This window comes from Peromyscus maniculatus, chromosome 1 (assembly GCF_049852395.1).
Source record: "Peromyscus maniculatus bairdii isolate BWxNUB_F1_BW_parent chromosome 1, HU_Pman_BW_mat_3.1, whole genome shotgun sequence".
Classification (NCBI taxonomy): domain Eukaryota; kingdom Metazoa; phylum Chordata; class Mammalia; order Rodentia; family Cricetidae; genus Peromyscus; species Peromyscus maniculatus.
Window position 1 is genome coordinate 23,023,621 of NC_134852.1, and position 72,089 is coordinate 23,095,709.

General features: G+C 36.7%; 1 protein-coding gene across 3 annotated transcripts; it reads right to left on the minus strand.

Annotated features, from left to right (window-relative positions):
• Positions 1 to 19,812: 19,812 nt before the first annotated feature.
• On the minus strand, positions 19,813 to 55,830 carry LOC102912232 (sulfotransferase 2A1-like). Of its 3 annotated transcripts, none has more exons than XM_042263022.2 (6): positions 55,549 to 55,830; positions 54,254 to 54,462; positions 52,492 to 52,618; positions 39,748 to 39,839; positions 24,091 to 24,268; positions 19,813 to 19,948 (listed from the first exon to the last, which is right to left on the minus strand). In XM_042263022.2, exons 1-6 carry the CDS (start codon positions 55,679 to 55,681, stop codon positions 19,836 to 19,838), a joined length of 852 nt encoding a protein of 283 aa, XP_042118956.1. In that variant the 5' UTR covers positions 55,682 to 55,830; the 3' UTR covers positions 19,813 to 19,835. The 3 variants fall into 3 exon arrangements, with proteins under 3 accessions (XP_042118956.1, XP_006997241.2, XP_076427843.1); XM_006997179.4 differs by having other exon boundaries at positions 39,748 to 39,842; positions 55,549 to 55,827; XM_076571728.1 differs by lacking the exon at positions 19,813 to 19,948 and adding an exon at positions 19,970 to 23,285 and having other exon boundaries at positions 24,090 to 24,268; positions 39,748 to 39,842; positions 55,549 to 55,828.
• Between the last annotated feature and the right edge of the window lie 16,259 nt (positions 55,831 to 72,089).

The following is a 72,089-nucleotide window of genomic DNA, read 5'->3' on the forward strand; positions in this document are numbered from 1 at the left end:
AACTAGTCAGAATGCAGAGAATAATTGACTATAAGGTGTCCAACCACAACTGATACATTTTCAATGAATCAATTCAACATAAGGCTTGAGAAAAACGTCAGAAGAAGAAAAACTACTGAAACCCCAGGATACCAATTGATAGGATATATCCATTATTCCTGACAGGGAAATGCACCCATAAACTCTCAATAGTATATTTAGCTAAAAGAACCAGCATAATGGAACAAGTTGGTACACACATGAGGACAGGGGAAATTCTACAAGGTCTTTACCACTAGATGAAGGAATACAGCAGGCTATTGGCTACTGAAAGAGGGAGCATCATCTTCCGCAGAAGGTTAAATCCCATAAAGTCTTAAACTCAGGTGTTGCATGTATCTTAAAAGGTCGTATTAAAAAATCAAACCCGGAGCCAGGTATTGAGGTGAACACTGAAAGATCAGAGAAACAGAACAAGCCACATCTAACCTCACCTTTCCAACTTTTCAGCAGATCCTGTTTCCTCAGACTGAATGCCTCTGAGTCCTCATCTGAATGGATCTCAGCTGTACTGCGGCCAACAGCCTAAAAGTGTAAAAAGACCTCTATTTCATGGTCCTCGTGCCTTATATACCTTTCTGCTTCTTGCCATCACTTCCTGGTATTAAAGACATGTGTCTTTCCCAAGCAAGACATAAGATCTCAAGTTGTTGGATTAAAGGTGTTTGCCACCAAGTCTGGCCTCTGTGTCTATCTAGTGGCCTTCCTGTTCTCTGACCCCAGGTAAGTTTATTGGGGTGCACAATACATCAACCACACACAGATTACATTGTCATATACACAGAACTAAAAGGACTGAGCAGGTTACAAATATATGTGATCATAAGCATGTAGCAATGAAAATTAAAGAAGAGATTATAAATATGGGAAATGGGAAAGTAATTGGACAGGGAGCAGGCATGTTTCTTATAGTGTTTCTAAGATACTTAGTTTCACAAAAGCAGCCACCACTTTAAAATATAATTGCACATGGCAGCATTATATATGATTTCTGTAAATTTTCTACATATTTGAAATCTTTATAAAAGTTAAATTGTATTAGAAAACATTTTAAATTACGCCCCGTTTCTATGTCCTAGTACTTGTTATTGAGTGTGTGGTATACGGACATGAACTCAGGTTCACAAATGTTGCAAAATGATCTCAGATTAAGTTCACAATTGCTTAACACAACAGCCTTTGACTGGTTGATATATTATCTATTTCTTCATTTATGTTGCTGGTTTTACAATTAACTGTGTTGTGAATGATTTTTTTGATTGCACTATGAATTTTACTTCTCAATATTTTTTACAAGTTAAACAGGTGGTTAAAACTGGAATCCTAACAACTACAAAGAGCTGTTTGCCATATCAGACTATTTGGTTTGAAGGAATACCTTTCCCTGCAGTAAGATTTGAAAAAGAAATAAGTTAAGAAACTCATGTTAAGTTTGTGATCAGAGATGAAGAGAGTCATACTGACTTACCCCAAGTAAGATAAGGACTGATACTGAAAATGATTCTGAAGTGTATGAGAGAGGTTAGGGTTTTGATCCTCGTTGATATGGGCATGTGTGTGGAATGCACTACATAACTGATATTTAAAGTGCTTTGTGGGCATGGAGAGCTGTGTCTGAGTGCATTTTCCCTCAGAGAAAGACTTCCAGCACGGTCTGTATGAACAGAGGATCAGTTAAGCCGTGGGAGCAATGTCAGTGGATCCTGAGGCAGACTCTGGCATTCTTCTGTCTCTGCGTGGAAGAGAGTGGAAGGGGGAGAATGATGAAAATAAGGAGAAGAAATAGCGCCAACAGTAAAAGGGATTGATGTAAGAATATGTGGAGCAGAGGAAAACATTAGACAGAAGAATTACCAAGGACCTTATCCAGGTAGGGGAAAGAGTCTCAAAACTCATGGAAACAAAAAGAAACATCATGGGTTTTGGGGGAGGGCTATTTGCTTGTTGGCAAAAGCACTGAACATTGGGTAACTATTAGATTTCTGACATTGAAAGTGCAATACCAAGGAAAATCCAATAGCAGTGGAATGCAGGAAAAAGATTCAGGGAATAGTCCAGATAAAAAAGTTAGAGAAATATTCATTGACAAATGAACATGTAAACATAAATTCAAGTGTGCTTGGTAAATAGACACAAGGGGATTTATGCACTTAAATAGAAGCAATATTCACACGCACACTGAAGCATTGATGCAACTTAACAGCATTGCATTAAATGAAAGGAGTCAGGCTTGGGGACAGATTCCATGACTGCATACCTGTGAAGTATCTGGGATATTCTAATTAAATGCATTAGACTATTGAATGATGACAGACCAGAACTGGAGTGGGTGGTCAGTAGGCAGGTGGAGTTAATTGAGCATAGGCTTGGTTTTTCCATGTGAAGCATTAGGAAATGGTAGATGAATATGCTTTGTACTTACAGCATGTGGACATTGTGAATACAACAGGTCTATGTACTTGAAAATAGCTGGACTCTAAATGGGACTGGTGTGTTTTCTACTTGAGGCTTTTTCACAAGTACTGTTGAAATGAGTGACCATCACTTCTTTTTCTTGTTCAGAAAATAACTGCCTGATTGAGACTGCTTGATTCAGACCAAGGGAAATCCTAAGGGGATCTAATCTGTGCCCACCTGAGAATTTTCACCCTTGAAAGACACTCAAGAAGGATATCAAATATTAATCATTAAGGAAGGATCATGCCTCATCAGCTCCCACCTTCCCTTCCATATTTTCCCTAAGACTTTCTTCAGTTCTATGGCCAAGGTCAGTGTGCAGTGGTTGAGAAGTCTTTGACCAAATGCTCTTTGAACTTATTCTTTTTGTTGGTTTTTTGTTTGCTTTTCCTTTTATTTTATTTTACAATACCATTCAGTTCTACATAACAGCCACAGATTCCCTTGTTCTCCCCCTTCATGTCCCCTCCCCTTCCCCCCAGCCCACCTCCCATTCCCACCTCCTCCAGGGCAAAGCCTCCCCCGAGGACTGAGATTGACCTGGTAGACTCAGTCCAGGCAGGTCCAGTCCCCTCCTCCCAGATTGAGCCAAGTGTCCCTGCATAAGTCCCAGGTTTCAAACAGCTAACTCATGCAATGAGCACAGGACCTGGTACCACTGCCTAGATGCCTCTCAAACAGATCAAGCCAATCAACTGTCTCACCTATTCAGAGGACTTGATCCAGTTGGGGGCCCCTCAGCCTTTGGTTCATAGTTCATGTGTTTCCATTAGTTTGGCTATTTGTCCCTGTGCTTTATCCAACCTTGGTTTCAACAATTCTTGCTCATATAAACCCTCCTCTTTCTCGCTAATTAGACTCCCGGAGTTCCACCCAGGGCCTAGCCGTGGATCTCTGCATCCAGATTCCTCAGTCCTTGGATGTGGTTTCTGGAACTTATTCTATCATGATGGGCCCTGGAGCTCTTGCTATAATGCACTCTGACTGTGTAATTTGGGGGAGGGAATCTGGGATTTACTTACATAGGTGATGCTGATATGTGTGCCCCTGATACTGTATCAGGGTACCAGGATATCAACCACCACACAGCGATCCTGGATAAATAAATATATGAAAGGAAGTAAAACATCAACTAGAGCATTCAGAAACTACATATACAGGTCAAACAAAGTTCAAATTCTAATGCACAATGGATAATAATGTTGTTGGCTGTCATCAAAGTCAATTAGCTAATCTTGATTCTACACATATCCCATGACCTATGGGTGAATATTCAAGTCAGAGCTGCTCATAGGTGAAGAAGCCTGAGCAGGCACCAATGCTCTAGTAATGGAGATTGTCAACAGTGATAGCTCATATGTCCCTACTGCGTCTTGCTTTGTCTTGCTGTTCATTGAAAATGGTAGCCACAGGATTCACCCACATCACTGATAGAGGATTTCCAGAAGGGATCAGAGATATACAGGTTCTGACCTACCATATTTTCTGTTTAGTAAGAAAGTTTTCTGGAAGTTCCTGCACCATGGAGCTTAGAAATGTTTTGTACTTTAACTACAAAGACAAACCTAGAATAATTATGTCTTGAAAATGTTACAATGAAGTTGTGACCATTCATTTATATGCATGTTTGTTATCTGGATTTGGCAAGATTTTGACTGGAAAAATTGAGGCTTAAAGAGCTGAATTCTAGAATAATGTTCCAAAGAGCATTGATACACAATATAAATTAACTTTTATTAAAATTATTTTTTTTACTTTTGAGATTATAATGTAATTATATAGCAATCCCCCTAGTTCCTTCCTCCAAGCTTTCTTCTTTTCTTGCTTTCAAATTTATGGTCTCTTTTTTAATTGTTGTTACATCTGTATATGTATCTATATATTTCTCAAAATTTAAATATAACCTGTTCAGTCTATAAAATGTGACTTGTATGTATGTTTTCAGGGCTGAGATTTGGTGTTGGATAACCAGTTGTTATGCTTTTCCCAGAGGAAGTCTATGTCTCCCACTATCAGCATTTCTTTGTCACCTGCAAGTCTTTATTTTCACCATTGTGCAATGACTAATTGGCTTTGAGTTCTGCACCATGATTCTTTTGAAAACTATATTTGGTAGTTACAGTTACAGAAAACCATTAGTTTCTCATATTGTAAATAGATTAAACACAACTCTACTCTGTGTATATAAGATATATTTTAACTGTGAATGGGTGCTTTAAAACACTGTAAGATATAGATCTTTACAATTATAAAATTGTTCATGGATTTTTGTTATTGTTTTTGCTTTGTTTTTTACGGTATTAGAAACATGAGTCATTTTGCTGTTACATGTGTGAAAATGAAATAAAATCATAAACAAGGGTACTGACTATATTTATTTTGTACTTATATAAATATTTTTGTCCAAATAAAATAATAAATGCTTTTAGAAACTTTATGGATATTTGATTGTCATTTTATATAAAGTGTGCCAATTAAAATGTTTGGAATGATTATATTGATCTATGTGTACATGTTTTTCCATTTGAGGTCATTTACATCATAAGAAATCTTAGAGATGTTCTTTTGTCTGATTATTTTTTCTGGTGTAAGACAAACTTTGTTAAGAAAGCAGAGTCACTGAGAACTTATTCTGAGTGGTTTCTTAAAGGAAATGGTGAGTGTCTCACTAAATATAGGACTTGGAGGAGGCTCAGAGATTTATAAAGGCAAGATGAGATATAGCTCAGGCTGATCTTGAACTCTCTATATAGCCAGGGGCAACATTGAATCTCTGTTCCTTCTGCAAACTCCTCCTGAGATCTAGGACTACAGGCAACTACTACCATGTTCTGTTTTTTTTTTTTGTTTGTTTGTTTTGTTTTTTGTTTTTTTTGTTTTTTAAATCAGATGCTCACACCCACAATATCATCTATGTTATCTAACTTGGTTACATCCCCAGCCTTTAGTATACTCTGTAGTCTTCACTTGGCTCCATTATTTCCCTCTAAATTCATCGAATCTTTGGCTCCAAGTTTCATCACCATTTTGAACCTAATTTTGAAGTCTTCATGTTCTCACACACTACTGCATAACAGGGCACAACCACAGCTTGTGCCATGACACACAATCCTGGTAACATTTGGAGTATATAGTCTTTCCAGTACTAGGGTAGATATTATAATTTGTGGTGGTTGAATGAGAGATGTCCTACATAGACCCTGACATTTGAAGACCTTTTTCCCACTTGATGGCACTGTTTGAGAAGAAATAGGAGGTACAAACTTTCAGGAAGAAATACATCATTGAGTGTGGGCTTTGAGAGGTTTAAATGCATTTTAAATAATTTTATTCATTTATTTTATACCCCAACACGGTCCCTTCCTTCCATTCCCTCCCCTACCTCCCTCCACATCTCATGCCCCAAATCCACTCCTCTGTTGTTTCTGTTCAGAAAGGGACAGACCTCATCATGGGTAACAACACAGCATGACATATCTAATTGAGTTCGGACAATGCTCTTCCTCTTGTATTAAGGCTCAGCAAGGCAACCCACTATCAAGAATAGGTTTCTAAACATCAGCCAAAGCATTAGGGATGGGCCCTGCTTTCACCACTAGGAGTCTCACAAGCAGATTAAGCTGCACAATTGTCAGGCAGATGTAGAGGGCCGAGGCCCCATGTAAGTTGTTTCTGTGGGTACCCTTGTGATGACCTTGACCCACCTGTCTTGTCCAACCCTTCCTCCCTCACTTCAACAGGATTTCCTGAGCTAGGGCCAGTGCTTGGCTGTGGGTCTCTGTATCTGTTTCCTTCAGTCACTGGATGAAGGCTGTCTGATGACAAAATGGGTAGTTACCAACCTGATTACAGGAGATAACCAGCTCAGACAACTATCCACTATTGCTAATAGTCCTAGCTTGAGTTATCTTTGTGGATTCATGTGAGTTTCCCTTGTACCAGGCTTCAAACTGACCCCAAAATGCCCCACATCAAGATCTATCTTTCATTACTCTCACATTCCATCCATGACCACAAACTAATCTGTCATGTTTCCATCTTAATTCACCCCCAGACAACCCAAGAAATCATTTTTATTTTCCCTTTGTAGAGACATTCATGCCTCTCCATCTTCTTTTGTCTCTCCTTGTTGCCTAGCCTCTATGAGGCTGTGAATTGTAGCATTTTTTTTTCTTCGAGACAGTGTTTCTCTGTGTAGCTTTGTGCTTTTCCTGGAACTCACTCTGTAGCCCAGGCTGGCCTCGAACTCACAGAGATCAGTCTACCTCTGCCTCCTAAGTGCTGGGTTTAAAGGTGTGTGCCACCACTGCCCTGTACATATTTATCTTTTATTCACAGATAAAATCCACTTATGTGTGAGTAGATAGCATATTTGTACTTCTGGGTGTGGGTTACCTCAGTCAGGATGATTTTTTTTTCTGGTTTCCATTTGTCTTCAAATTTCATTATGTCATTGACTTTAACACCAGAGAAATGTGCCATTGTGAAAATGTACCACAGTTCTTTATCCATTGTATATTTGAGGAGCCCATAGGTTGTTTCCATGTTCTGGCTTTTGTGACATACACTGCTATGAACATAGTTGAACAATACTTCTTTTGAAAAGATTGAGCATCCTTCGGGTATATGCCCAACAGTTGTATTGCTGAGTCTTGAGGCAGATTGATTCTCAGTTTTCTGAGAAACCTCCATATTGATTTCCAAAGTGGCTGTACAAGATTGCACTACCACTAGCAGTGGATGAGTGTTTCCCTAGATCCATGTGAAAAGGTTAAGTTCTTAAGTCACTTTCCCTTTCTTGCCTTTGCTTTCTCCTTGTAGTTAAGTAGATGACCTCTCAGCTTCCTGCTTCTATATCCCTGCCTGACACTTGTTGTTATTGCCTCCATTCCCTCATCGTTTATTTTTATTCTTCTAGAATATTAAACAAAATTAAGCTCCATCTTGCTTGCTTAAGTTGCCTTTGTTCATGATGTTTTATCACAGCCATAGAAATATAACAAATATGCTTGTCTTCCTACCACACTTTTCATTTGTCAATTCTTGGTAATTTTTTTTTGGCTTCTGATATATTAGCTTGATTGTCCACCATTTTGTTAAAATGTATCTTTCCAAATATTGTAAAATCTATTTCCTTCTTTGTCTCAAATGTATTTTCATAGCCATGGATTCTTTACACTTTGTATGTACTTTAACTTTTATTGATATATGAGATAACTACATATAATGATTTCATTAAGACATTTTCATACAGGTGTGCAGATATTTTGATTAAATTAAATGCCCACTAACCTCTCCTGTCCTGTTCCTACTCTTGCTGATCTTTTCTTCTTCCTAACTCTGCTTTCTATTTCCATGTCCCTTTTCTTTTTTTTTTTTCATTTTTTTTTCTGAGACAGGGTTTCTCTGTGTAGTTTTGGTATCTGTCCTGAATCTCGCTCTGTAGACCAGGCTGGCCTTGAACTCACAGAGATCTGCCTGGATATTCCTCCTGAGTGCTGGGATTAAAGGCATGCACCACTGCCATCCGGCCATATATCCCTTTTCTTAATGTGTGTTTTTGTGACCCAGTAAGGTCCATTGGGGTTGCTTACTGGAACACAGAGAAATAATTATTTATAGGAACATGAGTATCTTACCAGCAGGTCTTAGACTGAAAAAATAAGTCATGCTCCACTAGCAACCACAAACCACCTATAGACCATGGAAGGAAGGGATCTCATGGACCCTACCCCCTAAATAATCTTAACTGCTCATTAAGCCCCAGGAAAGGGATGGTTATGGTTACTTGTCAGCAGTTTCTCTCTTCATGATAGAGTATTTTAGGGCCCAGTCTTAAGCAGGTCTTGTGCAGTAATCCCCTCTTCAGCTATGAAGAGTTAAAATGAGCTGTGGCCATGTCATGTCTAAAAAACAATACTCCACATCATTCTCCCCAATGTTTAATCTTTTACATCACTTTCATACTTTCTTCCTCCATGTTTCTTGAGGCTACATGGAGTGTCTAGATTATCTCATTTGTGGTGAGCACTGAAGAGACTCTTATTCTCAACATTTTGGCCATTTTTGAGATTCAAAAACTACTATTGCTCACTACAAGAAGAATCTTATTTTACCAAGCTGATATATAAGGATAAACATACCCACTTAGAAGATACTTTGATATGCATATCAAGTCCATTTAGCAGAACAACCATGATAGATTCAATCTTAGTACCTATTTTCTCTCCAGCATGAATATTCAACATCGTTGACTGCAGCACATTTGAAATCTTCTTAATCAGAAAGTAATGGGTTACTCTGATACCACAGTTCCTCTTATTGCACCAGTGGGCATATCTTGTAAGGCTGATTGAAGTATAGATCACATTGTCCACAGCTGAGTAAGGCTGTTTATGACAATCTCCTTCTATCAGACTGCACAACACCTTTTGGTACTATGAGCTGTTCAGCAAGAAGTCATATTTCAGCTCATTCTAGTTTGCTTTCTTCGTGCACTGTGACAAGATTTTGAGGATGTATTCAGAAACGAGGTCTTAGCAATTAATTTAAGGGGGCACTGACAACAGTAACAATTGCATTTATTATTTGAATCCTCAAACACTTTCAAGGCAACAACTCCTAGAGTGGTATCCCAACACTAGCAATGGAATTTTCATTTAATAACCTTTGTATTCTGGGAGCAGTATTGTTCCTTGACTTAAACTTTTTAATATTTTTTAATGAACTTACAAATGAATGAATTTCCATAAGGCATTTGCATAGTGTCTCGGTTTTGGTTATGTTCATCAATCATCATCTCACCCAACATTAACCTATTCAATCTCATATTTCCTCCCTTCAGATTCATTCCAGAGGTTTTCTGTAATTTCTCATTCTTTAAGGTCTCTTTTTTATGCTCCTGTTCTAATGGCCCCTTTCAAGTTTTCTGTCCTTTATATGCACTTCAAGTTAAACACACTGAGAATTTGTCTAGGGCCCTCATATGAGAGAGAACAAGCAATATTTGTCTATCTGTGCTGGGTTTACCTCCTTAGGTATATTTTCCAGTTCCATATATGTACTGAGAATTCCATAATTTCATCTTCATGGCTAAAAGAAATTTCATTATGTACACATATCATAATTTTGATTAATATTGATTAATATTGATTAATATTGATCATAATGATTAATCATAATCATTATCTCTTTATCATTTGATGGTATTTATGGTGAACCTGTTTCCTAGCTATTGTGAGTAGAGCTGCAATAAGCACAGATGTTTGAGTATACTTACCTAAGTGCACAGTAGACTGTACCTAAAAATTTTGAGTATATACCTAAGAATCTATATCTGGGTCATACAGAAGTTCTCTTTTCAGCTTTGAGTAAATGCCAGAGTGATTTTAATTACAGTTGACAGTTTCCTCTCTCACCAGTGTTTCTCTTTCCCCACATTGTTTTCCTAAAATTGTAAAAACTAAGCTTTATTATAAAGAAACTTCTAAATAAACAAAAAAGATATACCCAAATTAATGAGACTCTAATTCTATACCACTTACTGAATTTATATCTAGTTATAATTTTTATTCAGAAGAGAATCTGTGAAGCTTCACATTAAATGTTACAATTTCAATATCCCTTATTTTGCACTCAATTTTCCAACACCAAAACAAAAATTTCATGACAAATTTCTAACTAGATATTTGAAAATCTTTTTAAAATGATTTCATTAACTACAAGTTTCTAGGGCCTTGCATACTCTCTGAATGCTCATGTAAATCTCTCTCTCTCTCCCTCCCTCCCTCCCTCCCTCCCTCTCCTCTCTGTGTCACTTTCTCTGTCTCTCTTTTTCTCTCTCCATCCCTCCCTCTCTCTCTTTATCCCTCTCTGTGTATCTTCTCCAATGTGTCTCTTTTTCTCCACCTCAATCTCTACCAGATGACTTATTCTCCTCACTCTGTTCATTTATGTGATTATTAATGATGTCATACAACCTTGATTCATACCATCAATTCTTTTCACTCAATGGGTTTTTGTATTGATGGGAATCATTCATCCCAACACCATACAAAATATCATTCTTTCCATGTCTGTCATGGAATCTTTCATTCCTCATAGCACACTTCACCAGGAGTCAGGTATTTACTTGTTTGCTTTTTGAACATTACTTCCTGTTAGTGCACAGATTTTATGGTTGTTTTTGTTGGATCCAGCAACTAGGTGCTATCACTTGATACACATCAATTAAAATGTAACAAAATAATAAATATCCAGGCTGATTATAGTGCAAGCCTTCAATCACAACATTCATGGAATGGATTCTAGTGGATCAGTAGTTCAAGACCATCCTCATCTACATGCCAAGACTGAGACAACCTTATTGACATACACTTTGGAATTCCTGCCTCCAAATAAACACATATCTTTAATATCACTGCCAAGTCAGAAACCACTGCTAGTTATCAGCTACATTATGAAATTGGTTATTTTTTACTTGTACTAACAGAGTTTTGGCTTTTTTTATTTACACGATCTGTTGTATCCCAGGATGGCCACACATGCTATGTGAACAGGAAAATGACACTGAATCTTTGTTCTTCTCAAGTCTCTTTCTTCTTCCTATGTTTTAGTATCACAGATGAATGCCATCACATTTGACTTGGCTTTTACCTATTTTTTATGTGCATGGGTATGTTTGTTCATGATGGTGTGGATATGGTTGTTCCTCTGCCTAAGCTTGAGTGCAGAAGAGAAGCAACCACATCAGGTCTATTACATGTTGGTCAACTAGTCCTGAACATGAAGACTGCATTGGAATGGTTAATATATCCAGTGTCACTGCATTGAAGAAAACTGATTTTTCCCTCTCCCAGCAGGTATAAATGAAAGCTGAGTTGTTAACCTTTGGCTTAGTGGATAGATTTTCATTCATTCTTTCACTCATTAATTCATTCATTTAAAAAACTATAGCAAAATAAAGTACAATATTTTGAAATAATATTATCACCTCAAAGCTGGACAAGACAAACCAAATTAAGGAAAAGAGCACAAGAGAAGGCACAAGCAGAGACCCATATGTTCACACATTCAGGAAGCCATGACATCACTAAACTGGAAGCCATAACTTATAAGCAGAAAACTGGTGCAGAGTGGAGAGGCACTATGCATGCTGCTCCAGTCTGTGGTTCATGTGAGCTTTGCTTGTGTTGGTGTGGAAGGCCTTGTTGTTTGGTATCTTCCCTCTTCTCTGGTTCTAACATTCTTTCTTCTTCTTCTGAAGAGTTCTCTGAGCTATAAAGTGAGAGATTTGGTAGAGACATATGATTTAGGGCTGATTGTCCAAGAACATCTCAAACTCTGGGTATTGTCTATCTGTTTGTTCCCAACTGCTTTGGGATGAAATTTCTCTAATGTTGGCTGAATGATGCTCTAATCTGAATATAGCAGAACATCATTAGCTGTCAATTTTCACAATATTTTAGGACAGTGTTGCTTGGTTTTAACCTAGTCTCTTGTTATCAAAGCAGTGTCAGGTATATATCCCATCTCATGGAGTGGGCCTTAAGTAAAATATTTTACTTAAGAGATTTGTGGCATCATTGGCCTAGCATACATATCTTGCAAGTAGGACTATGTAAATGAATGTTTCCTGGTCTAATTGCCTGGTCCCAAATAAACAACACAGAGGCTGAATGTGAATTTTGAATGATTGGCTGATAACTTCAGCTTGTTACTATCTAACACCTTCAAATTTACCCATCTCTATTAATCTATATATTGCCAGGTGGTGCATGGCTTTACCTGTCCTCTAGCATGTCTTACTTCCTGGGTGGTTGGCTGGCATATCTCCTGTCTCCACCCTTCTTCATCCTATCAATCTCAGTTTTGTTTTTCTCTATTACTCCCTTCCAAGGTACTTTCCTATCAGCTTTTTATTAACTAATGAGATTAAACATATTCATAGTGTAGAAAAGGATTGCTGAACAGCAGACATCATTATAGATCAAAGATTTGTGGATGGCTTCATGTCTACATTTCTCTTTTGATTGTGTGCAAAGTACATTCCTCTATCAAAGATGCTAGAAACTAAGGGTGAAATTTCTATGGAGTCACTAATCAATCATCTCCATATTCAATGAGTTCTGAAGGTGTTTTCTTCAAAAATGGGCCCTTTTTATCAGTTTGTAAAGAGCAACCTAGAAACTGTATTGTGTAGAGGTTTCAATAAGGTGTCTTTACCAACAACTAAATTAGATTTAATCCAATCAAAGTAAAAGAATATTACTTTGGTGTCTATAGGTAGACATTTGGGACACCATCTACCCTATTATTAGTTTATATTATTTATATGGTATTCATATGCATGTACATTTATATTTATTGTTTACTTATATATTTATATATTATATAAATTATAATATATATATATAATTGAAATAGATTTTCTTCTTTTTCTTTGATTCTTATTATTAAACTTATTATTTTTATGCTGTACCAGATATCCTGAATGTATTGTGTCAGGAATATTTTAGATTTAATGTTTTCTCTGACAAATGTCTACATATTATCTACATTGTTTTCAATGCTTCAGTTTCTCTTATCCATTTCTTGTACTGTATTCATGAAAATCATCTCTGAGGTTACTGTTTGATTTCCTAAATTTTTCTTTTGCATTTCCTTCAATTTGAGTTTTTTATATCTAATACTTTTCCGTTTTCAGGTCTTGCATGGTTTTATTCATTTCCTTCTACTGCTTGTGTTTTCACAGATTTATGAGAGTTATTATTTCCTCTTTAATTACTTGTATCATCTTCTTACAAGCTTTTTAGTGTTCTTTTCTTATTCTGCAATTATGTTGGAATATTCAGAGCCTGTTGCAGTATAGTTGCTGGGCTCTAGTGAAGCCATATTGTCTTGGATGTTATTGACTGTGCTTTTAGTCTCGATTCTAGGGATTGGGAAATCTGGGATTGGGAAAATTGAAATTCTACATGCTAATATCTGGTACTGTCTTTGCTGGATTGGTATTTCCTTTCTTTTTTTCTGTTGCTCTGTCTGGTACTGAGGATAGTGTGTTGGCTGTGAGTTGCCTAGTAGAAAATTCTTCTGGTATCCTGATAAGTTTGGCCACTGGGGGTTTCAGGTAAAATGTCTCCAGGTTTACAAAGCTGACATTTAAGATTGGAGATAATCTAGGAAGAAGGCATAAGCAGATCCACAGAAGGAAAGAGAACAGATTATTCTATAGGAGCTACTTAGTTAATTACCTGGGAATGGGACCACTGAGTGAGGTCAGATCACAAGAGAAGGTTTGAAATAAAGCTGTGAATGAGACTGAAGATTGGATTTGGAAGAATGGATAGAGAGATCAAGATCTGCAGTTAGTCTACTTGTTTCCTAGTTAGTGTGGCCAGTAAATTCTTAGATAGTATCTTCTGGATTTCTTGATTTGCTAGGACAATGAAATGAGAAGGGAGAAGGAACTTTGGTTGTTAAGATCTGTGTTATCTACATGAGACAGGGGCATATGTGGGAGGGAGGCTGCAGCAGGTGTTGTACATAGAGCTTGAAATGAGACTAGTGGACTGGGCATGGAGAAGCAAATGGAGAAGTGAAGATTTGCATTTAACCTAACTATTTCTTTTCCTAGGTTGGTCTGTATGTTCCTAGGGAATGCTTTATTCAGATGAGGTGTAGGACAAATCAATGCATTGTGGTAGGAATTTTAGCAGGGGTTTCAGACATCCACTAGAGATGTGGGTGGCTAAGACAGGTGTTCTGTTGCAGTGCTGGGGGTAAGGCTGTGGGATTGCACTCAAAGGAATAAGGAATGGTGAAGATCTGTAGTTAGGCTATCTCTTCCCTGGCCACAGTGGTTGGTGGATTCCCCAGGAGAGCATGTTGGAGTTAGAAGTTTAGACAGTACTCTGAGTTGGAGTAGTGAAGTTAGAAAATCTGTGGGAATCACTCTAGGTGAAGGGGGATACCACAGATGTTTCAGTGGCTTAACTGGTCATGACACAGGGGAATTGGAGCTGAGAAAGAACAGGGAAAGATAAGGTAAAAATCTTCAGTCAGCCTGCTTCCCTAGCAGTTATTGTTCAAATCATATAATGTCTTATTAATTCCAGGTGGTGGGGGGGCATGGGTTTAATCCTAGTACTCAGGAGGCAAAGACAGGTGGATCTCTGTGAGTTCAAGACCCGATTGGGCTACAGAGTAAGTCCCAAGAAAGGTGCAAAGCTACACTGAAACCCTGCCTCAAAATACAAAAAAAATCTTATTAATAAAACTCCATGAGCCAGATATCAGATTAAAAGCTAAAATATCAGATAAGAAGAGCAAGCCACAGCCAACTTCACTTTAAGAAGTCCTCAGCTGATCCTGAAAGCCTCTGAGTCCTAACAGGAAAGGCATCAGCCCAAAAGAGTCTTTAGTTCCTGCCTCCTTGTAACTTATATATCTTTCTTTACCTTGACATATTATTTCCTGGGGTTAAAGGCATGTGTACTTCTTAAGCAAAGACATGAGATCTCAAGTACTATGATTAAAGGTGTGTGCCACCATTGTCTGGCTCCATTGATATCTCTTAACCTGCTGAGAATTATTATAAGTAGGTACCATGAAGGCAAATATTTCTCTGTCATTTTCTTGCAAGTGTATTGTAAAGAAACTGTCTTTTAAATCAATAACAATAAGAGGCTATCGTTTAGCTAACTGAGAAGGCAAAGGAATTTGAGATTGTAGAGAGCCCATTGTCTGAACTACTTTGGTAATTGCCCTCTCAACCATAGCCAGTAGTCTACAGTGGAGTCATCCTTGTGGATTCCTGGGGACTTCTCTAGCACTCCAATTATTTCTATTCCCATGGTGTCTTCATTTATCATCTTATCTCTTTCCTTGTTCTCCCATTCTGTTCCAGATCCAGCTAGGACCTTCCACTCTCCTAAGCTCTCTTTCCCCTGACACTTGCCCTCCATTACCCTCCCCAAAACCCAGTTTGCTCATGTAGATCTTATTGATTGCTCTATCACTGGGTGATCCCTTTGTCTTTCCTAGGGTCCTCTTCACTAGCTGTCTTCCATGGAGCTGTGAGTTGCAGTCTGCTTATTCTTTGCTTTACATCTATTATCCACTTATGAGTGAGTACATACCATGTTTGTCTTTCCGAATCTGGGTTATCTCACTCAGGATGATATTTTCTGGTTCCATCCATTTTCCTGCAAACCTCATGATGTCATTGTTTTGCTCTGCTGAGTAGTACTCCATTGCGCATATGTACCACTTGTTCTTTATCCATTCTTCAGTTATAGGGCATCTAGGTTGTTTCCAGGTTCTGGATATTACAAATAATGCTGCTATGAACATAGTTGAGCATTTGTCCATCCTTGTGGTATGTATGAGCATTCCTTGGTAATATGCCCAAGAGTGGTGTAGCTGGGTCTTGAGAGAGATTGATTCCCATTTTCAGAGAAAGGGCCATACTGACTTTCAAAGTGGCTGTACCAATTTGCATTCCCACCAAGAGAGTAGGAGTGTTCCCCTTGCTCCACATCATCTCCAACAGAAGCTGTCTTCAGTGTTTTTGATCTTAGCCATTTTGACAGGTGTAAGATGGTATCATTTTGATTTGCCTTTCCCTGATGGCTAAAGATATGGAGCAATTCCTTAAATGTCTTTAAGCCATTTCAGCTTCTTCTGTTGAGAATTCTCTGTTTAGCTCTATAGCCCATTTTTAATTGGACTGTTGGGTATTTTGATGTCTAATTTCTTGAGTTCTTTATATGTTCTGGATATCAGCCCTCTGTCAGATGTGGGGTTGGTGAAATTTTTTTTCCATTCTGTTGGCTGTCTTTTTGTCTTATTGACTGTGTCCTTTGCCCTGCAAAAGCTTCTTACTTTCAAGAGGTCCCACTGATTGATTGCTTCTCCCAGTGTCTGTGCTACTGCTGTCATATTTAAGAAGTAATCTCTGGTGCCAATGCATTCAAGACTAATTCCTACTTTCTCTTCTATCAGGTTCAGAGAAACTGGATTTATGTTGAGGTCTTTAATCCACTTGGAGTTAAGTTTTGTGCACGAGACAGATATGAATATATTTGCAGCCTTCTACATGTAGAAATCCAGTCATGCAAGCACCATGTGTTGAAGATGCTTTCTTTTTTCCATTGTACAGTTTTAGCTTCTTTGTAAAAAATTATATGTTCATAGGTGTGCTGATTAATATCAGGGTCTTCAGTTCTATTCCACTGTTCCACTTGTCAGTTTTTATGCCAGTACTAAGCTGTGTTTATTACTGTAGCTCTATAATAGAGCTTGAAGTCAGGGATCATGATGCCTCCAGAGGTTGTTTTATTGTACAGGATTCTTTTGGCTATCCTGGGTTTTTTGCTTTTCCATATCAAGTTGAGTATTGTTCTTTCCACGTCTGTGAAGAATTGTGTTGGTATTTTGATGGGGATTGCCTTGAATCTGTAGATTGCTTTTGGTAAGATTGCCAATTTTACTATGTTAATCCTGCCTATCCATGAGCATGGGAAAACTTTCCATTTTCTCACATCTTCTTCAATTTTTTTTCAGGGACTAAAAGTTCTTGTCATACAGGTCCTTCACTTGCTTACTTAGAGTTACCCCAAGGTATTTTATATCATTTGTGGCTATTGTAAAGGGTGATGTATCTCTGATTTCCTTCTCAGCCTGTTTGTCAATTGTATATAAGAGGGCTACTGATTTTTTTTAGTTAATCTTGCATCCTGCTACGTTGCTCAAGGTGTTTATAAGATCTATGAGTTCCTTGGTCAAATTTTTGTGGTCACTCATGTATACTAGCATGTCATCTGCAAATATTGAGAATTTGCCTTTTTCTTTTCCAAATTATATTGCCTTGATCTCCTTATGTTGTTTTATTGCTGTGGCTAGAACTTAAAGTACTATATTGAATAAGTATGGGGAGAGTGGACAGCCTTGCTTTGTTCCTGATTTTAGTAGAATTGCTTTGAGTTTCTCTCCATTTAAATTGATGTTGGCTGCTGGCTTGCTGTAAGTTGCCTTTATTATGGTTAGGTATGTTACCTGTCTTTCTGATGTCCTCAGGACCTTTATCATGAAGGGGTGTTGGATTTTGTCAAATGCCTTTTCAGCATCTAGTGAGATGATCTAGTGGTTTTTTCTTACAGTTTGTTTATATGGTGTATTACATTGATGGACTTTCATATGTTGAACCACCCTTACATCCCTGGGATGAAGCCTACTTGGTCATAGTGAATAATTGTCTTATTGCGTTCTTGAAGCCTGTTTGCCAGTATTTTATTGAGTATTTTTCCATCAATGTTCATGAGGGAGATTGGGCTGTAGTCCTCTTTCTTTGTTACATCTTTGTTTGCCCTAGAAATCAGAGTAATTGTAGTCTCATAGAAGGAGTTTGGTAATAATCCTTCTGTTTCTATTTTGTAGAACAATTAAAAGAGTTTTGGTATTAACTCTTTTTGGAAAATCTGCTAGAATACTGTGCTGAAACCATCTGGTCCAGAGCTTTTTTTTCTTTGGGAGACTCTTGATGACTGATTATATTTCCTTAGGCATTATTGGACTATTTTATAGTTTATCTGGTCTTGATTTAACTTAGGTATGTGGTAACGATCCAGAAAATTATCCATTTCTTTTAGATTTTCCAGTTTTGTTAAGTAGAGGTTTTGAGGTATGAACTGATGATTTTCTGTTGTTATGTCCTCCTTTTCATTTCTGATTTTGCTAATTTGGATGCTCTCTCTCTCTGCCTTTTGTTTAGTTTGGATATGGGCTTGTCTATCTTGTTGATTTTTTTAAGAACCAACTCTTTGTGTCATTAATTCTTTGTAATGTTCTCTTTGTTTCTATTTCATTGATTTCAGCTATCAGTTTGATTATTTTTTGGCGTCTGTTCTACCTGGGTGAATTTGCTTCTTCTTGTTCTAGAGCTCTCATGTGTACTGTTAAGTCACTAATGTGAGATTTCTCCAACTTCTTTATGTGGGCATTTAGTGCTATGAATTTCCTTCTTAGCACTGCTTTCATAGTGTCCCATAAGTTTTGGTATGTAGTATATTCATTTTCATTGATCTCTAGGAAGTCATTAATTTATTTCTTATTTCTTCCTTGACCCATTGTTGATTCAGTGGAGCATTGTTCAGTTTCCATGGATTGTGGGCTTTTATGTAATTTTTCTTGTTGTTGAAATCTAACTTTAAACCATGGTGGTCTGATAGAACACAGGAGGTTATTTGATTTTTTTTTTAATCTGTCGAGGTTTGCTTTGTGACTGAGTATGTGGTTGATTTTAGAGAAAGTTTCATGGGGTACTGAAAAGAAGGTATATTCTTTTGTGTTAGGGTGGAATTTTCTGTAGATGTCGATTACATCCATTTGAGTCATAACATCAGTCAAGCCCCTTATTTGTTTGTTAAGTTTCATTTTGGCAGATCTGTCCAATGGTGAGAGTGGGCTGTTGAAGCCTACAACTATTAATGTGTGGGGTTTTATGTGTGATTTAAGCGTTATTACTGTTTCTTTTACATATGTGGGTGCCCTTGTGTTTGGTGCATAAATGTTGAGAATTGAAACTTCATCTTGGTGGATCTTTCCTGTGATGAGTATGTAATGTCCTTCTTGGTTTCTTTTGATGGATTTTACTTTGAAGTCTATTTTGTTGGATATTATGATAGCTATGCCAGCTTGCTTCTTAAGACCGTTTGATGGGTAAGACTTTTCCCAGCCTTTTATTCTAGGGTAGTATCTAACTTTGAAACTATGGTGTGTTTCTTGTATGCAGCAGGCAGATGGGTCATGTTTTTGTATCCATTCTATTAGCCTGTGTCTTTTATAGGTGAATTAATTTCATTAATATTAAGGGATAATAATGACTATTGATTGTTAGTTCCTATTATCTTTTGAGGAACAAATATTTGATGACTCAAGACTACAAGGTTCAGGGCTGGAGAGATGACTCAGAGGTTAAGAGCACTGTACTTACCTTATAGAAGATATGAGTTTAGTACCTAGGACACACAGAATGGAACTTACAGCACAGATAATGGCAACTCCAGGGGAACCGAAGCATTCTTCTCATACCTAAACATACAACACACAGAAATGTATGTGCACATACCCCCCCACACAAAGACACACATAAAATAGCCACTACTACTCCACTACTACTGCCACTAATACTAATGATACTATTATTATTAAATATTTCAGAAAAAACCTACAGAATTCTATAATAGGATGTATTCTATGACCATACCCACTCATTCACCTGTACAAGGACAGGATAAATAAACAGCAGTGTTCATGTAAGATTATTAAATTTTAAGGATTTATTTCCATGGAAATAGCTCAGGAGGGAAACCAGTCATTTTCTCCTGGAATATTTTATCAAAGGCTTCAGCTTGGGTTACTGTAATGTGATTCTTCCAGTCCCCAGTCATGCCTAGAAAATGTGAAGCAGACACAGAGATGGGTTAATGATGATTGTAAATCTGCTTTTACCCCTTTCTTCACATGATCTTACCATCTGCTTAAGTAGGACCACAGTTAATAAAGTAGAACTAACAGTTACTTTATGGACAACAATTCTTATGCTTTGAAAAATATGCAAACAGACTTGTACCTCTTTGTAAATAATGTCAACCATCTGCTGTACCAACATATCTACTCCACAATCAACAGCATAGACAATGGATCTACATTTTTAATGTCCAGATTATTTCTTCTTCTCACTAGACATGCTTCCATTATACTATCCAGCCCAACAGAATTTATCTCTATTATCCAAACACATTTCAGTTGTTGTTTCTGCCTTGTAGGGCTTACTTACAAAAGTTCTGCAAACTATGCAAGCAACTTTTAAGACACATTTTTAAATTAATTTTAATTATGGGTCTGTAGCTGTATATGAATGCACATGCCTGCAGAGGTTGAAGGCATCAGATACCATGGAGCTGGAGATACATAAAATGGTGAGCTACATATCAGTCATCTTGATATTTCCATAAGATACAACAGACCCTGATACTGCCTGCTGAGAACATCCCAGTGTTTCTATTTTCAGTCAGTATGGAGTTTGGTGATGCATGAAGAAGATTTCATCCCTAGTATTTTTTTTTTTACAATATGTTGGTTCTCATAACCGCATTATAGGTGGTCTTTAGATATGGATCTCAAATAATCCAAATTCTCACATTGTATTATGTGTTCTTTCACCATAAATTGTTTATATATTCTACATACTCAATTCTAATTCTTTTGTTTCCTTATTTGTGCGACTGTAACCATCTCTTTCTATCTTCTCTCCATGTAGAATCCTACAGTTCCCATTCTTGCTGTATTTTATTTAATTGCTCTGACACATTAATGAATATCCCTTTTCTAAACATGCTTGAAACATGTATCTAATATATTTGAAAAGTAAATTATTTCTTAAATTACCAAAGTCTTCATTTATCAAAGCATAACAGACATATAAAACGTACTCAATATAGAATTATTGAAAAGATTAATGAATGAGTAAGCAAGATAGTAGCCTTGTTCCCATTTTGCTGATGAAGAAAAATTAGTTCTTGAGATCTTACCAGCATTATAATGATGCATGTGGATTTGAAGCCAAAATGACTGACAATAGATGTTATGTTTTTTCCTTACCAAAATACAGTCATTGTGTATCATGTAAGTTAAATTTAAATGCCCAGTAATTATACATTAAAGGAAATATAATTATTGATACACACTATTCAAATAATATACCATTTATTGTCATGACTGTAAGTGTGTCATATATTAAGATTGGAAACTATCAGTGCACATTGCTACTTTCATCTTCATTATTATATTCATTATTGGAAAAGTAGTGTTATTATACCCCACAGCAATCTTGATTCTGAGCTACCAGAATCTCAGCAAGTTCAATATGTCTGCCCAATGGAATGAATCAGTCCAGATGAGAGAATCATGTTTGAGTAGGTGCACTTATGAAGTTCTAAGTCCAACTATCTCAAAATATTGTGTACTTTCCATGCATGTATTTCTCTTCATTGTTTCTTTCTAAAAACCTTCTCAAACTCCTATGTGTCCATTGTCAGTATAACCCAATGCATAGTGGCATAACTCTTGTTGGAATGGAAATTCCTCATAGTTTTGGAGGCTGTAGGTCTCATAAAATGTTGTTGTCCATATCAACTTGGCTTTTTTTGGCCTGTAGATAGTGGGCTTCTCCTAGGTCTTCTTCCTTCTGTGTCTCAGATTAATATCTTCTTTGTGCACCAGAGAAAATTATTAATGGCTCAAGTACTCTGTCTAGTAAATATCAAATGTGAACAATGGATGGTCAAAACCTTTGAAGTTTGTGAGAAGACATTTCCTCCCATGTATTTTGATTGTGGCAATGTCTTTATAAAAGTTCTATCAACTAAACAGAACATCTCTCTGGTCTGTATTTCCTGCACTATCTAAATACCGAATCATAATGAAAAAATATTTGTGGAAAATTATTCACTGGAGCTTTAAAATAAATTAATCCCATATAACCAGATAATTGAGTCTCCCAGGCAAAGAGTAGCTCTCCAGAGTATCTCTAGATGCAAGAAAATATATCTTTCTGGTGTCCTGAGAAAAACAACTAAGAAACTACAAAAATAAGTTGAGAGAATTCTTCTTGGTCAGAGCTAGTATAACATTTAACACAACTTTTTATGCACTATGATTTAAGGATTAGGTATCTAATGATAAGTAATGAAATAAATTTTAGAATTAATCCTTGATCTGCTCATAGCTTCCATATTAAAAAGGAATCAATGTAATGTAGAAATTAAGATGATCATCATTATCCTCGTTCATTTTATTCTTTCCAAAATATTTCCAAACATATGCATCTCAGCAACTTATATACTGAAGTCATGAATCAGGGTGAGGGGTGTAATGAAGTTTCTCTCCCCCTTCATTGATCTGGTTTCCTGTGGGATTCATGGCTTATAGTGAGTGTTAATACAAGGAAAACAATTTCTCAGAATAAAAGTTATCTTCAAATGCAAAAGAAATGATTGTCATAAATAATCACAAAGATAACTAAATCACATATGACTTTAGGGCCATATCCAGTTATTTGACATAACTAATATATTTTTTCCTAAGAAATATAATGCATGAAAAAATACTGTCTTAAAAGAGTCTAAACTAAAATCCCAATGTGTTCTCATTCTGGAGGAACATACCTGGAAAAGAGGAAATTACAGTTTTCCTCATGAAATTGTGTCCCAAATTCTATTGCATCTGTTCCAGTTTGTCTCAGATAAAACTTTTGTTAGTTTCAATAGCATTTCTCTCTTAAGCAAGCCACTTTATTTGTTTTGACATTTCATTGAAACCATTCTCATTGAAAACACATACTCTTCTATCTCTGCCCAAATTTGATTCATTACAGGAAATCCAAGAATGGGCAATTTCTTTTCTTACTTGAGGTCTTCAGTTCTTATACAGAGAACTCTATCTCCACAGAGTCTGGAGCACAGGAATCTGAGTTTATCAGTCAATGCCAGAGGATCCTCTGATAGGCCTCAATCCTTAGTGTATAGATTACCATTTTCTTGAGTTGACAATTTTGTGTGCCCAAATCTAAGTCTAATTTCCTCTTGTGAGAACACCAGGAGTTCTGAATTAATTGCAATCCACTAATGACTTTAACTTATTTATCTCTATGTATACTCCTGAAGTCCTTACTGTCTTATGACATGATCCTCTGTAGGTTGGAGTTAGACTGAAGATTAAGGCTGAAGCATGTAAATAATTGGAAGAGAAAAATTAAACCCATAACTCTCCACTTCCTGACTTTATACCCAAGTTCTTTAGTCATCCCCAAATACCTCACACCTAACTCATTCCTTCTTCAACCCTGAGTCCCACCTCACCAATTATTCACTAATTTGGTGTGGTGTATTCTGGCAGTCAATCCTCAACTGCACAAATATGAAAACATACCCACAATCTCCTCCTAGCATAGAGAGGATAGAGAAGATGGATATCCCATTCTGAGGGAGACAATTCATAACAAAGACAGTAACTATGATCATGAAGCAATCCAAATTTAACTTGGCAAATGCCATCATATTTTAACACTGGGGGATAATTCTCTTAGTCCTCTTAATGTCTACTCTTAGCCTATGGTAGATCAGCAATCTTGACATGTTGGATATCTTTTCCAGCAGAGAATAGTAGTGTATTTTGTGGTAATCATCTAATATATATCTTTGGTTCTTTGAATTAAACATTTTCTTTAGAATAAGGGCTATGGTACAGTGAGGCTAAAACAACTCACAAAAACATGTCTACTTTCTCATTTTCCATTGAGGATATTGGACACAAGCCTCTAAAATCCGAAGATCATCTCTACCCCCCCATAACATTTTCAGAGTTTCTGAAATCCATGTCATCACCATAGATAGATTCCCCTGAAATTCTGTGAGAAACTATGAGTGATGAACAATGACTCCTGACATATTTCCAACAATTTTTTAGAGTCTCATTGGGACAAAAAACCTTCCACATATTCTGACATATTTTGGAACTAAAGAGTTTCCTCACCTTTTCTCATGAGGGCCAAACCATTAGTAATAACATCTTCTGGGACAAGACTAAAATTAGACATTTTGTTTTCTTTCATGGCTTGGAAGGAGCTATACTTGAGGACCAGATCTAGCTCATCTGGCTCTAGTTTCATTCCTAGGAAGTCACAAATCTTCTCTACGGTTCCCCTTGTATTCTAAAAGAAGAAACAAAACAAAAATGAGGTTAATAATTAGAGAGCTTAGAAAGAACAGCTGCAGAGAAGGTGACTACAGATGGAAGATGGAAAAAGAAACATGAAGAATGAAATGGCACCATGAAATGAGAAAGTATTCAATGGGGTATAGGAAAGAAACAGGCTTTGTAAAGAGAGCAAGAGTCACACACAACATTTGTATATTTAGTCGGCTTGCAATGTGACTGATCTCTGGCCCCTAAACTATAGAGGCTTGAATTTCTTTTATGGGTGAGATACTATTAGATGAGTCTCATATAACTTCGACTGTCCTCAATTTACTTTGTGTTGAATGAAGGCCTTAAACTTCTGATCATCCTGTTTCTACCTGTCTATTGCTATATTCACAGATGTGTGCCAACTCACCTAATAAATGCAATGGGATGTTTTGTGTTGAGACAGTATGCTATGGAGGGAAACCTATCTGTTGTGATGTAAAATGCTGTGGAGACTAGACTGACCCCAAAAACAATGAGGCATTTCCTCTTAAGTGCAAACATTAAAGGTGTCCACCACCATACCAAACCTGCCCTGTGATATTTAAAGATACTTAGAGAAATACTACTAGAAGCAGTCAATGTGAATGAAGGCCATATGCACAAATAATTGGATGGAGGTTCATGTTTATGCCAAATGATACTTTTTCCTACGGGTAACTAAGAAGAACACAGTTTTAAAACACTTTCATAAAAAATGTCCTTAATAATTTTTACTTGGGACTACTGCCAATATTTGATTTTGTTTTGAATTATGATTTCATGGTGTTACTTAGATGGGCATCAAATTCACAATCTGTTTACCTCCAACCTCCGGACTGGCATTATAACCATGCTCTGCCACAACTGGCTCACTTCTAGGGTTGGTCATAAGAACTCAAAGTGGTTTTTTTTGGTTGTGAGCATAGCCTTTAACTTAATAGTATTGTAAAATAAAATAAAATAATTAATAATAAAAAAGAAAATTAAAAAATTAATAATGTCAGATTTCTCCTAATAAACTTTTATTTAGCTCAAAAAAAAAAAGAACACAAAATTTTGGAATAAGGATGACTTTGCTTAGAATCCAAGCCCTACACATGGGCTCATAAAGGAATTTTTAGCTCTAAACTTATATTACATATTTTATCACAGATTCAGTTAATATTTAATGTGACAGTAAACAACCATGGTGATAACTGAAATGAATGCATTGAATGGTTAGAATGGAGATTTATGGGAAATTGCACAAGCATGCAGCAGATGTGGATAATGAAGCTTCCTGGTTAAAATTAAATTTTTGAAAAATTAACATATTTTTCAAAAGACAGGAATCTGATGGATGTCTTTACTTCTTACATGGAAATTTTCTATCCCTAGACGATAAAATTATGACATCAAATTATTTTGGAATGATTCAATTTTTCTATTTTTGTTGATCCTTAATATATTCCACTAAAAATTACTTTTCTGACTCCTGATATGGAAATAGGTAGGCTGACCACATATTTTGATGTTTTCCTCTGCTCTTCCAGATCCAATTCACAAGTCTCATCCTAAGTTCTGCCATAGAAAATCTTTGACATCTGAACCCATCAAGAGTGGATCCCAAAGATCTCCTCTTATCCTGACTCTTTCATAGGATAAGGATTATCCCAAACCCCAACTTCAAGTGGCCCTCCTTTGTAAACCACAGATCACTCAGGCCTGGTGAAAGTAAGCTAACTATAGATTTTTGGCTCACTCTCCATTCCTTGGAGACCCATCCTCAAGTATTAACACCTTCTCTGCATCAAAACACCTACATCAGCTACTTCCATATCTAGTGGATCTCAGAGACCCTCCCTAAAACAAATCAATGCCTTATTCCACACCTCATCCTCATCAAGCATTTCCCAATTACCCACAGGCAAAGCTGGGCATGGAAAAAGCAGGCTCAATGCAAAGCTTTACATCTCCATTTGTTCCTAGAAGTGCAGTCTCCTAGTTTCATCCTCATCTCTATGCAGAAAACCTGCTAGAGGTTCTCTCCCAAAATTCCTCTATATAATGTGTATAAAAAGGTCTTATGCTCAAAAGTTCTTTCTCCCTACTCATTGCTTTCCCCTCACTTCTGAATCAAGAAGACACTCCATAGGAACCCACATGTCACTCTGACCAGGAAAGGAAACTTCAGATCTTCACCTTTACCTGCATCATACCAACTCTGATCATTCAGTTTTATCCAAAACCTTATATCAAAATTTTGCTATGGCCTATCCTCACTCAGTGCCCCCATTTCCAGGTGATTATCTATGCAGTTGCTGTGAAAAATAGCTTTCTTCCATTCTGGGGTCCTTCTTATTCTCCACTCATAGGCCATCACCTTTACTAAGTGCTATGGAATATTCCTGTATACTGTGTAAATTATGCTCTGATTGGTTTAATAAAAAAAAGTTGACTGACCAATAACCAAGCAGTATAAGGTTAGGAAGTAAAACCAAATTATGGAGGAGAAAAAGAAGGGCCGAGAGGGAGTAAGCCACTGCCAAAGCAAGATATTATAGGCAGATAAAACCACAGGACATGTGGCAATACATAGATTAATAAAATGTGTTAATTTAAATGTCAGAGCTAGTTAGTAACAAGCCTGAGCTATTGGATTAGAATTTTGGAATTATCATAAGTTTCTGAGTGGTAATTTGAGAACTGGGAGGTGGGAGAGAAATGTCCATTTACATAGGGCACCCACGATTGGGCACATATATCTATGTAAAATGTGAGAGAGCTTAAAAATATTTCTAGACACACAAAAATGGAGCCAAGAACAGCTTCATAGTTCATGACTCTCATGTGAACCACTGTACAGAGACACATCCTCTGGCTGTGACATGTGGGCTTGATCTGTAGCAGGAAAAGTTCTCACATTCTCACACAGGATGACTTACAGAGTGGCATTTTCCAGCTACATATTAGTTAGCAGATTTAGGGGTTTTGCTCATAAAGACAGAAAGGGTTAGAGAAACACAGTAAGAACAAATTCAGACAAAAAGGTTTATAAGTGGATTGAAGTGTGTTTGAAAAATGTGTATAGGCTTGGAAGAAGAAGAGAAAGGATAGAAATAGTCATATATTAAAAATGATTTTAAAATAATTAAGTAAAATTCTTAAAATTAATTAGAGTAATAAAATTATGATAAGCCATATATAGATAAAAAACAGAGAGTCTAAATTCTATATTATGTTCCATACTGTGTTTAGATTTTTTGACTGTTAATGAGTGAATGACAACTTCTGTAAGGCATTTGATTTTGGAAGCTATTAAATTAAACCAACCTATATATTTTAAAATTATCTTGACTTCAAAATTTAAGTCAAAAGATATGATAGTTGTGGGAAAGTTTATGCTTTTGTTTTCACAGAAAAATGAAATTCATCCATTTTGATTCATGGATTCATTCCAGGAAAATCAGGTTTGTTTGAGGAAGAACACCTAAAATCCTGAATACAGATATGAGAAAATAAACCTAAATTAAATACAAGAAATATGATGTATGTTTTACCTGTTCAAACATAAATCCAAAAAATATTTTTGGCTAGCCTGTGTACAATGCAAAGTTTGTATTTTTTAATACAGGTGTATGTGTTACCTTTAAAAGATTACACATTTTCAGAACAAGGTGACAAATCACCAATAAAAATGTTCTAGATGATCCAACCACCAAAATAGCTTTACGATTGCTGGCTTAGATGATCCAGCCTCACAAACACTCCAGCCAAAACTTAACTATTATCCTGATTTTCTCAGAGTCCCTGAAAGATTATCAGTACCCACCGATCAGCAGGAATTAGTCTAGAAAATTACACCTACATTACCAAAATATTGGTTATAAATGTTTGTTTTCATTTAAGGAGAGTTGTTTACAAATTTATATTGGTCATAATCAATTTCTTTCTAAAGAAGAAAGGGTATATGATACAGAAATTATGGGCAAAAGGTTTAATTATTATGGGGAAAAAAGTAGATTTTGGAATCTTCTTTAATCCCTCCAAAACAGTTGTTAATCTCTAAATATTAAACATTGGAATGAATTTTACTTTATTTATACCAAATTATAGTTAATCTTGTTATAATGTATTATATACTTGCTTAAGGTATTTCTTATGCAACTCAATTATAAATATAATATACAATTATGAAATACAGATCAATAGTCATCTATAATAGTCAAATTAAAAGTCTTGTTAGTTAGGTGTTCTAGGTATACAAACATATATTATAAATAGATAGATAATCTTCAAAAAGTTCAAACAACTATAAAATAAGGCATTTTAAATGTTTTAACAATTTAAGCTTTTCAGGAAAGTGAGATGTGTCTGCCCTGGCAGCACCAATCAACTTCAGAAAGATGATGAATATCAAAGAAACTATGTGGAGGCTTTTTTATGAATAAAGCTAGCAATGTGGGCAAAGAAACTGCCATTGACTCAACTGTTGATAGTCACTGCAAAAACTGAAAGAGGAGACAAGTTGGGAAGTCCTTTAGATTTCTCTGCTTCACAGTAAAGTCTGGCAGATAATCTAGGCCTGTAGGTCAAAGATGAATGTCCCGTCATTGCAGAAGAAGTTTGGGTGACTTTTATGATAGCCTGATGTCCCTGTCATTAAGTAATATTTCATGCTTCTGGTGTTTGGTGGAGTTGAAGAATAAACAGATATAAATATTATAAATATAGTTTTCCTTAGTTATAATGGGAAGTAAATTAGATACAAAACTTCAGACTAAGATTAGTTAGATAATCATTTTATCTACTTTTGCCAAATGCAAATGGATTTGGAAATGGCTACTGTAATTCTTATTTAGTAACAGTTTCCATTGTATATAGCTTTATTATGTTAATGCTAAAACCTTCCTATTAATTTAGACAAAAAAAGAGGGAAATGTTGTGGAATATTCCTATACCCTGTGTAAATTATGTTCTAATTGGTTAATAAAGAAGTGTATTGACCAATACCCAGGCTGGATAAGGTTAGGTGGAGAAACTAAACTGAGGAGGGGAAGAAGAAGGGCAGAGTGGAGAGGCACATCTGAGATGCCCAAGGAGCAAGTTGCTGAAGGACAGGTAAAGCCACAGGACCTGGGACAATACAAAGATTAATAAAGATGGGTTAATTTAAATGTAAAGGTGAGAAATCAAACCAAAATAATCCAAAAGAAAAGGAGGAGGATATTTCATATTCATTAAGGGAAAAATCTACCATAATAACATTTCAATTCTTGACATCTATTCTCCAAATGCAACAGCACCCACATTTGTAAAAGACATGTGACTTACACCTAAATCAAACACTAAATCCCAAATATTAATAGTGAGAGACTTCAACAGATTATTCCTACAAGTGGATATGCCATCCAGAAATAAATAAATAAACAGGTAAATAATGGAATTATTTAAACAGATAAATAATGAAATTAATAGACATTATGGCTCAAATTGACTGGAACATATATCTAAAGGACATTTCACCCAAATACCAAAGATTATACCTATATCTCAGTACCTTGTGGAGCCTTTTCCAAAACTGATCATATACTCAGTCATAAATCAAGTCTCTATAGATTAAAAAAAATTAAAATACCCCACTATATACTATGAGACCACTGTCAGTAAAATATGCATTTCAAAAACAATGTAAACTGTTGAAAGCCTATAAAATCATAAAAACTGAAAAACTCCCAACTGAATTAACAATGGGTCAAAAAAGAAATAAAGATAACAAAGATTTTCCAGAATTCAGTGAAAATAAACCCATGACCTATTCTAACTAATGGGACACAAGTAAAGTAGTGTTAAGAGGAAGACTCATAGCACTAAGACGCTGATTGAGGAAATTAGAGAATTCTCATAGCAGAGACTTAAAAGCAAAATTAAAAGCTCTAGAACAATAAGAAACAGACACAAATAGTGTAACAGACTTCAGGAAATAATCAAATAGAGGACTGAAATCAATACACTAAAAACAAAGATCAACACAAAGAAAAATGAAACACAGAGTTGGTTCTTTGAGGAAAAACAACAAGATAGACAAACTCTTATCCAAACTTACTAAAAGGTACAGAGAGAATATCCAAATTAACAAAATCATAATTGAAAAGAGAGACATAACAACACATACCTAGGATATAAAAGAAATCATTGGGCCATTAAGTCAAAATTGTCTACACCACAAACTTGGAAAATCTAAAAGAAGTGAACGATGTTTGTGTTAGATATCACTTACTGAAGTTATATGAAGTTCAAAACAATTTATATAGATGAGTAATTCCCAAGGATGTAGAAGCAGTCATTAAAAGTCTCCCAACCAATAGTAGCCCAGGACTAGATGGTACATAATTTAGTACATAATTCTACCAGACGTTCAAAGAAGAGCTAATACCAATTCTCCTCAAATTATTCCACCAAATAGAAATAGATGGATTGAAAGCCCAATATGGCCAGCTTTGGCAAGCATTAAAGTAAGCCTAGGAACTGTAGCCATGCAGTTGGGTTCTCCAGAAGGTAATGTATGGTAACTGCTTTTTCAAGTATGTTTGTGAATGTGTCACCCAGACACCTTGGAGATTAAAGATAACCCTGAAGGTCATTGTCCTCCATTTTTTAACAGTAGCATACCAGCTAAGCCTTTTCATTTTCACAATCCTCTTCAAGCTGGTCTAGTACCTATGTTTCAAGAGTGGCTCCGTGCAACGTTTATTGGCCTCCTGAAATTCATTTAGGCCCCCTTTGAAAATATCTTAAAATTTATGAGCCTGAATGTAGCCATTATAAGACCATTAGTTATGTTCCTTATAAGCTGCCTGTTTTTTTTCTTTATGGTTCTTAGTTGTTCTTTTGCAGAGCTGCCAGCTTATGTCCTGCTGGAATCAAGAAAAATGAACATTGGCGGTTTGTGTTCTTGGAGTTGTATTCATGCCAGTGGATGTCCACACGCTCCAGAAGAGAATTTGGCATTGCTGCTGCTGTTGTTGCTGTTATAGCAGTGGTTTCCATCGCTGCTATTGTTTCTGGGATTACCATTTCATAATTGCTTACTACAGCTAGGCAGTGGAGACCCTGGCAGCAAAAGTAGCTACTACAGTTAGTGAATCTTTCATTCTATTGGACATGATAAATTTAATTCAATAGTTATATACATTCCAATTGGCTTTAAAAATTATAAATATATAAACTCAAGTTCGATTTGCTTTTGGGATACCATCTTACAAGGACTCCAATTTGCAGTAAGGCTCGTTAAGGAATGGAATGGCTCAGTTGCCTTTAGCCTACTGGCTATGGGTGGGTTAGGATTTCTGTTGGTCTTTTCCATGTCAAAAACACAGATTGCAAGCCCAGCACCACTTTGAGATCTGTGGCAGCAGTTAACTCTGCATCTCACACACAATTGAGCCTGCATGATAATGAGTATTCAGAGATGAGTAATGCCTGGGGGTGGTTCACCAACCTAAGACAGAGTGCCTGTGTGGCCTGGGCAGGCATGTTTATGATGGGTAAGGTGACCTGCTCATGTCATACACAACCTAAGTCAGAAGCTCATTTTTTAGTAAAAGAGGGGCCTGTAGGGCAGTTTTGGGTAACTGTTGCCTTGCTTGCTGACCTTGACCTTGATATCCTTCCTATGCTAATTCCCTACTGGGTTCCACCCTCCTGAATGCTTAAGGGAAGATCCTTGTCTATGTATCCTGAATAATGGGCATTAACAGGTTAGATGCAAGATTGTAAAACATCAGTAGCGAACTTCTGCCCACTGGGGTTCTCCCATTTTGCTGTAAGCCTGTATTTAAGACCTTCTCCCTCCTTCAATAAATGACATTCAGCATTAAATAAATAAATAAAATAAAAAGAAATAGATGGAATATTGCCAAATTATTTATAATGCTACAGTTACCCTTATAGCTGAACCACACAAAAAATAAACAAAAATAGAATTACAGACCAATTTCCCTCATGAACATACATGAAAAATACTCAATAAAATCCTCACAAACTGAATCCAAGAAAACAAAAAGATCATCCACCCTGATTAGGTGGACTTCATGCCAGAGATGCAAGGATTATTCAATATATGTTAATTTAATTTAATCCAGCATGTAGACAAACTGAAAGAAAAACACCACACAATCACCCTGTTAGATGGAAAAACAAAATCCTTTGACAAACAGGAACACCCCTTTGTGATAAATACCTTGGGGAGATCAGAGATATTGGGACATACCTAAACATACTAAAGGCAATATATTGCAACCAATAGCCAAATTAAATTAAATCAAATTAAATGGAGAGAAAGTCAAAGCAATTATACAAAAATTAGGAACATGACAAGGCTTTCAACATCTATTTAGCATAGTACTTGAAGTGTTATCTTGCAGAATATGAAAACTGATGGAGAATAATGGGAAACAAATTGCAGGTGATACAATAACATACTTAATTTACCCCAATAATTCTACCAAGGAACTCCAAAACTGATAAATATCTTAAGTGAAGTGTTTGGATACAAAATTAACTAAAAAAATTCAGTATTACTCTCTATATAAATGATAATTGGGGTGAGAAAGAAATCAGAGAAACAACACCCTACTCTATAGCCACAAATAATATAAAGATTTTGGTGTAACTCTAAGAAAGTAATTTAAAAACCTGCATGATAACAACATAAAGACTCTGAAGAAAGAAATTGGAGAAGATATTAAAAGATGGAAATGTCTCCTACATTCATTGATCATCAGGATTAGCAAATTAAACTGTACAACTTATCAAAAACAATCTACGGGCTGGAGAGATGGCTCAGAAGTTAAGAGCACTGGCCATTCTTCCAGAGGTTGCTCACAACCATCTATAATGAGATCTGGTGCCCTCTTCTGGCATGTAGACAGAACACTGTATGTGTAATAAATGAAAAGCAAATGTTTTTTTTTAAAGCAATCTAAAAATTCAATGCAATACCTATCAAAATTCCAACACAATTCTCTACAGAAGTTGAAATAAAAACAATACTCAACATTGTATGGAAAAATAAAGCAGAATAGCTAAAACAATCCTGGACAAGAAAGTAACTTCTAGAGATATCACTGTCCCCGAATAAAGCTGTACCACAAAGCAATAGTCATAAACCTCACATATTATTGGCATTAAAAGCATAAAACTTGTTCATTGGAATAAGATCAAGAAGCCAGAGGTAAATACATACACCTGTGAACATTTGATTTTTGCCAAAAAAAACACCAAAAAACAAAAAACAAATCATACCATGGAAAAACCAACATTTTCAACAAATGGCATTGGTAAAACTGAATGTTCACATGTATAGGAATGTAAATAAATCCATATCTATCATTGTACAAAAACAAATCCAAGAGGAACAAAGACCTCAACACAAATCCAGATACACTTAACATGATAAAAGAGCCAGGCGGTGGTGGCACACACCTTTAATCCCAGCACTCGGGAGGCAGAGCCAGATGGATCTCTGTGAGTTCGAGGCCAGCCTGGGCTACAGAGTGAGTTCCAGGAAAGGCGCAAAACTACACAGAGAAACCCTGTTTCGAAAAACCAAAAAAAAAAAAAAAGAAAAGAAAAGAGAAAGTGGGATATAGCCTTGTAGACATTGGAACTAGAGACAAATTCCTGAGCAAGTCATTAATTGAGCAGGTATAAAAACTGCCAATTAACAAATGGGGTCTCATAAAACTAAAAAGTTTGTGTAGAGCAAAGGAAACTATCAATAGGACAAAAGGCAACTCACAGAATTGGGAAAGACTTTTACCTATTCTTCATCTGACGTAAGTGTGATACCTAAAACATATAAAGAACACAAGAAACTAGATACCAATAAAATTAATAATCCAATTTAAAAATAAAGTACAGATCTGAACAGAGAATTCTCAACAGAGGAGTATCAAATGACTGAGAAACAGTAAAAGAATTATTTGAACCCTTAGCTATCAGAGAAAAGCAATTAAAAAAATCACTAAGATTTTATCTTAAATTGGTCAGAATGGCTAAGATCAAAATCACCATTGACAAATTATGACAGATAGCACATAGAGCAAGGGGAATGCTCCTCCACTGCTGGTGGGAGTAAAAACTTATACATCCACTTTGGAAATAAATATGGCAGTTTCTAAGAAATTTGGGAATCGATCTACCTCAAGACTCAGTTATATCATACCACTCCTGGGCTTATGCCCAAAGAACAATCCATACCACAGGACCATTGTTCTACTATGTGTATGGAAGCTTTATTTGTAATAGAAACTGTAAATAACCTCAATTGAAAAATGGTTATAGAAAATGTGGTATATTTACATAATGGAATATTACTCAGCTGTTTAAAACAATGGTATTATTAAATATGAATTGGTTGAAGTAGAAAGATAATCCTGGGTAAGGTAATCCAGACCCAGAAATACAAGAATGGTATGTACTCAATCATATGTGACTAATACGTAGAAAGTGAAGGAGAACCAAGCTACAACCCTACAACCCACAGAACAGAGAAGTTAAATACCTAGGGATGCTCAAGGGGGTATGCATGAATCTCACTGTGAAGAAGTAAAATGGAGATTGATAGTGTATGAGGAAAAACATAGAAGGGAGAATGGAGATGGGAACAGGAGGGATCATGTTTGTGAAGGATGGGTTGAGAAAGAATTAAGAGAGACACTGGGATCTAGGGGCATCTCGGGGATGAGATGGAAACCTAGAGCAATGGAAACATTCATGAATCTATGAGGTTGACGCATTAACACATAACATGGCAATTGTTCTGGCCATCTCCTGTAACCAGGCAAAATGTCCAGTGGAAGGCCTGGTCCACCAACCTAGCCACAAAGCCTTCTACTTACAATCTGTCTTGCCAACATTGACTTAGGTAAAGGTGTGGCAGAAATTGTGAGAGTGAAAAACTAATGACTGGCACAGGTGCCAACCTGTATCTTGAGAGGGGCTCCCCTCTGAGGATCAGGATCCAGAGGCAGTTTAACCCAGAGGCTTAGAATAGAACCAAATATGAATGGAAAAATTGTCAATGAAATGATTCCTAATGATATCCTTCTTTTCTAAAAGATTGAAGTCTAGTGTAACTGTCATCATAGAGGCTTCATAACAAAGCAACTCATGGAAAAATATGCAGAGAATTACCCTACAGCCAAACATTAAGTGGAGCTCACAATATCCTACAGAAGAGGGCAAGGCTGTATTTTAGGTCCCAGTGATACCAAACACACCAAAAGAAAACCCACAGACTAAACTAACCTGTGCTCATAGGGGCCCACAGTGACTGAACCAAAGGGCCTGCATGAGACGGAGATAGGTGCTGTGCATATATATTGCAGTTGTGTAACTTAGTGTTCATGTGAGACTCCTAATAATGAGAGCAGGGGAAGTCTCTGACTCTTTTGCTTCCTTTCAACAACCGTTTCTGATACCAGATTACATCATTGAATCTTAAAGATAGAGGAAGAGACTAGTCACCCTGGTATTTGATGTACCATGGCAGGCTGATATCATTGGGAGGCCCAGCTGTATTGAAGAGTAACAGTGGAGGGGAATGAAGTGGATGGGGGATAGTGGTGGAAGCAGAAAGAGGGAAGTGAGGGAAATTTTGGTTTGGATAAAAATAAATAAATAAATAAATAAATAAATAAATAAATAAATAAATGAAGCAAAAAAAATCAGGAACATAATTCACTAACCTAAAGAAGGAGGACATCAAATTTAAAATAAATTGCAAAACACAAAATAGACTATAACAGGAAAGAAAGGCCCTACAGTCTATAATTATAATGAAAAATACTAAGCATAGAGAACACATTATGGGTGGATTAGCAAGGCTTGAAATGGATGATTAAATGGGGAGCAGGAAAGGAACTTAAGGGAGGGAGGGAATATGAGGAGTGAAAACAAAAATTAAGGAATATTTGAGCAAATATATGGAAATCTAGTACAATAAAAACTTTTTAAAATATATACACATGTGATGACAATATAAATAATATTATCAATTAATGGGAGAAATAGTGTTCGGTGACAGTCTCTTGTCACCGAAGGAAGCTTCCATTTCTCATATCAGGTTACATCTAATTGAGTTCTTGGCCAAAGCGACTCCATGGGAACCCCTAACACAGGCCATTGCTAATACTATAGGTTGCTCTCCACAAACTGACAGCAAGGCACCATTGCTGTAGACAGCACCTTTATCACTCATCAAACATGGATATGCTGGTGAATACATACAGCTTTCAGCTCCGCATTCCATCATCTTTGTTAAAAGAAAGTACTATGCATACTATCAAAAGAGAAATGCAAACATGAAGCCTGCCACAAACCCTCTGATCTACATTTGTGTCCTACCTGAGAGATATGCTACAATAATGGTAGCACAAAGCTCGTGGGAGGAAATAACCAATAATTTATTATACTTAAATCCCACTCCAAGAGATGGAACTCATACCTGATACTGCTCTGGTGACCAGAGACTAGATACCCTGGGAACCTAGGGTAAAAGTAATTAATACTGGTCTAAACAATTTAGTGACAAAATGACTCCTAATGATATTCTACTATTCTCTGGTTTGTGCCTTGTTCATCCATCATTGGAGAGGCTTGCTCCTGAATTTGGCAAGAACAAATAAAAAGACCCATAGACAGATATTACACAGAGTGGATACTTTTGAACAAATCAGTACTTAATGGCATATTTCCACTAAATCCCTCCCTCTGTAGCTCCAATAACTCCTCCTCAGAAGAAGAAAGTGTAAGAGCCAGAGAGGAGGGAGGACATGAGGAAAACAAGGCCCTCCACATTAGCATGGTAAAAACATGTATGAAGCCACATTCTGAAGCATGCTGCATTTTGCTCCATGTCTGCACCAGTTCTCTGCTCTATTTTAGAGTTTCTAGTTTCATGATTTTGGGGGGGGGGGGTTCCCAAGTGTTCAAACATATGGGTCTCTGATTTTTGTGCCATTTCTTGTGATGCTTTTGTTCTGTTGAATTGTCTTGTCTAACTCTAAGATGATAGTATTATTTCATCATATTGTATTTTACTTTGGTACCCTTTTATAAAGGAATGAATGAATGAATGAATGAATGATATTCAGTCCACTAGGATAAAGGTTTACACCTTAACTGTCATTTGCACCTGCTGGGAGAGGGAATGTCTGCAGGGAGCCGGGACAATCGCCATTATAAGATCGAGCTGACTTCTTTGCATTCTGAAGATTTATTACTTCTAAGACAATGCTTTCGACGAAATATGCGCCTCTGCTTTGCACATGCGCAAGCTATATATTGGTCCCCCACCAATCCTATGGTGCCTGGTGGCAAGCTAAGTTCAGCCAGCGATTCGCGCCTCTTTTCCCTATATAAAGCAGCCGCTTTTACTGCTCCCTCCCCTCGCTTCCAGCTCTCCCTCAACCAAAGGCTCTCCAATAAAAGTGTGATCCGAGAAGAATCTTTGTGTGGTGGTCGTTCTTCCTTGCTGGTCGAGAGGAGCGCACCGCAAATATCAGGTTTCTCCAGTGCAGTGACCCTGTATGTATTTGCTACTCCAGAGCAGTCTTCATGTTCAGGAGTAATTGACCGACGTATACTAGACACACCAGTTTTGTATGTGTTTGGGGGATGCTTTCATTTGGTTACAGTTGGTGTTTTTATTTTTCATTATTACTAGAAATTTTCTATTCATTTTACATACCAATCACAGATCCCCTTTCCTTCCTTCCTCTGACCCTCTAGCCTCCCCTCTCTAAACCCCATTCCCAACTCCTTCAAGGCAAGGTCTCCCATGTGGTGTCAGCAGAGTCAGTTGAGGCAGGTCTAAGCTCCTACTCCTGCACCAAGACTGTGTAAGTTGTCCCACCATAGGCAATGGGCTCTAAAAAGCTTACTCATGCACAAGGGATGGATCCTGATCACACTAACAGGGGCCCATTAAGCAGCAAACTACACAAATGTCTTGCCTATACAAAGGGCCTAGTCCAGTCTCATGGTGCTTTTCTCTTTTGGTATTGTTTTCATTTGGGGACTTTTTTAAACAAAGAATTTAGATTTGGGTGGGTGAAGAAAGGGAAATAATTCTGAAGGAATTGTGGGAGGGAAAGAATATGATCAAAAATATATTTAAATTGCCAGGCGTGGTGGCACACAACTTTATTCCCATATATATATGTGTGTGTGTGTGTGTGTGTGTGTATGTAATTTACAAATTTTTTTAAACAATAAAAAATATAGTAGGGAAATCAAAACAAAAAGTTACAACTAACACCTGCCTTTGTTGTCACCAGATCTACTTCTATAAGGTAAACAGTGGCTTTAAGACTCCTTCTCCTCCTTAACTAAATTTTTGAAGAATTCTAAGGTGAGAAATTGTTTTTTTTTCTGACAGACTGTTTGCTCAGTGCTTTTTTTTTTGCTCAGTAAAAATTACAATTGATATCTTTATCTGTGATATGTAAATGTGTAAATGATGGTTACCTTTCACATATAACTTCCAAACTACTTAAATTTTTGGGTTGTTGATCAAATGAGAATACTGTTTTGATTATATGTTTGGTTTCATTATTACGTGCCCATCATTAGAGGGAGAATTTTTTATTAACGGAACATAAAATACACAAATGAACTTCAAAATTAGTTCCCTTAATGGTCTTTTGAAATAATGTCTCTTGTAGCCAAGGTTGGCCTCACACACATCAGACAACCAAGGATTACCTAAAGCTCTATCTTGCAATGCATGGTTTAGAGTTGTGACACTCTTCCAAGATATGTTTTTTTTATTTTTTAAAATAAGAGATATTTAAGACAGATACATAGTATTAAATATATTTATAACATTCAGCATTTCATTTCAATGAAATTAAATCTGCAAAATCCTATAAGGTTAGGGGCTATCTGATTATTTAGATAGATTGCATTACTTAATGTTAAAACACTTTTAGATATTATCTTCTAAAACTTTTGAAATTTCTAGCGTGTTCTAGCTAACCATGCAGAACCCTCTGTACTGCAGAGCACAGGACACCAACCTCCCTGACAGATTGCATGTTTTTGCCCTCTTGTTTTCATCAAAGGGAGACGGCATTCATTTGGACCCACCAGTGGAATGACACTGTTTACCCTTTCTCCATTGATCACTGGGTTATTAGCTGTATCGAATGTGGTGTACAGACAAAATTGGAAAACCAGTAGAACAAGTTTGATCTACCACACCCTACTTCAGGGTCAAGTACGATGGACAAAGAGGCTGAAGAGGAAACACCAGATGTAGGCTAATAAAAGACATGGGGTGTAATCTCATAATTAGTGACTTTTCATGCGCCTACCACTGATAGAGTAGGTGGAATGGGAATACTGAGGAATGTGTGGTGCTGTATGGGCTGAAAGGCTAATGGATTGTATGATAGCTGTAAGAATAACAGTTACCTTTTTCATGTCTTCATAGCTCAGTACCAGGAAGTTGTCCCTTTCTCTCATAGACAACCAGTCACGGGTGTGCTCAAACCATGATCCATATACTACTGTGGGAATGGAGAAGGGAAGTGTTGATTACAAATAATCAGACTGAGGTCTGCCTTATATTCTTCTCTTCTCTGCAAATGAGAGGCAGCTTTACAAAAATCCAATATTTACATAATTCAATGTGATATTTTGCCTGTGGCCATGTCATAGAATCAGCAGCTGGCAATTGAAGTGTAGGTGGTTTGTTTACCAGGAAGCAAAGCTCAGATGAGTGAGTCTTAGATAAGCAAGACCTTGATGGCTTTGGCCCCAGAATGTCTCTTGCCACTGCTGCTGTGCTGTTACATGTTTACCATTGATATTTTCCTCTGCTTTTTCATGGTATGAATGGGTGTGGGGAAATCCCCACTGCCCTTAATTTATTATGACTATCCAATGGAAATATCCCATTCTCCTGGGCATTTCTATCAGTGGATTATTATAAAGATGATTTCCTCCTAAGCTATTCTATTTAAAGCAAAGATTTTATACAAAATAATAGTATAAGTTTAAATGGAATTTTGATTATTGGGGGTCTTTAATATAGTAACTGATTGTGATAGAGGTTAGCTTAGTAGAAACTCTAATAAAGTCAAAAGCAAAATATGGTGTTTCCCTGCCCCTGACAAATCAGGGCCTGCAAAGGATAGAAAATAAGAACAAGGGAATGTCACACAGTTAGTTTTTCTTGAGTATCCATAATGACTGTGGCTTAGGTTAATGATTAAATAAAATAATTCTTTTGTAGAATTTATTTTAAGGTGTGTTACCTTTGCTTATGTTGCACTTGTTTAACTCTGTGAAGTTGTGTTATGGTACCTGTCTAAACAGCTGATGGTCTAATAAAGATCTGAAGGCCAATCGTGAGGCAGAAGAACAAACAGAAGGGGCTGGCTGGCAGGCAGAGAATATATTGAAGAATACTGGGAGTAAAAAGACCGAGAAATGAGAAAGAAGAAGAGGAACATTGGGGTCAACCACCCAGATACACAGCCAGTCCCAGTAGGAGTAAGAGTAAGATTTATAGGTGTAAGAGAATGGGAAAATCCCAGAGGCAAAAGGTAAATGGAATAATTTAAGTTAAGAAATGCTGGCAAGAAACAAGTCAAATTTAGGCCGGGTATTTACAAGTAAGCAAAAGCCTCCTTATGTAATTTATTTTGGAGCTGGGTATTAGACCACCCAAAAGAGTGAAAAATAAACAACAACATAGTTGTGTCCCAGAAGTTAAGCTAGCTCAAATTCTTTTAATCTTAATGTTGAGATATGTGTTCATTGACTTAAGTGATTATCATAGCTAAAACAAAGCTTCCACTATGACTTACAGATAGGATAAGATATTTTAATTAATAACTTTGATATGAAAAACCTGAAGCAAACATATAAAATTTAGAAAAAAACATAGTTGTGTGAGGGACACATTGAGGTCAAAAAACAAGACCAAAGCAGCTTGGCTATTATTATCAGATTGCTCATTCTAGTTGGGATGGCTTGGTAATTAAAGATGAAGATTAATACCTTAATTCTTTAAATCCTGATAATTAATTCAAAGATGGTGATTAATAAATGCCCATTTCTGCCATCTGCTTCCTAATACAAAAAAAAGTTATTGATGAATGAAAATACATTCTGAGTATTTAAAAGACAGAAGACTGATTGTTTTTTTTATATAATAATTCGGATTGTGATTTTTTTCAAGATTCTTTATAAGATTACCATTTGAGATAAGTAATGAAATGAGTGACCCTTCCCTTGTAACCACAAAATCCAGCTTGCCAGTAAAAGACTGGCTGAGAAATATATCTTACTTGCTTTTATTCTGTTAATCTATACCAAGCTGCTTGGATATGAATGTATGAGAGTTCTTGAGATAATTTGTTTTTCATCTACAATATGTAGGATGTTTAATCATTTAAGGGAAATTGGAAATCATGATTTCTAACTGTATTCATTGTAATTATTTACTTGAAAAATAGAATGAAATCACATTGCAATTTTTTTTTATTTTATATTTTATATAAAATTTTAAATTTTATAATTTTTATATTGTCTGAGAAATTTTGTTCAGATACATAAGCAGTAAGGGAAAAATGAAGAACAAAAAGAAAATGATGGAGAAATACAAATGTTTGTGTATGTTTCTTCCTTTTTTCTGTCCCAAGAGAATTATATTTAGTCCTCTCTCTGTCCCCAGTGAATTAGGTTTTACTCCTTCAGATAGAAAATTCAAGTTAAGTGATTAGTTTGCTGACTCCATGGCTTTCCACTCATTCCTTGAGTTCCTGAAAGCTGGTCTTCATGGCAATGTTAACATCTCTCTCTCTCTCTCTCTCTCTCTCTCTCTCTCTCTCTCTCTCTCTCTCTCTCTCTCACACACACACACACACACACACACACACAGTAAATAAGAAGATAAAATTTAGTTCATTAGTAAACTCATCACATTACAGATTTATTTCTGATGCCATGAAGAGACATCCAAAAGGTAAGTAGCAGTGACAAAGGCATGAGTTGGTAAAATGTGATCAAAACAAAACAGGAAGCCAGAGGGTTCTGAGCATGTCCACGTTGGGACTTTTTATTGCCATCATGTCTGGCAAGCTCTATTAACCCCTTTTGAAGGAGATCTCTTCCCACTAACACCTACCTCTAAGGTTCTACAACTTGTGGATAGTGACTCTTTAAGACCAGACACTCTAGAACACAGACAACTAGAGTCATTCAAGTCATAGCCTTCCACATTCAAACCAGTGCTTCATTTACATTCCTAGTACTACTGATGTGTTTTCAATAGTCAGAGTGTCCTAAGTGTTCCTGGTCTAGTTATGTAGTCTCTTCATGTCTCACCCTCCATTGAGGACTTGCATTGTTCCCCATTATATGAAGAACCAACTGAATCAAATAAAGCCAGTGTCAGAGCAGTAGGATACATGAATTCAATGAATCTAAGATTTTGTTGAAACCTGATGGTGGTAAATGATCTACAGAGAAAGTGTAGAGATAAAGTGAATTGCATAACATATGAGACAATTAAGTCCCTCAAAGAGACTGAAAGCTAGGCTCAGGTGATGGCTCAATGGAAAGCATTTGCCTTGTATATAAGAAGACCCAGGTTTGAATCCTCAAAAACCATTCAAATATGGTGATGCAGCGTCATTTTGTTAACCTAGTATCTTTCCTGTGAATGGGAGTTGAGGACAGGATAATGCCCATAAGCATGAGACCTGCTAATTTCCACACACAGGAATGAACATAAAGAAGGAGATTGTCTCAAACAAGGTAGACATAAAGGTTCAGAAGATAGAAACAAAAGACCAGGGGTTCAATGTCATCTTCAATTACAGAATGAATTTCTGGTCAACGTGGGATACAACAGATCCTGTCTCAAAAAAAAAAGCCAAAAGAATGTTGGAGAGGGCACCAAAAACAAGCCAATGATAGAAATTGATAATAATTAACAGAAGCTCTGCTTTGGAAGTTGTTTTAAAAGGTATTTGTTTGGGGTCATGAATTGCAAAGGGTATGACAACAAGACAATCATGGTATGTAAACAAGGATGGCCTTGAATTTTTTATCTACTCATCTCCACCCAATTAGTACTTTGATTGAGGGTTATATCATCCTACTCAGCCTGTAAATTTATTAGCTGTCACACTTTAATTGATAGATACCAAATTATGAGTCCTTGTGACTATATCCAACAACAACAACCACAATCACAAAATTTGAGTGTTATTGGGGAGTAATATTCAATAACCAGACAAGTAAGTACTTGCCACCTGGACAAGTTTCCAAGGAAGACAGAAAGCTCCAATAACAAATATGTGAAGCATGGTATCTCATATGGTGATAGAAAGGGAGATTACCATCAATAAAGAAGCCTGATGAGTGAAATCAAATGAAGGTAGGAAGCAAGGTTATTTGATATCATTAGTAATCACATTAATATCCAGATTGAGGGAAATAAGTCATCTGGTAGAAAGAGAGGGTGCGATGAAGAGGAGAAGGAGTAGGAAAAGGAAACGAGAGGAGGGATTTTAAACATGATATTTGGAGAATATACAAATCTCTAGAAACTTGTTAAAGAAATACATTTTAAATGTTTTATCATATTTTCATTTTTGTATGTTTGTGTGTTTTTATGTGAATACAAGTGTGTGGGGGGGTGGGTGTGTGCCTACAGAGGTGAGAGTGTCAGTTTTCCCTGAATCTTAAGTTATAGAAAGTAGTGAGCCCCTCTGTAAGGGTACTGGGAAACAAACCACTCTCTTCTAAAAAGTATCAAGTGCTTTTGGCCAGAGCCATCTCTCAAACTCCTATGATGACATCATTTTAAAGAATAAATCATAGTACACAATAGAAAGTATGAAGTAGCACAAAAAGATCTACACAAAAAATAAATTGTAAATGAATTAAATAGTTATACAAAATAGAATGGTAGAGTAATGGGATGACAATGGGTAAAATGCTTATCATGTAAACCTCAGTCTCTGTAAGACGTAGAGATTAGAAATAGACAACTGGCTCCACAAAGTTTTTCTCATGTTCCTCAAATGTTCTGTGAGATGTGAGCACCCACAAGACACTTATGCATATATATACACCAGATCACAATGAATAATACAATTTTAAAAGAAAAATATATAACAGTGTGAAGGCAAGTTGAAAGATGCGGGACAATCCAATAAGAACAAAGATAACATAACAAGAAGATATGAGTGGGAATTCTATGATGTCTGTCACTCTATGAAAACAACAAATCTGAGGTTCATAGGCATAGAAAACATTTTAAAATTATTTCCCATAGTTACAGAGAGAGACGTTACATTACAATGTTCTACTGTTAACTTGACACAACCTATAACTGCCTTGGAACAGATTTTTAATGAGGAAGTATCTAGATCACATAAGCCTGTGGGTATATCAATGAAAGAATGTCCTGATTATTAACGGATGATGTAAAAGGTGAAGGATGTTGTGGGCAGCACCATTCTCTACTCATGTGGGTTCAGGGAAACATAAGGTAAGAGAACATTAACTGAAGGCAAGAAAGCAAGAACAAACATATCTCTCTACTGTTGTCTTTGAACACACTGCATTAACTTCCTGCCTAGGTTTCTCATCAAAATTAAACTGTAACTTGGAATTGTGAAGAAAATTAACCCTTTTTTCTCTAGCTTGATTTTTGTTAGAATGGATGCCAGATAAGATACAGAAGGAATTTAGAACATCATATAGACAAGACCAGAAAATAAATGTACCTCATAAAATTATAATCAAACAAAGAAAGTCTGCCATGGATATTACTCTGTATAAATAAAATGCTGATTGGCCAGTATCCAGGCAGGAAGTATAGGTGGGAGGAGCAGAGAAGAGAATTCTGGGAAGTGGAATGCTGAGGCAAAGAGATGCTGCCAGCCACCACCATGAAAAGCAACATGTTAAGATTCCAGTAAGTCACGAGCCACATGGCAACTTATAGATTAATGGAAATGTGATAATTCAAGATATAAGAACAAGATAACAAGAAGCCTGCCATGGCCATACAGTTTATAAATAATATAAGTCTCTGTGTGTTTACTTTGTTAGGTCTGAGTGCCTGTGGGACTGGCGGGTGAGAGAGATTTGTCCTGACTGTGGGCCAGGCAGGACCAGAAAAAACTCTAGCTATAAAAGTCCATTGAAATTGGCAAGAGAGAAACACCAAGTCTAATGTAAAAGAAAGTCTGTCAGAATAACAGATTTTTCAACTGTGATTTTAAAATGCAGGATGGCCTGGAAAACTATATTTTAAGTTCTAAAGACAACCAATGACAACTCAGACTACTATATTCATCCCATCATAACTGTGTCTCATAAATGAAGGAAAAAATTTATATGCTAAAAGTATTCAAAATGAATTTATGACCATCAACACAGTTCTACAAAATATGCTTTTCCACTAAAGAGGAAAAAAAATGTATCCATAAGGCTGCAACAAACAGAAGTTTACTTCTGTAGTCAAGTTGACTCAACCTAGAATTATCTGAGAGAGTCACATTTAAGAGTTAGAACAGATCAGATAGGCTGGTGACAAAGTATTTATGCTGTTGTCTTGATTGATGATTGGTGTGTTAGGGCCCACAGCATAGGTAGCTGGGGCTGGATTGTATGAGGAACACAACTGATCACAAGACACTGAAAGAAGTTAACATGCAGATTAGTAAAATGGTTTCTGCTTCAGTTCCTTCTGGAGATACAGCTCTGACTTCTCCCATAGACATATTGTGACCTGAAAGTTAAAGCCAGATAAACAATTTCTTCTCATACATTGTTTCCTGCTAGAGTATTTTTATCACAGAGACCACAAAGCAAGCTAGATCAAGAGGTAAACAAGAAATCAGTTCAATCACCTTGGTAAAATTATCAAAATGAGAGGAATCAACAGACACCTTTCAGTAGTACATAATACTAATTTGCCAATTACTTAATCAAAAGACACAGTGTAGGACATTGGAGTAAATAACTAGGAAGTTTATATTTGCTATATCTCATCATATAAGACAGATATAACCTTACAATGATATGGTGAAAAAAGGTGTTCTGGGAAAATGGAGCTAGAAAACAAGCATATGTTGCTGAACTAATCTGGCATAATAGACTTGAAACCCAATCTATTGAGCAATGATAAACATTACTTCCTACTGCTTAAAGGATCAATTCATAATGAGAAATTTACAGTTACAAACACAGGTTCACCCAGCTTTGCACAGAAAAAAACTACTAGATGTAAAGCCAAAAGGATCACAGTACTTTCATTTTCAACAGTTAACACTTCATCCCAGTAGAAAATAAATAGAATTAACTGACATCACAGGAAAAATGGTCTTAAAAGACATTTATAGAATATTATATCCAAACACTGAAGAATGCACAATGAAAGTCCATGGAACTTTCTCTACAATAGATCATATACTAGGTCACAAAGAACACCTTAACAAACATAGGGTAATTAGAGTAATTCCTTATGTTCTACCCCAAAACTATAAAATGTCTAAAAGTAAATAAGAGAAACTTCAGAACATAAACAGACCCATGGATGGTAAACAACTCACAACTTAATGATGAATGAGTCCTTGATGAAATTAAGAATAGAAAGTTTCTTACAGTGAAATGAAAAATAAATTACAACATTCTTTAACCTATGGGATGCAGTGAAGACTGCCTTAAGAGGGATGTGTAAAGCTCAAATTAACCACAGTATAATGTCAAGGAGATTTCTAATAAATTAGCTAATGAATCACCTCAGGACTTTGGAAAAGAATAAATGAAACAGCAAAATTATTAGCTGGAAAGAAATCACTGACATTAAAAATATTAGTGAAATTAAAACAGTAGCAACAATAAAACAAACCTAGAGATTCAATGAACTAGAGTTTGTACCATCAAAATATTAATATTATTAAAAAAAACTTTCGATAAACTAACCAAAGGGAAAAGAAAAAGCAAAAAATAACACAGTAGGACATGAAAGTCATTATAACAAGCACCAGTGAATTCACAGAATTATTAAAGTTTACATTAAAATCATTCCACTGAACTGGAAAATCTAAAATATATGGATGAATGTCTACATAGATAAAAATTATCAAAAAAAACTAAGATGGCATTGTAAAACATTAAACAGTTAGTTATAGGGACAAGGCTCAACAGTTAAAAATATTCACTTTTCTTCAAGAGGATAAGGATTCAATTTCCAATACCCACATGATTGTTCATAATGCCATCTTCCTGTCTCTGTAGGCACAAGATACATATTCAAAAAACACACATGCATGCAACAAAACTCTTCTATACAAAACATGAAATAAATGTGAAATATAGTGAGCCCTGACCCTGCCTATTGCCTGCCACCTCTGCTGACAGGGGAAGGCACAGTAAAGACCAGGGCTGAACAACTTAGCTGCCACAGAAGCTCAGGGAACCACAGGCACAGGATCTCCTTGACTCTGAGTAGAATATCTGAGAGGAGTCTGGATGAGGGTCCAGTATTGATGGGGAAGCCAGAGGCCCTGAACCAGACCAACCATTCATTGCAATGAACATTTGAAATTAAAACTGTTTGGGTATGTCTGCCTTCAGATTCCTCAGTCCTTGGGTGGGGTTTATGGCACCACTATCTGGGTGTCTGGCCATCCCATCACCAGAGTAGGTCAGTTCCTGTCGTCTCGCGACCATTGCCAGCAGTCTTTTGAGGGGGTATCTTTGTGGATCTCCGTGGGCCTCCCTAGCTCTCTGCTTCCTCCCCTTCTCACCTTCTCATGTGGTCTTCATTTACCATGGTCTCCTATTCCTTGTTCTCCCTCTCTTTTCTTGATCCAGCTAGGATCTCCCACTCTTTCCCTCTGAGGAATCTGAAGGCAGACATCCACGGCTGGGCCCCTGGTGGAGCACTGGGAGTCTAATTAGTGAGTAAGAAGAGGGTTTATATGAGCGAGAATTGTTGAAGCCAAGGTTGGATAAAGCACCGGGACAAATAACCAAATGAATGGAAGCACAGGATCTATGAACCAAAGGCTGAGGGGCCCCCAACTGGATCAGGCCACCTGAACGGGTGAGACAGTCATTTGGCTTGATCTGTTTGGGAGGCAGCTGTGCATTGGTGCCAGGTCCTGGGCTCGTTGCATGAGTTGGCTGTTTGAATCCTGGGACTTATGCAGGGACACTTGGCTCGGTCTGGGAGGGGGGAATGGACCTGCCTGGACTGAGTCTACCAGGTCAACCCCGGTCCTCGGGGGAGACCTTGATCTGGAGGAGGTGGGAATGGGGGGTGGGCTGGGGGGAGGGGTGGGCGAGAGGGGGAGAACAGGGGATTCTGTGGCTATTATGTTGAACTGAATGGTGTTGTAAAATAATAATAATAATAATAATAATAATAATAATAAAAACAAAAAAAAAACTGTTTGGGTAAAAGAATATATGGTGTGACACACAGCAGTTCCCAATGCCATTACAATGAACAAATATGTGATGGACAGATAGGAATACAGAGCAGTGAACTGGTCCGAGTATGGTAGAATTGGAGACTTGACAGCTGTGAATGGTATGAGAGAAAATAGGTGATTGATAGCAGAGCTTGACATTACCAAGAGTGGTCAGTGAGATATTTGTTTTTTGTTTTTGTTTTTACTTTTATTTTCTTTTGAGTGGCAGGATACAAACATGGAGGGTAGATATGAAAGGACAGGGAAATGTGTGGAACTGATATGTAAGATAGGAAATTCCCAAAGAATCAATAAAAATATGTTATAAAAATATGCTAAGGCCTAAAATAACAATGATTTTGCAAAAGTAACAAAAATAATAATTGAATGGGTCATCAATAAAGAGACATGAAAGTTATAAACGAGAACTGTAGGGAATGGGGGTCACTAAATGTGAGAGGAGATCAAAGAAGGCAAAAGGTTTCAATGAGCAGAATATAATTTACGCATCTTTGAAATTTCTAAAGAACAAATTCAATAATAAATTCATACAAAAAACACAAACAATCCCAGATAATCAAAGCCACCTTGGAAAAAGATAGTACCTTATTTCAAGTTATACTACAGAGACAGAGTAATGAAAACAGCATAGAACTGACACAAGACAAACATATGGATTAACTGAATAGAAAACCAAGACATAAGTTCACACAACTGCAGGCACTGTATTTTTGACAAAATATCAAAAACATGCATTGGGCCAGGCAGCAGTGGTGCACACCTTTAATCCCAGCACTCGGAAGGCAAAGCCAGGTGGATCTCTATGAGTTCGAGGCCTACCTGATCTACAGAGCAAGATTCAGGACAGGCACTAAAACTACACAGAGAAACCCTACCTTGAAAAATCAAAAAAAAAATGCATTGGAAGAAAAATGGGATCTTCAGTACATGGTATTTTGGAAACTGGATAGTTATGTATAGAAGAATGAATTTAGATCTTAATCCTTTATCACACATACACAATACACAAATTCACACACACACACACATACACACATACACACATTCACAGCAATCATAAATGTATCGAGACCCTCAACAGAATACACAAAACTATAAAACTGCTTGAGGAAAATACAGGAAGTGCACTTTGAGAGGTAATCACAGGTAAGGACATTCTAAATGCTACTCATCTCACTCAGAAAATAAGGCCAGTACTCAACAAGTGGGATCCCATGAAATTAAAAGATTTTAATCGACCAAAAGAAATCATTAATCGTGAAGATTCAGCTAATTAATAAAATGTAAGAAAGTTTTCTGAGTTATATGCTCCCAGAAAATATGTATCTAGTATCTACAAAGAAATAACAATGATAAAATATTCAATGTGAAGAAAAAAATGGAGCAAAACCTGTGCTATGGAACTAAAAAGTATACCATAAAAGAAAGATAGTGCTTCATATGTATTTTCAAAGTGTTCATCATCATTATCCATCAAGGAAATACAAACAGAAACTAAAAACTATTTAGGACTACATCTTATTTGTCAGAATGGCCACTCTTATTAAAAAGTATATATGCCACAGTTGTAACATAGAGAAAACCTGTCTCAAAAACAAAGACAAAAATATAAAAAAAAACAAGTAAATGTTTGAAGTGTATATTGATAATGTTTAAGAAGAGAAGAAAATTTAAGTATAAAGGGATGAGAAACGAGTAGATGCAGATAATGGACAGGACTGTTGAAAGAGAAAATAGGCTAATGTTTTTCTAGTTCTATATTTCTCATGGATTTGGGGGTTTTGTGGTCAAATATTGAGTGAAATATAAACAATATTTAAAGTATAACATTTAATATGAAATTTCCCAGCTTCTCTTTTGGATACCAATTCTAAATGTATGCAAGAGTCTCAATAATTTGGGTAAATCCTGTTTTTATTTATGTGTGAATTGCTTTATAATAAAATTTCGTTTTTATTTTTTTTAATTTTCAGAAAAAAAATTCAGGAATTAAAAGCACTGGTGTAAGTGGACACTATACAGCCATCATTTAAATGACTATGGTATGCATTCAAATGCTTTAAACAGAAATTTCATATGATCCAGCGATCAAATCTTAGGTATATATACAAACTAGGTAGGTATAGACTACTATAGACTTTGGTATATACAACCACATAGGTACTTGAACATTTGTGCTTATTGCAGCTCTATTCACAATAGCTACAAAACAGGTTTAGCCTAGATGGTAATCAATTGAAAATAGATGAAATTATGATATGTACACACAAAAAATTTTCACTGAACTCTAAAGATGAAATTAGAAAATTCTCAGTAAAATAGTTGGAACTGGAAAATATACTTAATGAGGTAACACAAGCAAAGATAGAGAAACACTGAATCTTTTATGTCATACTTGGATCCTAGACAAATTCTTAGCATGTTTACTTTGATGTATATATAAAGGAGAGGAAGGCAGAAAGGATCCATTAGAAGAGTAACAAGAAAAAATAGACCTTAAGGAGAGAGAGGTACCAGGACACATATGGTATCAATATGAAGGAAGGGAATATAAGACTGATTGTGTTGATGCAAAGATGGGGTGGGTAAATTAGGGATATAATTAACCAAAACCAAGAATATAAGAAAATGCCATTAGTTTGTAAGCTCATTTAAAAATTTATTAAAGAGTTTAAATCAAGGCAGCTTTCATGAGCAGATACTACTGCTCCCAGAAGCTATTGGTTTAAAAATGAAAACTCCATTGCTATTATTGGGATACCTCCCTAAGAGTTGTTGCCTGAAATGAACCTGAGGCAATTGTTTAGGCAACTGTCACTGTTGTCAGTTGCCCACAAAAACTAGTTGGTAAGACCCTATTTCTAAAGGCAACCTTATAGTCATATCACCGAACATAAGGAAAACAAACTGAGAATGAACTGAAATATATCTTTCTCCTGAGTAGCTCTCATTGTTACTGAAGGTTTTATGTAGGCTACTTTTGGGAGATTCTTGTCAATAATATTACTCAGCTATGGACATTGATATCTATACTTCAACCATCCATACAATATATGCCCACTGATGTAATAATGGCAATTGTGGTATCAGAGTAAAGCATCATTTTCTGATTGAGAAAAATACACATCTCATACAATCAATATGGTTAACTGTGCATGTCGGGGAGGGAATAGGTCCTAGTGATGTTGCCATCACTGCTGTTCTGCTCACCACAAGCTATATCATCTTCATTAGTACTGGAAAAACTAGATACTCCAAATATTGACAGGATGGTATGCCATGGGTCAAGCCGTAGCTGTGCCATTAGGCAGTGGCTTGTGAGAACAGGAAGACTTCACAATTAGGTTTATAATGGTAACGGTCCTTAGATCAAGAGATTGGTAGAGTTTAGAGGGATAAGCTGGAGGCAAGAGAAAATTACAAAATATACGAAAGGCTAAGATGTAACCAAGATAGATAACAAAAATGGCATTGGAAGTTGAACCTCAACATTAAATAAACAGAACATGGTAGTGGTTGCTTATTGTCTTATAACTCATGAGGTAGATGGAGGAAGAACAGACCTTCAAGGCAATCCCTATCTGTATAGAGAATTCAAGACAGGCCAGCCTAAGCTAGATCACACCTTGTCTTCACAAATGTATCTCAGCCTCCCTGAACCCCTATATTTAAACAGGACACTCACCATTTCCTTTGAGGAACCATTCAAAGTAAGTTGTTAGTGACTCTGGCTTCTTAATAAGGTTTGACTTATACCAGAAAAAATAACCAGACACAAGAACATCTCTGGGATTTCTGATGACATAGATTGCCTTGAATGGAAAAACATGCAAATGAAGGTCAATATAGTATAAACCACCTTATATCTGTCATAGTTCATATGAAATGTTAATCGAATATCAATGAGGTTTCTAAAAGCATTTGTTATTTTTATTTGGAAGAAATGTAAATAGAAGTGCAAAATATCTATATTTATAAAAATCTTTTATAATTTTATTTGATTTACAAAAGTGTAACAGAAAAATGACTACGGTTGCTAATACTGAAAAAAAAAAGCCAAGATTGATTCAATACTTGTAAAGATCAATAGCTTACTGTGAGAAAGACTAACTATCCACTGTGAAAGAATATCTTATATACAAAGAGTAATTGATACTGTGCTAAAGCTATGTGAAAAATGACAAACTAATTGGTTTCTATAACTTTAATTATGAAGAAAACTCTAAAAAGAATCATGATGCAGAGTTTAATGCTAGTGTTTCACTCCACAATGGTGAATACAAAAACCCATGAGCTCATAAAAAAGTGCTGAGATGGAGAGAAATAGACTTCCCCTGGGAAAAGCACAGCAACTGGTTATGCAATATCAATTTCTTAGCCCTGAAAACATACATACAGGTAACATTGTGCCTACTGAGCAGATCGTACAAAGATTCTTAGAAATATGTAGATAAATACACAGATGTAATAAAAAAAGAACATAAATTTGAAAGAGAGAAAATAGTGGTATAGTAGTAAGCCTGGAGTGAGGAAGAGAAAGGGGGAATAATGTATATAATTATAGTATAATCTCAAAAATAGAAGAAATAAATTAAAAAATAATTTTAAGGAAATTAAATTAATATTTTGTATCAATGCTCATTTTGACATTATTATATAATTCATCTTTTAGACCTTAATTTCTCCAGACACAAGTTTCCTAAATCCAGATAAGACACACATACATAGTTTAATGGTTACAACTTCATTGTGATAGTTTCAAAAGAGATTATTTTCTATGTTTGTCTTTATGGTTTAAGCATAAATACTTATAGGTTCTAAGGTGGAGGGATTTCCAAAAATCTTTCTAATTAACAACAAGCTATGGTAAGTCAGAACCTGTAAGTTTCTGATTCCATCTGGAGATCCTTTTTCAGTGATGTCAGTGATTCCTGTGACAATTGATCTCAATGGACAGCTAGACACAGCAAGACACAGTGGATACAGATAAGCCATGATTGTTGAACAATCTCCCAGATTACAACATTAGTGCCTGGTCAGGCTGCTTCCCCTATAAACAACTCTACTTGGGTGATTCATCCATTTGACATGGGCTATATGTAGAATCAAGATTAGCTAATTGACTTTTATCACAGCAAAACAGTAGTATCCACTGTACACTAGAATTTGAACTCACCTTGACCTGTATGTGTAGTCCCTAAATACCATGCTGTGATAATACAATTTTTTTCATATATATGACCAGGATCACTGATAGATGGTTGATATCCTAGTACTCTGATATAGTCTGAGAAGGGGACACATTAGCATCACCTAGTGTCTGAGAATACCAGCTTTCCTCACCAAATCTACGCAGAGTGCATTTCAGGCAGATCTCCAGGGCCCATCATGGTAGAATAAGTTAAATGTGCATTTGGCCAAAGTATTCTCAACCACTGTACACTGACCTTGGCTTTGGAACTGAAGAAAGACTTGGGGAAAAGATGAATAGGGAGGTGGGAGCTCATGAGTCGTGGTCCTTCCTTATTGATTAATAGTGGATATCCGTTTTGAGTCTCTATCCAGGGTGAGCGTTCCCAGATGGGCACAGATTGGATCCATTTGGGATTCCCCTTGGTCTGAATCAAGCAGACAGTCTCAATCAGCCAGTTAGTTCCTGAACAAGAAGCAAGAGTTATTGTCATTCATTTCAAGAGCACTTGTGAAAAGCTTTAAATAGAATTTACAACCATATAATTTACACTGCAGCTGTTTTCAATCACAAAGGCAAGTGGTATTCACAATATTCGCATGGTATACATACAAAATATATTCTTCCAGCACACTCAAAATGCTTCACCTAACAAAACTAAGAATCTTTACTCAGTAAACTCCACCTGCCTATTGAACATCCCCCTTTTTTCCTAAATCATCAGCATTCTACTTCCTGGTTCAGTGAATTCAACTATCACAGATATTTGTCAGGGATGCAGTCATGGAATCTGTCCTTTAGATGGGATCCTTTCATTTAATACAATGTCATTAAGATGCATCCATCCCACAGTGTATATATGAGTACTGCTTCTCTTTTGTAAATAAATTCCTTTGTGTCTAATCACCATACACACTTGTATTTGTGAGTGTATGCTCATTTGTCTGTGGGTGTTTCTCTAGCTTTATTCTTTGGACTATAATTTGAATCCTTTTCCTGCAGTTTATTGGCCTTGAATTTTCCATGTTATTGCCCTTTGATGTTAGCAACCTAATATTTAACCAATGTTTACTGCTTCAGCCACCCACCAATACCCCTCCCCCAAATGACCATGAAGCCTTTCTTGGTTACTTGAGTTTTGAGAATCTTTCCTCTACCTGGAGAAGGTCCATGGTAATTCTTCTAACTGACATTGTCCCCTCCTCCACATATTCTTACATTCATGCCTTTTTCTCTTGATGCTATTTCATGTTTATCCTCATCATTATCTCTCTTCCACTCTCTTCCTTACAGAGACAAACCAATGCCAGAATCTGCTTTAGGAAATATTGTCATTGTTCAGTAGTAGTGCTTGAGCTGCCACTCTGACTATACAGATTAGGTTAGAGATCTTCCGCTGAGTAGAAACGCTCTCAGATACAGCTCTTCATGACCACAAATCACTGAACACATGAGATATGTAAAGCATTCCATTCGCCACCCTAATGAATGACTATTAAAGCCCTAGCCTTCCACAGACAGTAGAGAATCATTCTCAATGATGTTTCTTACCTGACTTTGGGTAAGTCAGTATGACTGTGTCTTCATCTCTGATCACAAACTTATCACGACTTTCTTCAAGTATTTTCTTTTCATATCCTAAAGCAGGGAAAGGTATTCCTTCAAACCAAATGTAGTCTGACATCCCAAAGAACTCTTTCTTGATGCTGTGAAAATTCCAGTCTTGGCCACCTGTTCAGCTTAAAGCAAATGCTGAGAGGTAAAACTTATAGTGCAGGCAAAAAAATCATTCGCATCCCAAAGTTTGTTCTGAAATGAGCTGCTGGTAGGAAGAAATATAGATTGCAGCAACCAGTCAAAGGTTGCTGTATTAAGCAACTGTGAACTTATTCAGAGATTGTTCTGGAGAACTTTGAGCCTGAGGTCATTACCCCAAACCAGAAACTCAAAAACAAGAATTTAGACATAGAAATAGGGCTTAATTTAAAATAATTTCTAATAGACTCAGCTTTCAGAATGGTTTAAAATGGGCAAAAAATTACAAAGATCATAAAAAATGCTGTCCTGAAAAAAAATGTTGTCCTGTACAATAATTTTTAAAAGTAGGGATTGTTTTTGATAAACTCATAGTGCCTTCACTGTACCATATGATCCTCACCCTCTCTTTTCTCCTCCATTGCCTTCCACCCTTTCCTGTATTCATGATCCTTTCTTTAATTTTCACTGCCATGTTTACATGATCACATGTTTATATAACCTACAAAGTCCATTTAGTTCTTTTCTGTATGTGAATATATCCTTAGATGAGCACTTAGGATTGAACACCAATATGGGATTCACCCTCCTGAGGCAGCTGACTCAACTTCCCTCTTTCAGCAGCCAATGACCTGCTGCATTTCTTCTTCTAAGGATAAGATGATGTAAAAACTTCCCCTGTCCTTGTTAGGGTAACAACTGGTACCATTATGATGGTTCATTAGGGTAAATATACTGTTGAGAGTTCATAGGTGTATTTTTTTTCTGTCATGTCTATAGGATATATGTTATTAGCAGATATCCTCAGGGTCTGTGGGCATTCTGTCCCCTATTCTGTATTTTTCCCAATCCTTCAATAAAAGGGATTCATTGTAAGTAAGTTTTGCAACTCTGAGTTTGTTTCTGGGCTTTGGCACCAAATTATGAATTTTGCAACTCTGGGGGGCGGGGGGGGGGAGGCATCCTGACTATTTTGGGAGTCAGGTGACACCTTGAGCTTCTAGGACAGCTCTGACAGTTGGAGTTGCAATGAGAAAGCTCAGCCCTGGAGGGTGAGGTATCCTGGATACCTCAAGTGCTAGGACAGCTCGGCCCTGCAGATATCCCAGATACCTCGAGCTACTTAGGACAGCTCTGCAGTGGAGGGAAAGGTATCTCAGAAAAACCTGAGATGCTAGGACTGCTCTGATGGCTGGAGCTGCAATGAAGCAGGTCAGCCCAGAAGGGAAGGTATTCTGACTGTTTGGATGAGTTGGGCCTGGAGTTGCTAGGACAGCTCAGCAGGGAAGGGTATCAAGAGTCAGGCAAGACCTAGTGTGGTGGGGGAAGTTCTCCCTACAGGATTTAACAATCCTGCTCCTCTTCTGCAGAGCCACTACAGCTGAGCTTTGCTCAGCCCCCAGTTAATGGGGGTTCCTAGCTGAGCTCCAATCCCCTTCCTAAAATGTTTTTTTTGCTTCACTCTGCAAAAAGTGAAAGCTCTGCTGAAATGTAGCAATTTCCTTCAGCTCCAGTGAAAAGTTCTTACTTTTTCAGCTCCCATTTGCTCAGTCCCCTGAGAGTAGTCTCAGCAAGGTCCCTCTGTTCATCTCCCCTTGCTCAGCTCCCTGAAGGATGTCTTAGCAAGGTTCTTCTCTTCAGCCCTGCCTTGCTCTTTCCCCTGAGAGTAGACTCAGCAGGGTTCTTCTCTTCAGCTCCTGCTTGCTCAGCCCCCTGAGAGATGTCACAGCAAGGTTTATTCTGTGCAGCTCCCCCTTGTTCAACCCCCTGAGGTATATCTCAGCAACATTCTTCTGTTCAGCTCCACCTTGCTCAGCCCCCTGAGAGATGTTTCACCCAGGCTTTTTTTCTCAGTCTACTATGGAATATCTTAGCAATTATCTTCTCTGTGCTTGCAAATGAGTATCTTCACACCCAAAACTATTTGGGGAAAGAAATTTATTTGGGAAAGAGGAGTTCAGGAGTGTGGCTGACTCTAACAGGGTGGAGAGAATGCTCACAACTGAACAGGCAGGGTAGTTTATGTAGATATCCTGGGGATGGATTCAACCAAGGATTGGTTAATTTTTGTTTGTTTGTTTTTTCTGCTCATGGATTGTTTAGTTTTGTGGATTAGGGGCAGAAATGGCCCTGATCTCAGAGTTTCAGAGTCAGGGCATGTTTCTTTGGTTCTAGGTGTGTGAATAAAGTATTCCTTTCTCTGGCTCAGGTCTCAGATTCAGAATGTGTTTCCTTGCCTGGTTATGTTCTCCAGGGTCAGTGTGCTTACTTTATTGTTCTGTGATTGGTTGATTTCACTTGTAGTTGCCCAGGGACAAAGATGGCTCTGATCTTAGAGTCAAACTGTGCTTTATTCACTGGCTTTTCTTAGCTTTTTTATTCTAATTCTAAATCCAGGGTATATTTCTTCCACTGGCTCTGATTCTAGGTAACAAGAGTGTTTCTTTGATACTGGTTTCCGAGTCAGGACATGTTTCTTGGGTTCTGGGTTTGGGGACAATGTTTCTTTCTCTGGCTCCTGTCCCAGATCCAGGTTGTTTTTCTTCCTGGTTCTGGGCTTTAGAGTCAGGATGGGTTCCCTACATTCATTGCAGATGTATCAACTGGAGTTGGGTACTTTACAGTGAACTATTTGTGGAACTTTGTGATAGTCTCCTTATATTGCAAAAAGAAGCTTCTTTGATGAGGGGTGAGAACTATATTTATCTGTTTGTATAACAATAGGTATTGAAAAAACAGCTAGAATGTATACTGGTTTGGGAAACTGGCAGTAGCAGGTTCACCTCTTGGCTCTATGACCTCTCCATGCCTAACTGTTTGTCTATGTTTACAGTACCAGACATGGCTTACCTCTTGTTGAATGTGCTTAAAGTCCAACTAGACAGTCCTTGAAACCTCTAAGATGAAAGTTCCACTATTTCACCATTGTGAATGTCTTGCTAATCCAGTAATTGTTGTGGCTCCCAGATATTACATCCAGATAGGTCTAGTGATTTTTCCTTTCCCTTGGCAGCTTTTCACTTTATGAAAGCCACATTTCAGGAAAGAGATCCCATGTCAGTTTCAGTTCAATTCCCTCAATTTCTGTGTCTGAAATGTGCTGAGGCTTTACCACCATAATTGAATCTTCAAGTTTTGTGAAGCAATCAAGGGCAGCACTAGCTGATACTGTTTTAGAGGAAGTCTCTTGGTTTATCCTGACCAACAGCTTGAGAGGAGATTTCTCATGCAAGATACTTGGCTTTTCTTATATATTCCATGGCATTTGGTGGAATATAATCACTACTAATGGCATATCATCTTTAAAATGCATGCTAATATATGCATATTATTTGTGATTGTAGATAAATATGAAATGATAAGATTCTTTCTTTTCAAACATCCTTACTTTGTACTTAATATTTATCTCTCCTTCCACTTAGATACACTGTATTGTACTCTGTGACCCTTTATCAGTTAAACTCCCCATCCATTTATTCCATTTCTCCCTTTGTAGTACCTGCATGCTATTCCAGTATCTAGAGATGCTTTACCAAATGGTCTCATTTTTTTCTCTTTGTTCCTCAGTTGATTGAGGTTATAAACTCATATCTACAGGTTCAAAGCCTGAAAGGACAAATAAGAGAGAACATTTAATATTTCTATTTCTGTGTCTGTATTCACCATTCAGTATAATGCTTTCTAGTTCAACACATTTGCCTGAAAAGATCATAACTTCATTTTCCTCCATACCTGACTAGATGTCCATTGTATGCATGTATTTATTGGTTGCAGGACATTTAGGTTGTTTTTCTTTCTTAGCTACCATGAACAGAGAAGTAATGAACGTAGCCAAGGGAGTATTTGTGAATTAGGATATCAAGTTCTTTAAACCAATGAGTAATATCTTTGAGCCAAGTAATCAATTTTCCTCACTGATTTCCAGAGGAGTTTCCTATCACACTAAAAGCGAAGGAAGGTACTTCTTTCCCCACACCTTCACCAGAATTGATTCTCATCAGCATTTGCTCTTGATTGTTTGTGTGATGATAGTGATTCTGGCTGAGTAAGATGAAATCTCAAAGAAGTTTCAATTATCATTTTATGAAGTTTAAAGATGTTGAAAATTTAAAAATATTTCTTAGCCATAGACATTTTAATTTCCTCTCTTGAGAACTTTCTGGTCAGAAATGTCTTCCATTTTTTAATATAGCCAAGTTAGTAAAGAGATCATTCTTTTATCCGACAGTTCTGTATATTTAAATTCTTTTCATATATTTTTATTAATAATTTTCATGTAAAATATTGTGTTCATAATTTACACCAAACTGCAATGCCTTCCATATCCTACAATATCAACTTTATCCCTCTCTTAATAAAAACACAAACACAAAGAAAATACAAAGAAAAAATGAAACCAAACAAACATAAAATGATACACTCCCCCAGACACACCAAATAAACATGTTGTTTGTTTTGTGTTGGCCATCTATACCTTAGTATGAGAGCTGTCATGGAATATGGCTGATACACCCAGTGACACTGCATTGGAGAAAACCTAATTACCCTTTCCTAAAAGGTATTAATTACATACATCTTCTTGGTTAGGAGTGAGACATTGTGTACAACTGTTTTTCTCTGTGCTGAAATGTTGTCTCATCTAACCTGTAAAATTGTGCATGCTACTAGTCTTTATGAGATACTATATGCACTAACCCTCTTGTGTCTGGAATATTCTGTTCCATTGAGTTCATTCAAAACCTCTAGCTCTTACAATCCATCCATATCTTGTTCTTCATAGATCTTAGAGTCAAGGGTAGATGGATTTTATGAAGATATCCTATTTTGGAATGATTTCTCCGAGTCCTTTACTTTCTGCACTTTGTCCAGTTTTAATCTCTGTTAATTAAAATCTATTGCAAAAAATGTAGCTTCTCTGATGACAGTAGAGTGATGCCTCATTGTATGTGTATACAAATATTTCATCAGGACTAATATTATTGCTGTTTTATTTAACAGAATAATAGTTATGAACTTTCCCATAAGTTCAGGACGAATCTAGGATCAGGTTTTGTCCGCCTTATCAGTGTCAGATGAGGGTTCCATTTGATGGAGTTGGATTTAAATCCATTAAAAATTCCCATAATATTTTGCCATTAAAGTACAAAGTAAAGTATCTTGAAGGTAGGTAGGTCACTTGGATACATCACACAATTTGTAGATGTATGAGATTTATGATTGCTTTTCTCCTCCTGTAGTGTGCACAGTACCTTCCAGTAATTTTAATGATGTTCAGTAGAGATGAAGACACCAACTTGTTAGACACCAACTCAGTTTATTCATGGTCAATAATATAAGTTAAGTTCTGTCTTCAGGAATAGAGTCTTGTCATCATGTTGTGGAAGGTAACCAATGGCATTGAAAATAGTCTATAATATTTGGGGTTATATATGGGACCCTTTTTGCCAACTACTCAAAAGATGAAAACCAATTACTGATACTGGATATTGTACTTGATAGCATGTAAATGTTAGTCACAGCATGATCTCTCCTGTATGTCAAAACACAATTTGGATTATTTTATTTACTTTAAAAAATCTTCTAAAGTTCCAAACAGCCAGCTTATGCACTGATGATAGGAATCCATAGCTGATATGTAAAATTAAATTAAATTATAAAATAAAAAAAATATTCTAAAGTAGTGGGTTTTTATATATATTTATGTACTTTCAAACTATATTTAGTATCAATTTTAGGAAACACTAGCCCCCACCAGTTGATTAAAATTTGATCTTGCCTATTATTTTGATATTGCACAAGGTTTAAGTTTAGAGAAATAATGAGACTAACACTATAGAATATATCCTATGACAAGAAAGTGTCATTTTGAATTACATTCTAACTAATTGTTATCATCTGATACCAAATTGTGGTGGTTTGAAAGAAAATGGCCAACAAACAGAGTCATAATATTAAGAGATATAACTTCATGGAGTAGGATTGGCTTTGTTGAAGTAAGTGTGACACCTGTAGGGTAGGCTTTGTGGTTTGACAAATGCTCAAGCTACTCCCAGTGATTCAGAGCACATCATGTTGCCACTTGATAAAGATATGAGGACTCACAGTTTCAGCATCATGTCTGTCTGCATGCTACCTCACTTCCCAACATAAGGATAATGGGATAACCATCTGAAGTGTAAACTAGCCACCCATTAAATAGATTCATTTATAAGAGTTGCTGAAGTCATGTTGTACCACTATGTTGTGTCTTCATAGTAATAGAAACCCTATCTAAGAAATAAATCTTAATTGGGATGGGAGAAGAAACGAGAAGTAAATATTCCATTTATTTTGTGGAAAATATTCTCATCTATAAGCAGACCATAAAAATGGGAGAAGCATGATATGGATCAGTTGTTAAGAGTACTTTTTGTTCTTTCAGAGAACACAGGTTCCTTTCTTGTCACCCATATATCACAGTTCGAGGTAATCCAGTGATCTCTCCTGGTTTTACTGGGTACCAGAAATGCATGAGGTATACATATAATCATGCAAGTAAAACATTCAAAAATAAAAGTAAACTTGAAACATATTTTAAAAATAAGGAATCAAATTATAATTGTGACAAAATTTTACTATGAATTTTCTGTGCTACTTTAATAATTCTCATAATATTAAATTTGCCAATCAGTGAAGAGAGTATTTCTGGATGGTGTCATTCCAGTTCATGTTGTTCATTTTAGATGTTTCTTTTGTTTCTTAAATCTTTGCTGTGACTTTTACTACCTTTTTCAAGACTAGTCCCAGTATATTTTAAGCTATTGTTAAAAGTACTATTTTCTTATCTTTTCAGCATTTTCATTGTTATTATTTAAATAGATTATAGATCATGTGCCATGCTGTCTTGTAGAAAGTAGTGATAAGGTCTAAGTGTTTTCTGGAGGAGTCTTTAGGATCTATGACATGTGGGGTCATTTTCTTTCAAACCACCACAATTTGGTATCAGATGATAACAATTTGTTAGAAATGAATTCCAAATGATACTCTTTTGTTGTGAAATATATTCTGTAGTGTTAGTTTCCATTATTTACCCAAACTAAAATCTTGAAGGGTATCATCTCACTACTTTTCTAGTCATATTCTTTTTATTTTTTCTCTTCTTTTTTTCTTTTTCTCAAGATCTCGAGTAGTGTATAAAGTACAATCAATGGTATGTAAAAGTACATACATATATGCACATATAAACAGGCACTCATGAATGTGCTATTATACATGAATTCATGTATCTATACTCACATATTAAAATATAAATCAAATATTGTTTAAACATTGACCAAACAAGCTGTAGCCATGGGGCAGAACAATAAAATGCAGGGATTCAATTTGTTACATTAAAGGTCTATGAAAAATCTCAGTATAAGGAAAGTCTCTGAGTGAAATCATTAGGCAGCTGTTCAGGACCTTCCCATCTCTGAGCACAAAGCCCTCACCCAAGAATCACTAGCCATGGTGACAGTCACAGTTCTTTTTTAATATCCTAGAAGACAGTCTTAAATCCATCTCATCTGTGTGGATAGGACATGTAACCTATGTGGCCTCTGAACATGAATGCCTATGAGCTGACACTGGAACAGAATCTTTCCATTTACACTATTGAGGGAACCACCAATCTGAAAAGACATGGGATTAATGCCCCAAAGCCTGCCTACCATCTCATGTTCAACCAGCTAACCTTGTGCATGTATGGAGGATCATGGATATTCCATTGATCAAGCTATCAGTCGTCTGTCAGTGTATTTCTGATATCTATATCCCTTTTTATCATCACAGGACTTCTTCTCTCACTCTCTAGATGTCTGAGTTGATGACATTTTTAAAGTGCTCATTCTAGCTTCTATCTAGCAACATCAGTTTGATATTCCTCTAGGGTCCAGTGGACTGAAGTTGGGATTTAACTATATATATATATAATTTATATATGAATTTCATATATATAATTTATATAAATATATATACATCTTAAGTTACTTTAATTAATTTATTTTTTGGGTGGTGACAACATGGTATATGTATATGGAAGTCAGAGGACAACATTGGGAATTTTTCTTTCTCTAAACCATGCTGGCTTAAAAACTGAACTCAGGTCGTTGGGCTTGTTGGCAAGTGCCATTAATCACTGAGCTTTCTTTGTAGCTCACCACTTGTTAGGTAAAGGTTCTAAGTTGTAACCATATGTTTATGTCATGACTTTCAGTCACACACAAATACAAGGACAGCAGAACATATACAGTATCCTTGTAACATTCAAATATTTTTCAAAATTGTTCTCATGTGATCATCTCTTTATGAAAATTTGCTGTCTTCTACTGGAATAATTTATTAAAGATTTAGTCTGTACCTGTTGCTGGAGAGCTTCTCTCCAGGTTCCACCAAGCCCCACAGTCCCACAATCCACATATATAATCACTCAGACGCTTATATTACTTATAAACTGTATGGCCTTAGCAGGCTTCTTGCTAACTGTTCTTTTATCTTAAATTAACCCATTTTTATAAATCTATACCTTGCCACGTGGCTGGAGGCTTACTGGCGTCTTTACATGTTGCTTGTCCTGGCAGTGGCTGCTGTGTCTCTCCCCCCTTCTTCCTGTTTCACCAATTCTCCTCTCTCCTTATCCCACCTATACTTCCTGTCTGGTCACTGGCTATCAGTGTTTTATTTATATAGAGCCATATCCAATAGCACTTCCTCTTTTCTTCTTATTTTAAAAAGAAATGTTTTAACTTTAACATGGTAAAATTACATATAACAAAACAATTATCGAGCAAGAATTACAGTTACAATATTAAAGAAGATGTCCTATCTATCTTATATTTGTGAGTTTATGGTTTTATATCTAACATCTTTTATCATAACTGAGGAAATTACAACTATCTAGTCTTTAACCACATCAAAGACCTGAGAAGGAACATAATGGTACCTGAGAAATGGTAGATGATGCAAGCAACTTTTGGGAATCTTGTAAGAGTAGACCAAGACAGCTGGCAGCCTGGACAGTCACCTAATGTTTTTCAGCATTGTTGGTGCATTTAAATTGGCTACAGGCCTAGAGTATCTGACAAACCATTTTCAGAAGCAGGAATTCTGAAAGAACATCTTACCCTGTCTTGGCAGAGAACAGTGGATGCTTTCCTTGTGTCCTGCTTGTCCAGAAAGGACAGCATTGCATTTGTACTGTCAGCCGTCAAGGCAAGGGCAGTTCTTTGCCCAGTAGGTCATTTTGTGCCAAAAAGACAATCTTCCAAATGGAAATGTCTTAGAAGCAAAACATCCTCTCAGGATCAAATTGGTGTAGCCAGGAGCAATTGTGTCTCATGTCAACAGAATTCTAAGTTATTTAAATGCTATATTCTCTAGGTCTATGAAGTGTTTGAAGATTACCTATCTATCTGAAATATATCTGTGTATATCTAGAACACTTAACTAACATGGCTACAAATATGATTATCATAGATGACTAATTATTAACCTATTTTTAATTATCCATTACAATTTTAAATGAGTTACATAAACATAATACCTCAAACAAGAATAGAAATATATATATATATATATATATATATATATATATATATATATATATATATATTATAACAAAATTAACTTCAAGTTTGTAAAAAAATCTAAAATTTATATCAATGTAAAACATTTTAAACATAAACTAAAATCTATACCAATGTAAAACATTTTAAAGAAGTTGTTCTTTAAAAGTAGGTTCATTAATCTACCCTTTAATCTTACCATCTCTCTATCCTCCTATATATCTATATCATATGTGGGGCATTTACCCACCACCCTCACAGTTCCCCAGTGTTTTCTTGAGTTCAATCAGCAGGAAATATTAGATAGAAGGATTTATAGCAGAGAATCTTGTGGAGATAAACAGATAGAAAATAAAGGATAGCCTCGAGAATGCCTGGAACCTATTCCAACGCCCCCCGACTCTCTCTAGCCCAGGGTTTTTATAGAGACGCCAAGGGGTGGAGCAAAAGAACTCTTCCCCCAGCACAGCCATGTGCAGACCATCTCAGACACCTGCAATTAGCCCCGTGGTCCTGATCATCTTCTATTCGGACCTGCTGGGTAAAGCCACGAGGAACCCGAGAACAGGGTCCCACAATCATATCCCCTTTTCTTTTTTAGAAAGAGATTACATTTATAATCAACCTGTTTTAAATAAAAATATTGGTTTTTCTCTGTCCCACAACAGAGGGCTCTTCTGATTTGGGACACAAGAATCTCTTAACCATTTTTTAAAGCAATATATCTGGGTTTAGAGGGAGAGTGAGCCAATTCCACCTCTAAAGCCAGCTTGGTATATTTGGGAATTTGGGCGTAGCATCTCTTACTACTTCCTGCTGGAGGGGGGTGCTGTATCTTATGGGGACGCAAAGAAAATTTTAGGCCTATGGGGTAGTCTGTGAGGCTGTATTGTGTGAACTAGTTGCCTTGAAACTGCTCTGGATGTTAGATTATCTGGGCCATGGTGTCACTGGAGACCTTTCAGGGGGTCTTGGCTGGTCAAACCTGATGTATCTTAATCTGGATCAAATCCATTGCCTCTGGCTTTTTGTGGAAACAAAAGCAGACCCTTTTTTCCAAAGCAACATATCCTTAAATCCAAATTTTGAAGTCAAGGTACCTTTATAATATACATATTGGTTTAATTCACCATCTTTTTCAATCAAATCTTTTTTGCAGTTAAAAATCCCAAAGACAACACAATCCAGATTCTCTGTGTAATATTCATCTTTACATGGCTTTTTTATATTAATTTATCTTTTTTTGTCTCTTTCAAGTCTATGTATATTTTACACACATTGTAAACGATTTTATCTGAATCAGTCTTATTGTAAATCTATTGCTTTAAACTGCAGTATTCTAAGACTGAAATGGTGCTGTGGCTGCTGCCTCTGCCCATTTCAGCTTACCAACAAGGTGTCTTCCGCCAGTTCTGTGAGTCATCAAGTCTCAGAAGCAGTGGGTCTAAGCCTTTATCAAAGCAGCATGTAGCCCAGAAACCTTTTTTTTAAATACTAGTAAAGACTAAATCTACCACACAGTGTAATGTGCCGCTGGCAGACACCTCAATGCCACCATATTGCTGGTCAAATGCAAACACCAGGAACCCACCAGTAGTTCAAACCCAAGTTTTGTGGTGTCTAGCTGCCCGTATAAGACATGAAGGAGGAACCTGTTTTTGGCTCTGCTTAGAATTGGTTATTAAATATTCTCAGGTTTAAAGTGGAAACTCGAGCCGTTGGGTGCCATTTGTTGCTGGAGGGCTTCTCTCCAGGTTCCACCAAGCCCCACAGTCCCACAATCCACATATAAAATAATCACTAAGAAACTTATATTACTTATAAACTGTGTGGCCGTGGCAGGCTTCTTGCTAACTGTTCTTTTATCTTAAATTAATCCATTTTTATAAATCTATACCTTGCCACATGGCTGGTAGCTTACCGGCATCTTTACATGTTGCTTGTCCTGGCGGTGGCTGCTGTGTCTCTCCGCCTTCTTCTTGTTTCCCCAATTCTCCTCTCTCCTTGTCCTGCCTATACTTCCTGTCTGGTCACTGGCCATCAGTGTTTTATTTATATAGAGTGATATCCACAGCATGTACCACTACTAAGAAGTGACTATTCCAGTCCCTAGTGATACCTGAAAAATATGGAGGAGAAGTTTGTGGTAGATTTTGTGATAAGAGGAAGAACTAGCCTGTCTCCTACTTCATCTACACCAACATTCATACATTTCACAATTCAAGCAACTCCAAACTGTACATACCCTACAGATACAGATGTTCATATTTCCTTGTTTATAAAATTGCCTTCAATTCCCATATATCCAAGGCTAAGGCTTCTGGAAAAAGGAGGCCCCATAAAAATATATTAATTTTCTGAAAGTTAATAGAGACTGGAATTCTGAGATTGTGGTGATATTTTATTTGTATGTTAATAAATGAGTTTGCCTGGAGATCAGAGGTTATAGCCAGCAAAAACAGAAGTCAGGAGGTGGTAACACAAACCCTTAATCTGATCACATGGTAGGCAGAGTCTCTGTGCATTCAAGGACACAGCCAAAGAGGGTGACACACATCTTTAATCCTAGTACCAAACATAGAGAACTGGAGGTCTGTACTGAGAGGCAGTGATGAGGAAATGAGGTGGCTGGGCAAAGAGCCAATGAGAAGGCAGAACAGAAAGGCAATAAAGGCACAGGTTAGACAGGAAGAAGCTGGTTCAGTTCTCTTGGGAGGATATGGTGCCATGGTGAGCTAAATGTTAGTTGGTGGCTATCACTCTGATCTCTACAGATTCCACACCTGGATTTGGCTCTGTGTTTTTTATTTATAAGGCCATTTAGAATTTTGTCTACAATTGGCACCCACGTGGCAAAAATTCATAAAAAAAAACAAAACATTGGTAGCCTTATAAGCAAGTAGTTACAGGCCCCAGCTTAGTCAGTGTTTACAGGTCCCATGTCTGGCCAGAGCTACAAGCAACCCATACTACATGCAGCCAGAGTGGCACTTGACCATAGCTACAAGTGGCCCAGCTACAAGTGTCAGAGCTGCAAGGTGCTAGATTGCTTGTGGTTTTACAGACCCCTGGCTCAGGCCCAAAATGACTCAGTCTAGAGCACATGACTGGACTTTAGCCTTTATCTTTTTTTTTCTTCTCCTGGAAGTTAGGTTCTCTCTCTCTCTCTCTCTCTCTCTCTCTCTCTCTCTCTCTCTCTCTCTCTCGATTCGCATCTCACACTGCAACCATGCTAGGTAGCTGCTTTGAAATTCCCTCAGACTTCTACTGTTCTACGAAGACTTGGTAAGTCAACTAAGATATCAGATATCTTAAAGGGAGAAACTAGTTAAAAGAGAAATTTTTTTGTGATATATATTTTTTATTTTACAATACCATTCAGTTCTACATATCAGCCATGGGTTCCCCTATTCTCCCCCCTCCCACGCCCTCCCCTTACCCCCAGCCCACCCTCCATTCCCACCTCCTCCAGGACAAGTCCTCCCCCGAGGACTGTGATCAACTTGGTAGACTCAGTCCAGGCAGGTCCAGTCCCTTCCTCCCAGACTAAGCCAAGTGTCCCTGCATAAGTTCCTGGTTTCAAACAGCCAACTCATGGAATGAGCACAGGACTTGGTCCCTCTGCCTAGATGCCTCCCAAACTGATCAAGCCAATCAACTGTCTCACCTATTCAGAGGGCCTGATCCAGCTGGGAGCCCCTCAGCAAAAGAGAAATTTTTTGTCACATTAAAAAATGGGAAATGTGGTGGCGCATGCCTTTAATCCCAGCACTTGAGAGGCAGAGGCAGGCGGAACTCTATGAGTTCGAGGCCAGCCTGGGCTACCAAGTGAGTTCCAGGAAAGGCAAAAAGCTACATAGAGAGACTCTGTCTTGAAAAACCAAAAAAAAAAGAGGGAAATGTCTTTACATTGGAAAGAAATTGGTCTTTGTTTGATAACACATTAGGCAGTCTGAAAATGGAACAATTACATGAGAGGACAATGAATGTTGATGGGACACATGTAACATCAATTATACATACATATTTGTTTAATTATCCTTATTTTACTATTAAAAAGTGATCAATTTAAGTGCCAAGATAAAAACTTTAGGACAACCTGTTAAAATGAATTATAGAGAAATTCAGAATGAGACAGAAGAATTTAAAGGTAAAATTTTTTCAGGATTGACTTACATGGTTACAGAGAGACAGCCTGTTTTCAAACAATCAAACTTAATTTATCCAGCAGCCATACAGGAACTACCTGCTCAAGGGCATATACAAGCTAATTGGACTCCAGTGGAAATGTTAAATTTGAGGAGATTTAAGGAAGCTATGCTATCCTATGGCATGCATTCTCCATTTGTAAATCAAATATTAAACTCAGGGTCAACTTGTAATAGGATTATTCCTCAGGACTGGAAAGAATTAGTAACAGTCATCCTGGAACTGGGAGCACAATTAACAATGCTTAACTTGGTTTAAGATGAGGCTAAGACTATAGAAAATCCTTTTCCTCTGTACTTGGGAAACTCCAGAGGAGTCTCATGCAGGCCCCTACAGTAAATGCAGTTCAGACTTTTCCTGCAATCACAAAAGAATACCCTACTCAGAGCAATTAAATAACCAAATACCTATTGGAATAAACCAGGCTGCTAGTGTGATAGAACAGCTGTAACAGAGAGAACAGAAAATTCAGTAGAAATCATAAATCAATTTTTTGGCAGAATTCTATAAATGAACATCAACCACAATTTAAAAATATGAATAAATGACATTGTCTTGGATGGTTTATTAGACACAGGTGCAGATATAAGATATATCAACGGAGGATTCTTTTCCACACAGACACAGGGAATGTTGAATAGTCCAACCCTGAGTCAATATTTTGTACAACAACCATTGGAAGTAATACATAAAAAAATTCCTAAATCTCTAATTTATCATTACATGGACAATATTTTACTAGTGGATTCAAATGCAGATACATTAGAAAGAATGTTTGAAGAAGTAAATAAAATTTTGTCTTTTTTGGGATTACAAATTGCTCCTAAAAATACAAAGAGGAGATGCTATTAATTATTTATGATATAAAATCGGTCTACAAAAAATTAGATCCCAAAAGGTGCAAATTAGGAGAGATTGATTACAAATTCTTATTGACTTTCAAAGATTATTTGGAGACATTTCCCTTCTATGAACTATTGCTGGGGTAAAAAAAATGATAAACTGAGTAATTTGTTCAAAACCTTAGAAGGTGACAAGGACTTATGTAGTCCAAAAGAATTATCACCTGAAGCTGAGAAAGAATTAGCCTTGATAGAAAAGAAAGTACAGGAAGACATGTGGATCATGTGGATCCAAAGCTCAATTGCATTTTGGTTATTCCTCTAGGCATTCTCCTACAGGAATTTTAATGCAGAGGGAGGATATTATATTGGAATGGATATTTCTACCAAACAAACAGAGTAAAAAAAAATTAAAAACTTGTGTGGAAAAGATCTCTGACTTGATTTAAAAAAAATTAAACCTTGTCAATTAGCAGGGATAGACTCAGCAGAAGTTGTCATAGCTTTAAGTAAGGAGGACATTGAAAAATTATGGGCAGAAACTGAACCTTGGCAAAGAGCTTGCAGCAATTTTTTGGAAAGGATTAACAACAAATACCCCAAAAATGATAGAACTGAACTTATGAAGAGAGCTGATTGGATTTTGCACCGCATTATATGGGAAACAACCATATCTGGAGCTCATACATTTTATATAGATGCAAACAGACAAGTATAGATATAACTGTCTTATTAAATAAGAAACACAGAGCCAAATGCAGAGTTAAAAGCCCAAGAGGTCAGAGCAGTAGCTGAGAGCTGAGACTTAAAACCACCTTCTTACCCTTCCTGCCGTTGCCATCCTTCCCCTCAGAAAGAGACCTACTTCCTATGTATCTGTCTTTTTATTTACTTTCTGTTCTACATTCCCATCGGTTGTTAACTCAACCACATGACTTCCTCATCACTGCCTGTCTACATAGACCTCTAAGTCTCCATGATTGCTGTTGAGATTAAAGGCATGTGTCTCCATGCTGGCTGTATCCTTGAACACACAGAGATATGCCTGTCATGTGATTGGGATTAAAGTTGTGTGCCACTGCAGCCCAGCTTTTGCTATGGCTTGCTATCAGCTCTGACCCTCGGGCAACTTTATTTATTAACATACAAATAAAATCACATTTAAGTACAAATGAAAGATCACCATTATCAAGGAAAGGCAGTTAACAAATCAGAAAATTTAAGTAAAGTGGTTCATATTCTTTATCATTTGGTTCAAAAATCAGAATTGTATGGTATTCTGTTGGTATTAATGTATTTTTCAGAACCTGTCAACATAGTTACTGACTCTCAGGAGGCTGAAAGTGTGGTATTACATATTGAGACTGCAGAATTTATCCCTGATGGGTCAGAATTAACTTAACTATTTATTCAGTTACAAGATACAATCAGGAATAGGAATCATCCCTTATATATAACTCAAATCCAATCCCAAATGGGTCTGCCAGGCCCTCTGGCACAAGGTAATGATGAGATTGATAAATTTTTGATAGAAAATGTGGGTGTTTCCTGAGGACTGAAGCAAAGAATTACTTTGTCTGTCCCTAGTTGTTCTATACTAGTTGGTTCAATGTTTATGCTTACCTCACCTTCTGCATAATCCAGAAGGGACTGACATTTTGTTGCCATTGTTCCTTGAATAAACATTCTTTCTAGTAATACCCTG

Excerpts from the sequence above, each read along its gene's own strand:
- LOC102912232 (XM_006997179.4), bottom strand. The coding sequence starts at position 55,681 with ATGTCAGACTACATTTGGTTTGAAGGAATACCTTTCCCTGCTTTAGGA. Across the intron at positions 54,463-55,548 it reads ACTGACTTACCCAAAGTCAG|GAACTAACTGGCTGATTGAG; the intron begins GTAAGAAACATC and ends CTTCTTGTTCAG. Across the intron at positions 39,843-52,491 it reads ATGGTTCCTCAAAGGAAATG|TAGTATATGGATCATGGTTT; the intron begins GTGAGTGTCCTG and ends CCATTCCCACAG.